General features: G+C 44.2%; 2 protein-coding genes across 2 annotated transcripts; both read left to right on the top strand.

Moving 5' to 3' along the window:
• The first annotated feature begins 920 nt into the window (after window positions 1-920).
• fgg (fibrinogen gamma chain) lies at window positions 921-23,241 on the top strand. Its single transcript, XM_055644435.1, has 9 exons — window positions 921-1,157; window positions 1,254-1,295; window positions 1,388-1,571; window positions 1,684-1,768; window positions 9,627-9,757; window positions 12,031-12,164; window positions 12,245-12,429; window positions 16,228-16,505; window positions 22,905-23,241. Exons 1-9 carry the CDS (start codon window positions 1,050-1,052, stop codon window positions 23,081-23,083), a joined length of 1,326 nt encoding a protein of 441 aa, XP_055500410.1. The 5' UTR covers window positions 921-1,049; the 3' UTR covers window positions 23,084-23,241.
• Window positions 23,242-35,527: 12,286 nt separating this feature from the next.
• Window positions 35,528-64,493, top strand: fga (fibrinogen alpha chain). Its single transcript, XM_055644422.1, has 6 exons — window positions 35,528-35,866; window positions 37,134-37,244; window positions 37,520-37,703; window positions 38,260-38,405; window positions 53,753-54,797; window positions 63,389-64,493. Exons 1-6 carry the CDS (start codon window positions 35,813-35,815, stop codon window positions 64,093-64,095), a joined length of 2,247 nt encoding a protein of 748 aa, XP_055500397.1. The 5' UTR covers window positions 35,528-35,812; the 3' UTR covers window positions 64,096-64,493.
• The last annotated feature ends 7,596 nt before the right edge of the window (window positions 64,494-72,089 follow it).

Genomic DNA, 72,089 nt, shown 5'->3' with positions numbered 1-72,089 from the left:
ATGCTCTCTACTGTGCACCTGTAAAAGTTGGGAAAAGTCTTCCTTGACATACCGCAAACTGGATCTAAAATTGGTTTGGCAATAGGAGGCAGAGGCGATGGTAGAGGGTTGCTTTAGCAATTGGTGCTGGGACCCTTGCTTTTGTAATAAACTTGAATGACGTTATGTGGACACGGAGGCACGGTCAGTAAGTTCACTCATGACACGAAGATCAAAAGAGTTATTGATAGTGTGAGAGGCAGTCTTTGGCTGCTGAGAAATATCAAGAGGTTTGTGAAATGAGCTGCCAAATGGCAGATGGAGTTTAATCCAGACGAATGAAAGTGATGATTTATTTTGGTGGTATTAATCAGGTTAAGATATCCACCATGAATGGTAGGGGACCATAGAGTATTGATGAGCAGTGCGACTTAAGAGTTTAAATCCATAGGTACTTGAAGGTGGCAATACAGGTAGATAGGATGTGTTTACTGGTCTTCAGTAGTTAGAGGACTCAACACGGAATTGGGTGGCTACGCTCCAACTGTGTAAGACATTGGTCAGATCTCACTGGGGTACAGTGTGCCATTCTGGTCACCATGCTAAAAGAGGGATGTGATAGTGCTGAAGAAGGTGCAGAGGAGATGCATCAGGATGTTGCCTGGAATGGAGCAGCTCAGTTAAGAAACTGGAGGAACTTGGTTTGTTGTCCCTGGATGGGAGAAGGTCACAAGGGAACATGGTTGAGGAGACAATAGGGATATAGAGAGGGTAGATTGCAAGAACCTGTTCTCCACCTCAAAGGGAGTTAACACCATTGCCAGTGATTCAGGGTAAGGGGGAAGATAATTCAAATGGCTATGAGGGGGACCTCCTTCACCCAGAGAACGTATATATTTGGATTGCTCTGCCCATCCTTCTGGCTATTTGCAGCAATGTCTGTGAGTCAGAGGTCATGAACTCATTCAATGTGTGCTCGGTGATGCATCTTTCACAATCAATGTGAGCTGCTATTAATATATACTCAGGGACTGAACAGATAAAGCAGCTCTGGGGACTCAGTTCATTCAATGGGCACAGTGAGGGCATCTTTATTGGATCATATCATGTCGGGAACAAAGAGAAAATACTTGCCTTTCCTGCTTGTTCAACTGCTTGCATTTTCATCTGTTAAAGCTGTAAGTGTCTTTCTGGAATTAGTACCCATTTTATTTTTAAGGTTGATTTTGTGACAAAGAACATACGGTAACTTGTTACTTGGTTTTTAATCACAGGATTCAACAGGAGCACCTTGTTGCATCTTAGACAAGCGTTTTGTAAGTTGACATTTTCTCACATATTATCACAATCTTTTGAGATTGACGTGTCAATATATCATTCATTTTTGTATTCTTTTGTGACAATTTAGGGAGAATTTTGCCCAACAACATGTGGTGTTGGTAGCTTCTTTCAAAATTACCAAAGCAAGGTTAACAAAGAACTGGAGGATATGGAAAACGATTTGGATCGTATTCAAAATGTGACCACGATAACCAAAAATACAATCGATAACGTCGTTCAATCAAATACTATCATGAAGAAACAATCACCGGGTAATAACTCCAGTAGCTTTCATACACATGGAATATCAATCTATTTTCATAAAACTCTTACAGAATGACTTCTAAACCGCATGAAATTTTCTACTTTCTTATATTTTGATAGATAATTACATCCAAAGGATAAGAGAAATACAGTCAGAGATTCTGAAGTTCGAAACCATCAGTTTAGAAAAAGATTATGAATTACAGTAAGTTCACCATTATTTATTGTCAGAATGATGACGTGAAGAAAAGATATTTTACATAACTGCGCGTAATGAATCAGCTATGTAGCAACTGAATGTGTTAAGAATGATTTAATTTTCTGACATTTATTTCTCGAAAGAGGAAATGCAAAAGGCTATTGAAAAGGGGCCATCTGTAAATCTGAAGTAAAAGTATAATCTTGTGGAAATATACAGCAAGTGTTTTTATAAATGAGATAAAATAACTTACCGCTTCTAATCTGAAAATTATACCCGGAGAAGCATTTGCGCCAGAAATAATAATAATTATGTGTAAAAACATACAATACCAGGAAATTTTAATGTGCAGAAGGATTTTGATCAGTCCACTTTGTTCATGTTGTGCCTTTGAAAGAGCTATCACATTTACTCTGCACCGCTTTCTGTGTAACCAAGCAATGTTACAACTTTTTGTAAATCTTGTCTGTCATTATTTCAGGCAATTTATTTCGACATTTGGTGACGTAAAAATAAATTCTTCATGCTACTTCTTTTTCCCAATCATTTTAAGTCAATGTCCTTTGGTCATTCACCCTGGAATTAGCTTTTGCTTAATTACATCTATCAAAATCATTGATGATCTGGAGCACCTTTGTAAAGGGCCTGTCCCACTGTACGAGCTAATTCAAAAGTTCTCCCGAATTTTCCCCTGATTCGAACTCGGAGAATTACGGTAATAGCCGCTCGTAGGTACTCGGGGCTCTCGTGGACATTTTTCAACATGTTAAAAAATCTTCCCGAGTCTTCCCGAGCTTACCGCGTGCCCCGAGTACCTGTCGTTAGCGTTACAAGCCGCTAAGAGACGTTCCGAGCTCCGACGTACTCGCAACGTACATTCTATGTGCTTACCACGAGTTTGTTATTTTTTCAACTCAGAGCGCTCTTGAATTAGCTCGTGGAGTGGGACAGCCCCATTAGGTAGCAGCTACAGCCTCTTCTGTCTCCATTTCACTCTTCTACCGCAAAGTCTCTTAAGGCATGCTGACCTTGAAGAAGCTTTCCTCCTCTCTTTAATGAAGCATTGTTTCAACTTGGAAATATTAACAGTTCTTTTCCTCCCACAAACACTACTCAAGCTGCTGATTTCCTCCAGCAGAAAGACACAAAGTACTGGAATAACTCAGTGGGTCAGGCAGCATCTCTGGTGAAAAAGGGTGGGTGACATTTCAGGTTGGGACCTTTCTTGATGTCTGAAGAAGGGTCCCAACCCGAAACATCACCTATCCTTTTTCTCCACAGATGCTGGGTGACCCTCTGAATTACTCCAGTCTATCTTCGGTGTAAAACAGCATCTGCAGTTTTTTCCTACATAAATTCCTCCAGCAGATTAGTTGTTGCTCCTACCTTTGTCTGCTGCAATCATTTTCTCTGATGTATCCATAAAACTGAAGCCCTTGGAATAGCCGTTCAGAGTGAGCCAATAAATATATTTTTAATGGTCCACTGCTGCAAAATGTTATTGAATTTGGGAGAACAAAATGAGTCTTGCATGATTAACAGGCACTTTAACAGGATTAATATACTCAATAGTATGTAGGTGAGGAGGGCCCAATGTGGCCTGGAGAATTTATTGTGAACCTAGATGTCCAGAATAGGAGATGTCTCCAGCTCAGAGTGATTGAGCTGGAATATGAATTAGAGACACATCAAGTCAAGTCGTCAAGTCAAGTCAAGTCAAGTCAAGTTTATTCGTCATATACATATACAAGATGTGCAGTGAAATGAAAAGTGGCAATGCTCGCGGACTTTGTGCAAAAAGACAAACAAACAAACAACCAAACAAACTACAAACAGAACCACATGTTCTTTTACATGTTAAATATTGTGGGCGGGAGGAAAAACATTCAGTAAAGTTAGTCCCTGGTGAGATAGGAGTTTACAGTCCGAATGGCCTCTGGGAAGAAACTCTTTCTCAACCTCGCCGTTCTCACAGCATGGCAACGGAGGCGTTTGCCTGACCGTAGCAGCGTGAACAGTCCGTTGCAGGGGTGGAAGGGGTCTCCCATGATTTTATTGGCTCTGGAGTTGCACCTCCTGATGTATAGTTCCTGCAGAGGGGCGAGTGAAGTACCCATAGTGCGTTTGACCGAACGCACTACTCTCTGCAGAGCCTTCTTGTCCTGGACAGAGCAATTCCCAAACCAGATGGTAATATTTCCGGACTAGATGGTTTCCACAACCGCTGAGTAGAAGCACTGGAGGATCCTCGGAGACACTCTGAATTTCCTCAATTGCCTGAGGTGGTAAAGGTGCTGCCTTGCCTTACTCACGAGTGCTGAGGCGTGTGATGCCCATGTCATATCCTCGGAGATGTGGACTCCCAGATATTTAAAACAGTTCACCCTATCCACAGGATCCCCATTTATCCTCAATGGTGTGTACGTCCTGGGATGATGTGCCCTCCTAAAGTCCACGATCAGCTCCTTAGTTTTTTTGATGTTCAAGAGGAGGCTGTTATCCTGACACCAGAGTGCTAGATCAGCCATCTCTTCCCGGTCGGCCCTCTCATCGTTGTCCGAGATCAGGCCCACCACCACAGTGTCATCAGCAAACTTGATTATTGAGTTGGAGCTGAACCTAGCCATACAGTCTTGTGTGTACAGGGAGTACAATAGGGGGCTGAGGACGCAACCCTGGGGCGATCCTGTGCTCAGGGTGAGGGACTTTGATGTATTCCCTCCCATCTTGACTACCTGGTGCCTGGCGGTGAGAAAGTCCAGGGCCCAGGCACACAAGGGGTGTTGAACCCTAATTCCAGTAACTTCCCGGCCAGTCTGGTGGGGACTATCGTGTTGAAGGCTGAACTGAAGTCTATGAACCGCATAAGTGGAGGCTTGATATCTGGACAGGTTTATCCAGACTACAGTCACACATCAGATAAAAGGACAAATGTAGGAAGAGATATGTGTGTTGCTGAGAAGAAGTTGAGTTCCTGGAATTGGCAGGAGACTGTGACCAAGCGCAGGCTCGGCGATCATTTCACTGAACACCTCCGCTCAGTCCGCCTTAACCTACCTGATCTCCCGGTGGCTCAACACTTCAACTCCCCTTTCCACTCCTAATCTGACCTTTCTGTCCTGGGCCTCCTTCATTGTCAGGGTGAGGAGGCCCAGCACAAATTGGAGCAACAGCACCTCATATTTCGCTTGGGCAGCTTACACCCCAGCTGTATGAACATTGACTTCTCTAACTTCAAATAGCCCTTGCTTTCTCTCTCCATCCCCTTCCCCTTCCCAGTTCTCCCACCAGTCCTACTGTCTCCGACTACATTCTATCTGTCCCACCCACTCCCCTGACATCAGTCTGAAGAAGGGTCTCGACCCGAAATGTCACCCATTCCTTCTCTCCAGAGATGCTGCCTGTTCCGCTGAGTTACTCCAGCGTTACTATCTTCAATATAATGCACTTGCTACCTATGAAGACAAGATGGCAGGGTTGGCAGGCTGTTGGGCCCATTGTAGTTCATCATCTATTTCAATGAGTAGGATAAGAATGTACAAGGCATAACTAGCAAGCCTGAGATGACGATAAAATAGGTGGTACTGTTGAAAATGAAGATGGATATCAAGAATTAAAATGGGATCTTGATCAGCTGGGCAAGTTGACTGTGGAATGGCAGATGGCGTTTAATTCGGGTAAATGTGAGATGTTGTATTTTGGGAAGTCAAACCAGGACAGGATCTTCACAGCGAACAGTAGAGCCCTGGGTAGTGTTGCAGAGCAGAGATATCCATGAGTACAGGTACCGAGTTTCTTGAAAGTGGCATTGCACGTAGATAAGGTGGTGAAGAAGGCTTTCAGATGTTGGGATGTTATGTTACAGTTGTTGAAGATGCGGAGAGTATTGTAGAGTACATGTGGAGTATTGTGCATTATGTTGCAAAGAGTGCAGGGAAGATTTATGAGCTTGTTGCCAGGACTCGAGGGCCAGAGTTATAGGGAGAGATTGAGCAGGCTGGGACTGAAGTGCGAGGTGTTCCATTTTGGGAAGTCAAACAAAGGCAGGACCTACACAGTGAGTGGCAAGGCTCTAGGGAGTGTAGAATAGCAGAAGGATCAAGGAGTGTAGGTATATAGTTCCATGAAAGGCCATCACAAATAGATGGGGTAGTCAAGAAGTCTTTCAGCACATTAGTCTTCATCAGTCAGAGTATTGAGTATGGAAGTTGGAATGTTAAGCCCCTCTCCCACTTAGGCAATTTTTTTGGTGACTACAGGGGACTAGGCTGTAACCACATGGTCGCCGGGGTGTATGTTCGTGAGTAGTGTCCTCAAGTTGCCTAAAGACGTTTTTCTGGTCACCGCTGGATTTTGAAATGATCAAAACGTTTCGGCGACTGTGGGCTTAATGTAGCTTATCTTCTCCTGTCGTAGGTGCTGTCATAGGTTGTCGCCAGGATGACGCAGGTTGTTGCCGGGTGGCGTTGGTTGTCACCGGGTGCTGACTTCAGTGAATTCCATTGGCGACTACCTACGTCAACCTACATGAACCGGTGACTGAATTGTGTTCAGTTGTCGCCGACAGGGTCGTTGCTTGTCGTAGCTTGTCGCGGGTGGACGTAGGTTTACTTTGGTTATCATAGGTTGTCGCCTGTGTGGTCGTAAGTTGTCGTAGGTGTGGTCGTAGGTGGACATCCTAATAGGTCGCCGGTTGTCGGTAGCTTGCCGCAGCTTGACGTCGACTAGGTGGTAGGTTGTTGTAGCATGTCGTAGGGGGTCCAGTCGGCGCTTTATCGGCGACCTGCTGTGACTGTGACAGTCGCCGAAAAATATCACCCAAGTGGGACAGGCCCTTTATGCTACAGCTGTACAAGGCCCTGCGAGGCAACATTTGGAGGATTGTGTTCAGTTTTGGTCATCCTATTCCAGAAAAGACGTTGCTAAGCTGGAAAAGGTGCAGGGAACATTTACGAGGATGTTGCCAGTACTCAAAGGTCTGAGCTTCAGAAAGAGGTTGAGCAGGCTTGGTCTTTATTCCTTGGAGCACAGGGAGGATGAGGAGTGATCTTACAGAGCTGTATAAGATCATGAGAGGAATAGATAGGATAGATACACAGAATCCCAGAGTAGGGGAATCAAGAACCAGGGGACAAAGGATTAAGGTGAAGGGGGTACCTGAGGGACAACTTTTTTATAGAAAGAGTGGTGGGTGTATGGAACAATCTGCTAGAGGAGGTAGTTGAGGCTGGACAATCACAATATTTAAATTACATTTGGACTCACATGGATAGGATAGGATAGGCCTGGATAGGCGGATTTGGATAGGATGTTTTCACTGGTGGGAGAGTCTAGGTCTAGAGGTCGTAGCTCAGGATTAAAGGAGGTTCTTTTAGGAAGGAGATGAAGAGACATTTCTTTAGTCAGAGGGAGGTGAATCTGGGGAATTCTTTGCTGTGGAGGTCAAGTCAGTGGATATTTATAAGGCAGAGAGAAGGATAGATTTTTGATTAGTACTGGTGTCAGAGGTTTTGGGCAGAAGGCAGGAGAATGGGGTTAGGAGGGAGAGATAGATCAGCCATGATTGAATGACGGAGCAGACTTGATGGGCCGAATGGCCTCTTTCTACCCCTATCACATGACCTTATCAAAGGTTTAGAAGGATAATGTGGCTCAATAAGATCTTGGCCAGGCTGCATTTGGAGTTTGGCCTGCAGTTCTGGTCGCCCCATTGCAGGAAAGATGTGGAGGCTTTGGAAACAGTGCAGAGGAGGTTACCACAATGCTGCCTGTGTTAGAGGGGTTTCAGCTGCAAGCAGAGGTTGCATAGACTTGCATTGTTTTCTGCAGAACAACGGAGATTGAGGGAAGACTTGATAGAAGTATATATAAGTATGAGAGGCATAGATAGGGTAGACAGTCAGAACTTTTTTCCCAGGGTGGAAATGTCCAACGGTAAAGATTACAGCTAAAATTTGACAGGGGAAGAACTTAATGGAGAGCAAGGACAAGTTTACACAGAGAGTAGTCAGGGCCTGGAACACATTGCCAGGAGTGGTGGCGGAGGCAGATAAGATAGAGGCATATAAGAGGCTTTTAGATTGGAGCATGGAAGGGCGAGGAATAGAGGGGTATGGATCTTGGAGGGGCGGCGCGGCTCTGGCTGCAGCGGCTCACCGGCAGTCCCGTTTGTTTGTGTTTTTTGTGTTGTTTATTTTGTTTTGGTTAGCCTAGTTTTTGGTTCTTAGTTTGTGTTTTAGGGGGGGGGTTGAAACGGGGTTTGCAGTCTCTCCCTGCGGGGGAATGCGACTTTTTTGTCGTATTCCCCTTCTCTGCCTCCGTCTGCGCTGAGGCCTAATGGAGCTGGCGACCTCGAGGCTCCGGAGGCAGAGCCCATCAGGACTCGCCCTGAGCTGGCTCCCGTGAGGGTGGTCCGGCTCAGGGCTGGAACAGTGCTCCCGTGAGAGGTTGGGACGCTCCGGTGAGGGCGGCCAGCCCGAAGGTGGAACGAGGCTCCCGTCGGAGCGGCCGAGCTCGGGGAGGTGCAGTGCTCGCAGCCCGAGGGAGGTTCGGCGCCCATGTCGGGGCGGCCCGGCCCGAGGGAGAAGCGACGCCCAAGTCAGGGCGGCCCGGCCCGAGGGAGAAGCGACGCCCAAGTCGGGGAGGCCCGGCCCGGGGGAGGTTCGGCGCCCATGTCGGGACGGCCCAGCCCGAGGCTGAAGACGGTACGGTACTCACGTGAGGGTGGCTGGGACGGTGTTCTGGCGGTGGCAGCCTGAGGGTTCGGACGCGGGCCAGCGGCTGCGTCTGCAGGACTGGTGGACGGCAGCTTCGACCACCCCGGGCCGCGGTGTTTGAGCCGCGGGACTGATTTATAACATCGCCCGGGGGGGTATCGCCTCAACGCAGAGGGAGAAGAGGAGGGAAGAGACTGCAGACCTAAGACTTTTGCCTCCATCATAGTGAGGAGATGCAGGGTGGACTCACTGTGGTGGATGTTAATATGTGTTTATTGTTGTTTTTATTGTATTATATGTATGACTGCTGCAATTTCTTTCAGACTTCGGTCTGAATGACAATAAATCTATCTAATCTAATCTAATGTCGAAGCAGAAGAGTTCATTTGGAATGGAAAGTGACAAGGCACAGTGAAATTTGGTGCTGCATACCCAATGTATACAAATAGAAGCCAGCTAAGGCGCTGACAGAAGTTACAAAGCACACCGGCTCCTCCTTTTGTTCCTCTCGCCCTCGCCGCCCACAGCGGTTTCCCCACACCGGCTCCTCCATTGTTCTTCCCCCCACCTCCCTCACGGTGGTCCTCCACCCTCTCATCGACCATCGACCGTGGGTAGAACCACGAGACATTGTCGCCGCCGCGAGGCTTCACCACCGTTGCAAGGCCCCATTGATGCAAGGCTTCACCGCCGCTGAGGCCTCACCACTGTCGATGCCCCACTTCACACCTCCCTGGTGCTGAGCCGGGCCCTAGCCGCGGGCTCCGTCAGCCTCTCCGACGACCCGGACTCCAACCCACGAGTCCTGGCTCCTCCATCCGACCCGTCAGGCCCCGGTTGGGCTTTTATGCGGCGATTCGGAAGGCATTGAGACCACGCCGCCTCGATAAAGGCCTCCAGCCACATTCCCAGTCCATAGCCGTGGCCCGCCGGGAAGCCTTCTGATTTTTAACTTGGTTAAATCGTTAGATCATTTTAACTTGGAATCATGTCCAGCACAAACGTTGTGGGCCGAATGGACCATTCCTGTACTGTTTTGTTTCCAGAAACTGGTGTACTGTTGGACACGGCATCACTTGGTCATTAGGTAATTATACCTATTGTCTCTGCACAAATTACATGCCTAAATATTTCTTTATTTTTAACAGGCAATTGGAACATATAGTTTCATCAAACGATGAACACATTAAAAGATTAAAGATACTAACCACGCAGCTTCATAACAGATGCAGCGAGCCATGTCAAGACACAACTCAAATACATGAAATCACAGGTCAAGGTTGGCATCCTCGTTTAAATGATTAGTTGTCTGTTTATTCGTCTTGTTTTATATTTACTCATCTTTCTGAATCTGGATGAGGCTGGCAAGGAAGCATTTATGATGATGGTCAAGGACAAGGATTTTGATTCACCCTCGATGTAGGTGGTCATTGCCTGGCACTTTGGCGGTGCAAGTGGTTTTGCTACCTCTCTCCTCATACCCGAGCACGGTGTGGGTTTTACTGCAGGCGCTTATGGATTATCCCAACCCAAAACATCACATTGTGTTCAGTTCTGGGCACCATGTTATAGGAAAGATGTTGTCAAACTGGAAAGAGTACAGAAAAGATTTACAAGGATGTTGCCAGGACTAGAGGGTGTGAGCGATAGGGAGAGGTTGAGTAGGCTGGATCGCTATTCCTTGAAGTGCAGGAAGATGAGGGGTGATCTTATAGAGGTGGATAAAATCATGAGAGAAGTAGATCAGGTAAATGCACAAAGTATCTTGCCAGAGTAGGTGAATCGAGGACCAGAGGACATAGGTTTAAGGTGAAGGGGGAAAGATTTGATAGGAATCTGAGGGGTAACGTTTTCACACAACGGGTTGTGGGTGTCTGGAACAAAATAATTAAGGCAGGGACCATCCCAACATTTAAGAAACAGTTAGGCAGGTACATGGATAGGACAGGTTTGGAGGGATATGGACCAAATGCGGGCAGGTGGGACGAGTGTAGCTGGGACATGTTGGCCGGTCTGGGCAAGTTGGGTTGAAGGGCCTGTTTCCACACTGTATCACTCTATGACTATCACCTATCCATGTTCCCCAGGATTGCTGTCTGAACTGCAGAGTTACTCCAGCATTCTGTGTCTTTTTTTTTGTAAACCAGCATCTGCTGTTCCTTGTTTCTACAATACGGATTGCTTCCTTTGCCAACAAATTGGGAATGGAATTGGACATTGTGTAATAATCACCTCTGAACTAAAGATAAATAATGTTCTTTGATGAAGCAACTGTTATTTGTATTTCAAAGGTCACCCAGAACTCAATTTATTCTCCAGTTGGGTGGCTTAATATTTCATTTTATTAACTTATTCTCAGTTACTCAAGTTTCTTTTCCCCCAAAACATCCTTAAAATTACCAAACTCCTATGAACCTCAGTCCAACAATAACTTGGATTTAAAATACTTGTCCTGTATGTCAGTTCTGTCTCCAACTCCCATGGACAAGTTCTTCATTATGTTTATTCCATCATATTCCACCATTATCTATACATTGGCCATTGTCGAATATCTGCCATTGAAAAATATTGAGTTGATATTAATGTAATTATAAACTCATTATATTCCATCAAGATGTAGGACAGAATTCCATAGGAGATCCCTCTTCCCTGAGGCTATCATACTGTACAACTCCCCCCCCCCCCCCCCCCATCCCCCCAACCCCCCCCCCCCCCCCCTTCTGTCATGGGGTAGACTGACTCCCCTCCTCCCTCCCCAATCTCTGCTCATTCTCAATCCTTTTCATTCATCACTTTAATTTCATGTTTCATGTACACAGAGAATGGTGAGTGTGGAATTCTCTGCCTCGGAGGGCGGTGGGGGCAGGTTCTCTGGATGCTTTCAAGAGAGAGCTAAATAGGGCTCTTAAAAATAGCGGAGTCAGGGGAAATGGGGAGAAGGCAGGAACGAGGTACTGATTGGGGATGATCAGCCATGATCACGTTGAATGGCGGTGTGGCTCGAAGGGCCAAATGGCCTACTCCTGCACCTATTTTCTATTGTCTATTATGTGTTTTTTTAATGTTTTAATGACTGTTGGCAGATCAATTTCCCTCCTGGGATAAATAAAGTTCTGTCGTATCGTATCGTATCGTAACCATCCTTTGCAAATCTAACAACCTTGTTGAAACTTGCATTTTGCAATTTTTGATCTGCAATATTTCATCACCAAGCATCCATTCAGTTGCCCAAGGAATCAGAAATTCCTTTCCATGGTTCATGGTCTTCACAGTAAACACTACACTGTACTCAGCCTCTAAATGACACATTTTCTTTGAATCTCTCCTTCCTCAAGTGACAAATTGTACACGATAATAGTGCTGCGAGGGTCTTTGTGATGTTTCTCAATGTTAGCGGCAATACCTGAATGCGTTATTGTTGAACAGTAAGCTCCTATAAATTGGACATTGCTGAATTTCTGAGTTTTGCCATTGAAACATATTGTGTTGATATGAATGAAATGCTAAACTAATTTGGAATCTGTCAATGAGCTACAGTGTGATTCTGTTTAGACTGCCAAGATATCGCTGACAAGGGTGCAACAACGAGTGGTCTTTACTACATCCAACCACTGAAAGCCCGCCGTAGTTTTCTGGTGTACTGTGAGATAGACACAGCCGGGAGGGGCTGGACAGTGTTGCAGAGGGTACGTTGTCACCACACCTAAACTGTTCAACGGGTGGGGTTTTTTAAGTCCACTGAGAACTTTGATCTCATTTCTTTCAGAGACTCGATGGCAGTGTGAGCTTCGCTCAGAACTGGATTCCCTATAAGGAAGGATTTGGATACTTGTCGCCTGATGATAGCACGGAATTCTGGCTTGGCAATGAAAAGATACATTTAATAACTGTGCAGGGCAGAGGGCCCTATATCCTCCAGATTACTCTAAACGATTGGTCACGTGAACAGAGGTAATGTTTGATTTTATTCTAATCAGCAATAAACTGCGTGTGCTATCATGCATAAATAATTTTTTTAATACTGTACAGATTCAGCGTTTAAAACATCGATGTTTGATGTTCTGCTATTTGCTATTTGGTTTAATTTGTCACATATATACAATCTACTTTTTTCCTTTTCCAGCTTCTAATTGTTTCTTACCAGTTTCCAGTCATGGGGCCTTTTATTGACACCACAACATCAAACTAGATATCTGGTCCCTTGATGTGGCTATCTTTTGAGGATCCTACTCAATGATGGCCGATTAGGAAAGGGGGAGATGCAACGAGACCTGGGTGTCATGGTACACCAGTCATTGAAAGTAGGCACGCAGGTGCAGCAGGCAGTGAAGAAAGCGAATGGTATGTTAGCATTCATAGCAAAAGGATTTGAGTATAGGAGTAGGGAGGTTCTACTGCAGTTGTACAGGGATTGGTGAGACCACACCTGGAATATTGCGTACAGTTTTGGTCTCCTAATCTGAGGAAATATATTCTTGCCATACAGGGAGTACAGAGAAGGTTCACCAGACTGATTCCTGGGATGTCAGGACTTTCATATGAAGAAAGACTGGATAGACTTGGCTTGTACTTGCTAGAATTTAGAAGATTGAGGGGGGATCTTATAGAAACTTACACAATTCTTAAGGGGTTGGACAGGCTAGATGCAGGAAGATTGTTCCCGATGTTGGGTAAGTCCAGAACAAGGGGTCACAGTTTAAGGATAAGGGGGAAATCTTTTAGGACCGAGATGAGGAAAACATTTTTTACACAGAGAGTGGTGAATCTCTGGAATTCTCTGCCACAGAAGGTAGTTGAGGCCAGTTCATTGGCTATATTTAAGAGGGAGTTAGATGTGGCCCTTGTGGCTAAAGGGATCAGGGGGTATGAAGAGAAGGCAGGTACAGGATACTGAGATGGATGATCAGCCATGATCATATTGAATGGCGGTGTAGGCTCGAAGGGCCGAATGGCCTACTCCTGCACCTATTTTCTATGTTTCTACTCCTCCTTAATATTCCCACACAGCCCTAATAGGCTGGACCTCTGACAAATATTTATTTTAAGGAGTTAAATGCTTTGGTTTTGTCATGAGGCCATGAGACACGAGTTCACAAGTTATAGGAGTAGAATTAGGCCATTCGGACAAATCGAGTCTACTCCACCATTCATTCGTGGCTGATCTCTGCCACCTAATCCCATTTTCCTGCCTTCTCCCCATAATCCTTATCACCCGTTCTAATCAAAAATGTGTCTATCTCTGCCTTAAAATATATCCACTGACTTGGCCTCCACAGCCCTCTGTGGCAATGAGTTCCACTGATTAACTATCCTCTGACTAAAGAAGTTCCTCCTCACCTCCTTTCTAAAAGAACACCCTTTAATTCTGAGACTATGACCTCTGGTCCTAGATTCTCCCACCAGTGGAAACATCCTCTCCACATCCACTCTATCTACAGTATGTATTTCATTATTCTGTAAGTTTCAAAAAGGTTCCCTCTCAACCTTCTAACCTTCAGCGAATAGAGGCCCAGTGCAGTAAAGCGCTCACCATATGCTAACCCACTCGCACCAACTCAATGGCCAACAAATTTTGGCAAGTGACAATTATATATATGTTCAGGAAAGTTTCCTGAGTGGGTTAACATATGTCGAGGCCAGTTCATTGGCTATATTTAAGAGGGAGTTAGATGTGGCCCTTGTGGCTAAGGGGATCAGAGGGTATGGAGAGAAGGCAGGTACGGGATACTGAGTTGGATGATCAGCCATGATCATATTGAATGGTGGTGCAGGCTCGAAGGGCCGAATGGCCTACTCCTGCACCTAATTTCTATGTTTCTATGTTTCTTTGATGAGCGTTTTACAGCACTGGGCCTGTACTCGCTGGAGTTTAGAAAGATGAGGGGGGACCTCATTGAAACTCACCGAATAGTGAAAGGACTTGATAGAGTGGATGGCCATACCCTCAGAATAAAAGGACGTTCCTTTAGGAAGGAGATGAGGAAGAATTTATTTTGTCAGAGGATAGTGAATCTGTGATGACATTAAAATAGATGATATCACAGACAGTGAAGATATTTATCAAAAAAACTGTGAGATCTTTATCAGTTGGGCACATGTGCCAAAATGACTAGTGGAATTTAATCCAGTTAATTGTGAAGTGTTACATTATGTGGTGTTGGACCTTCGCCATGTATAGTAGGGCCTGGAAAGTGTTGTCGAGCAGTGGGATCTAGGCGTGGATGTACATATTTCAGCTGTACAAGACATTGGTGAGGCTGCCCTTGGGGCATTGTGTTCAGTGTTGGTCACCTTTCTATTGGAAAATATAATATTAAGTTTGAAAGGGTACAGAGAAGACCTATAAGGATGTCACCAGGCCTGAGCTATGGGGAGAGATTGAGATGGGTAAGACTTTATTAGAATGCACGAGGCTGAGGGAGATCTTATAGAGGTGTATAAAATCATGAGGGGGATGGGGTGAATAACGTTCATAAGCTGGCACTTTGAGTACAAGAGTTGGCATGTTATGTTACAGTTGTACAAACCTTTGATTATGTCAAACGTGAGTATTATATGCAGTTCTAGTTGCCATTTTCCAAGAGTCAAGTCAAGAGAGTTTATTGTCATGTGTTCCAGATAGGACAATAAAATTCTTGCTTGCTGCAGCACAACAGAATATTGTAGGCATAAATACAGAACGGATCAGTGTGACCATATACCATAGAATATATATATACACACATAAATAAACAGGTAAAGTGCAATAGGCTGTTATAGTCCAGAGTTTGTTTGAAGTTGGGTTTAATAGTCTGATGGCTGTAGGGAAGCTGTTCCTGAACCTGGATGTTGCAGATTTCAGGCTCCTGTACCTTCTACCCGATGGCAGCGGAGAGATGAGTGTGTGGCCAGGATGGTGTGGGTCTTTGATGATGTTGGCAGCCTTTTTGAGAAAGCGACTGCGATATATCCCCTCAATGGTAGGGAGGTCAGAGCCGATGATGGACTGGGCAATGTTTACAACTTTTTGCAGCCTTTTCCGCTCCAGGACGCCCGAGTTGCTGAACCAAGCCACGATGCAACCGGTCAGCATGCTCTCTACTGTGCACCTGTAGAAGTTAGAGAGAGTCCTCCTTGACATACCGACTCTCCGTAATCTTCTCAGGAAGTAGAGGCGCTGATATGCTTTCTTTATAATTGCATCAGTGTTCTGGGACCAGGAGAGATCTTTACCAAGATAAATGTGATTAAGGTAAAAAGGGTGCAGAAAAGATGGTCTGGATTTGAAGGCTTGAGTTACAAGGAGACATTGAATAGGCTTTTTTCCATGGACCAAACAAAAAAGTGACATGATAGAGGGATATAAAATTAAAAAACTCATAGATCATATAGATAGTTAAGGTCTGTTTCCTATGGTAGGCTAAAGATGGAGTGTTAAGAGATTTCAATGAGTCGAGAAATAATATTTCAATCCAGATTATGGTTGAAATATGGAACATACTGCTTGAGATTTAGTAGCGGTAGATCCTCTCAACATTTAAGTGATATTTAGAATTACTAGTAATCTTTAACATCACTTGAAATGCCATTGACAAAGAAGGCCATTGGGATAAATGATGGAAAGTAAGATTTTGATAAATAAATACTTTATGGCCAATTTGGACAGGATAAACCACAGAGTTTGCTTCCACCTTCCATGACTCCATGATTTAATGTTATATGAAAGATCACCGAAGATACCTGGTCTACCATTATTTTATCCCCATCCAGAACTGCTCGTTATATGGACTTCAAAGTGGGAAGTGAAGCGGACAGCTATCGCTTACGTTACAGCTACTATGACGGAGGAGATGCTGGAGATGCCTTTGATGGTTTTGACTTTGGAGATGATAGCAGCAGTAAATTCTACACAGCCCACAATGGAATGCAGTTCAGCACACCAGACGTTGACAATGACAAATACGAGGCCAGCTGTGCCTACCAAGATCAGTCTGGCTGGTGGATGAACAAATGTCATGCAGGAAATCTTAATGGCCGATATCACACAGGTAAGGCTTCTCATGCATAACTACAGCTTCATAAGCAATGCAAACAGACAAGATTGGATATCAGTTCCCATGAGTTCATTTTAGTTTAGTTCATTACTGTCATGTGTACAGTGAAAAGTTTGTGTGCTATCCATATAACCATATAAACCATATAACAATTACAGCACGGAAACAGACCATCTCGGCCCTACAAGTCTGTGCCGACACAACTTTTTTTCCCTTAGTCCCACCTGCCTGCACTCATACCATAACCCTCCATTCCCTTCTCATCCATATGCCTATCCAATTTATTTTTAAATGATACCAACGAACCTGCCTCCACCACTTCCACTGGAAGCTCATTCCACACCGCTACCACTCTCTGAGTAAAGAAGTTCCCCCTCATGTTACCCCTAAACTTCTGTCCCTTAATTCTGAAGTCATCCAATCAAAGAAAAGACTCTTGGTGTGCGTTTCTGGGGACATACTAAACTTTCTACGCCTCCTAAGGAAGTAGTCAATAGTCACTAGTCAGATTTATTCGTCACATACACAATGAAGTGAAATGAATTTGCCAGCAGCGGTACAACAAAAAAGAACACACAATACACAATAAAAAAATGTAACACAAAACATCCACCACAGCATTCATCACTGTGGTAGAAGGCACAACATTTAATCAGTCCTCCTCAGTCGCAGCTTCAGGCGGCCAAATGTACAGGCAAGGTAAGTCCCAAATCGGTGCCTCCCTCCCTACTTGAAGATGACGTAGGCCAGCGGTCGGAGCTCTTCTCCAGGGATTCCCGGTGAGGGATCCCGCTCCGGACGGTAAGTAAGTAAGTCCCCACCACGCCCGCAGTTCGTGGCTTCAAGCTGTTGTTGTGGTGTTGGTGTGCTTTCATGGCCATAGCTTCGACATGGTGGTCGAGGAAAAACTGTTGGTGATATTTATTCCTAGGAACATAAATCTTTGGCGATCTCTACTTCGGCACCATTAATGTGTACTGCTTCACTTCCTGAAGTCAGTCACAATTTCCTTTGTCTGACTGAGATTGAAGGAGATTTGTTGGCTTGGCTTCCAAGCTGCAAGGTTCTCGATCTCCTTTTTGCACCCCGCCTCCTCATTATTCAATATCGGCCCCACTCTCGACCTGAAACGTCACCCATTCTTTCTCTCCAGAGATGCTGCCTGTCCCGCTGAGTTGCTCCAGCATTTTGAGTCTATTCACCACAGTAGTATCATCTGCAAACTTGTAGATTGAGTTGGTTTGGTATTTGGCAGCACAGTTGTGCGAGTATAATGAGTATAGTATAGTTGTGAGTGTGTAACGAGAACACAACCTTGCAGTGCAGCAGTGTGGAAGATTATTGTGAACAAAAATGTATTGTAAAATTAATATTGTTGTTCTTGCATCAATGCTCGATTTACAGGAGTGCACTTAATATAACAATTTTGACAGGAGCAGAAAACTGAAATGAGTTTTTTAGAGGCTTGCTAACATAATCCTTATATGTAAATCATTTTAACATAATAATAGCAGAAGTTCTTCATTCCAAGTCTCTGTTCCAATTTTAATTTTACCAGATGCATTACTTTGAGTCTTAGTTAATGCCCATATTCTTTAAAATAGTGTTACGAGAATGCTTATATCTAACTGAAAGGGCAAACACAGGCATGTTTAATTGGGAATGGCACTTGCAGCAGTGAAGCGCACTCTCAGGCACATACTGCAGCGTTAGCCTAACTTTTCTTGCTCAGTCTTGTGGAGTGAAGCTTGAATCCACACCCAAGTGAATTAGTTATGGGTTCTGTCGAAATTGGTTGGTTCTCCTGAGGAACCGAATAAAGGTTTGTAAAATCAATGAAAAAGAGGCAAGCCTGTCTTTGAGATTGGGGGTAGACACAAAATGCTGGAGTAACTCAGTGGGTGAGGCAGCATCTACGGAGAGAAGGAATGGGTGACGTTTCGGGGCGAGACCTTTCTTCAGACTGAGTGTTGCTGAACTCTCATCGGAGAGAGGAAGAGAACTTCTTCAAAGTGGGCGTACCTTGAGGAAATTTCACAGTGGAGTGGACAAAATGTGTAAGAAAGAACTGCAGATGCTTGTAAAATCGATAGAAGGAATGAGCGTCATTTCGGGTCGAGACCTTCTTCAGACTGATTGGGGCATTGAGATTGGGGCATTGAGATTGGGGTACAGAGATTGGCGTACAGAGATTGGGGTACAGAGATTGGGACATTGAGATTGGGGCATTGAGATTGGGGTACTGAGATTGGGGCATTGAGATTGGGGTACTGAGATTGGGGTACTGAGATTGGGGTACAGAGGTTGGGGTATTGAGATTAGGGCTTTGAGATTGGGGCATTGAGATTGGGGTACAGAGGTTGGGGTACTGAGATTGGGGTACTGAGATTGGGGTACTGAGATTGGGGCATTGAAGTTGGGGTACTGAGATTGGGGTACTGAGATTCGGATACAGAGGTTGGGGTACAGAGGTTGGTGTACAGAGGTTGGGGTACAGAGATTGGGGTACAGAGGTTGGGGTACAGAGGTTGGGGTACAGAGGTTGGGGTACAGAGGTTGGGGTACAGAGGTTGGGGTACTGAGATTAGGGCTTTGAGATTGGGGTATTGAGATTGGGGTACAGAGTAGAAAACTTGGAACATTATATTGCAACTTTACAAAACGGGGTTAGGCCACAGTGCGAGTGGTGTGTGCCATTCGGGTCGTCACTCTGTTTTTAGATGTTTGGTAAATGAAGTAAGGGTTGGCAGATCCCGTATGACGCATGGTATCGCGTTCCAGGTCTGCGACGCTCGATATGAAAATACTGACTGCCCAAAGACACTTTTCCTAAACGGGACTATACAATCACCCCTGGAGGCTGCTCTTGTCGACCTATTTGTGTTTTTCTTTACGAAGTCCTTTAACGGAGGTGGGGCTAGTCCACGGAAGATTTTGTAAACCAAAATCGAGTCCGAATATTTTATTACGTTTTCCCAGCTCAGCAGATCAAATTTCTTCAGGATGTTACAGTGATGGTACATTCTGGGCTTTTTGTCTAGAGTTTTTAGGGCTTGATGAGTGGAAAGTCTAGAGTTGGGGATGTGCAAAGATTGGGTAGAGGAGGGGGTGGGAAGAAGGGAGTCAATCTACCCCACTACAGAAGGGGGATGAGCTGTACAATCTGATAGCCACAGGGAAGAAGGATCTCCTGTGGCGTTCTGTCCTGCATCTTGGTGGAACCAGTCTGTTGCTGGAGGTGCTCCTCTGGTTGATCCAGTGAGTCATGGAGGGGGTGAGCTGCATTGTCCAAGATGCACCGCAGTTTGAGGAGCATCCTCCCCTCCAAGACCATCTCCAATGAATCCAATTCCAAACCCAGGATGGAGCCAGCTTTCCTGATGAGCTTCTCCAGTCCTCCAATCCTTTGGTAGCATTCCTGCAGCCAAGGGAAATTGAAACAAATATTGGCGGAACTTCTGAAATGTTGCCTCTTGTAACAACACGGGATATATTCTGAGGAACAAAATAAGCAGGGAAGTTCCACTTGCACTGTCTGGCTGTCTGACAATAGGTGCAGGAGTAGGCCATTTGGCCCCTCGAGCCAGCAGCGCCATCCAATGTGATCATGGCTGATCATCCCCAATCAATACCCCGTTCCTGCCTTCTCCCCATATTCCATGACTCCACTATCTTTAAGAGCTCTATCTAACCCTCTCTTGAAAGCATCCAGAGAACTGGCCTCCACCACCTGCTGAAGCAGAGAATTCCTTAGACACAACTCTCGATGCGAAAAGGTTTTTCCTCATCTCCGTTCTAAATGGCTTACCCCTTATTCTTAAACTGTGGCCCCTGGTTCTGGACTCCCCCAACATCGGGAACATGTTTCCTGCCTCTAGCGTGTTCAAACCCTTAATAACCTTAACATAACTAATCTTAACCCCTCTCATCCTTCTAAATTCCAGTATACAAGCCCAGCTGTTCCATTCTATCAACATACGACAGTCCCACCTGAAATTTCTATTAGAAGGATCTTGAATGTCAATGATACAACCAACCATTGTTTCCCTGCCTCTTATCCGAATACACAACCTTACCCTTTCTTCAAAACTTCACCTGCTTAGGAAATATCTGGTAGATCTTGAAAGTCACCTCAGGTGATTCTGGAAGTTCCACAGGGAGTAACGGTGTGGTCTGAATTTTCCTGGGAAAAGCTTGTGCTAATGTGGAATTGTCAGTATTTGACTCTTTAGCTGTCCAGAAACTCAAGATATCTCTTCAAATGTGTATGGCCCAAAATACCGGGCTTTCAGAGACGTATTCACTATTTGCATACCAACATCAGTCCAGCATTGGACTCCTTTTGAAGTTCTACAGCCTATTGTTTCAATTGCTGTAGAACTGTAGATAGACACAAAATGCTGGAGTAACTCAGCAAGACAGGCAGCAGAGAAGGAATTTAATTGTCCCTTAAAAAACTATTCATATAGTTTGACAGCTGGTTCAGCCTGAACGCATGGGTTGACCTACTGTAAAAATATTTCTGTGGTAGGATTTAATTTGTCCCTTTCACATGGTACATACTGCTCAAAGGTCCTCACCATTCCAGACTTCCTTCTTAAGAAACACATTCTAGATTCGTATGCTGGAGGGAGATGAATCCAATGCAACTTGGAAATTCTAGGTTGTTAGGATTTATTCCCTATCTCTGATGGGTAGTGGTAGAAAGGAACTGCAGATGCTGGTTTGAATGGAAGGTAGACACAACATGCTGGAGCAACTCAGCGGGACAGGCAGCATGTCTGGAGAGAAGGAATGGGTGACTTATCAGGTCGAGACCCTTCTTCAGACTGGGAGTCAGGAGAGAGGGGGAAATCTCTATGTCTCTCTGATGACGAAAGATGAAGATGGATAATGAACTGCCAACTTTCACAGTATAACATAGACATGAAGAATGAGATTGTGGATAAGATATTTTTAATTTTTTTGTTTAATTTAGTTTATTGTCATGTGTACTGAGGTACAGTGAAATGTTTCTGTTGCAAGCTGACCAGTCAGCAGAAAAACAATACATGGTTACAATTGAACCATTCACAGTGTACATATACATGATAAAGGGAATAATGTTAAATGCAAGATACAGTCCTGTAAAGTTCAATTAAAGTTAGTCTGTGTCTCCAATGAATTAGATAGTAGCTCAGGACTACTCTCTAGTTGTTGGTAGGATAGTTCAGTTGCCTGATAACAGCTGAAAATAAACTATTTCTGAATCTGGAGGTGTGCGGTTTCACACGTCTAAACATTTGCCTGATGGGAGAGGGGAGAAGAGGGAGTGGCCAAGGTACGACTGGTCCTTGATTATGCTGCTGGCCTTACTGAAGCATTATGAGGTGCAAATGGAGTCAATGGAAGGGAAGTTGGTTTGTGTGCTGGTCTGGGCTGCGTCCACATTTTTCTGCAATTTCTTGCAGTCTTGAATGGAGCTATTCCCAAACCATGCTGTGATGCATCCTGATTAAATATTTTATTTAATAATCCTACGAAATGTAATAATCCTAGCATGAATTCCTTGTCCATTATCCAGCACATCATCACTTGTACAAAGCCGACAGCAAAGTAAACTGTTGATTAACCCAACGAGTTAGTGTTGATGTTGATGTGTGCAAGAACCTCCAACCCTTGAACTTTCCAATTCAATGCTTGCCTCCCATATGTTTGTCTTAATTCTATGTCTCCACGCTGGTCAATTGAATTGCTCCACCTTAGCGCCAAAATACCATGATTGACATTTCTATCACTTTCTCCTGAGTAACCTACAAACCTGTATGTCTTTGGAGTGTGGGAGGAAACCAGAGCACCCACAAAAAACCCACTCAGTTAGGGGAAGAACATACAAACTCCGTACTTAATACTCCGTTCTACCCGGGTCTTTTTTTGTTAGTTTTTAGAGATACAGTGTGGAAACAGGCCCTTGGCCCACTGGGTCCGCACCGACCAGCGATCCACACACTTTCACACTATCCTACACACACTATCCTACAGGGACAATTTTTACATTTTACATTATAAGCCAATTAACCTACATACCTGCGTGTTTTTGGAATGTGGGAGGAAACCGAAAAGCTCGGGGAAAACCCACGCAAGTTACGGGGAGAACGTAAAAAATCCATACAGACAGTACTCGAAGGCAGGATCGATCCCGGGTCTCCGACACTGCATTCGTTGTAAGGCAGCATCTCTACCGCTGCGCCACTGTGGCTGCTTGACTGTGCCACCGTGACACTGTGATGGGTCGTGTGCTTCAGAGAAAAATTAGGGACTTAATAATTTATTACTCAGGCATCTGTTCTCATGATATTATTACATCAGTGTAACAGGGGAATTATAACTGAATGCTGTTCATTTTAATTTTAGGCGGAATTTACAGAGCTGACCAGACCACAGGTGGATTCGATGACGGCATTATCTGGGCCACATGGCATGATCGCTGGTACTCTCTCAAAGGGACCACAATGAAAATAATGCCATACAAATCATTTGAAAAACTGCGATCCCAAGTTGAACAAGGTCAAGGGCCAAGAGGCGATGTCTAATAGCATCAAGTATAATTACATTTCATAGCAGAGACATAATATAGCTTCTAGCTTATCACGTGAATGCCTTAAGTTTGTATAGCACTCAAAACAGAGTAAACATGCTATGTTAAACATCATACTGGCTGAGCCAAGAATAAAGTCACGAGTCAAGTGTGTTTACTTGTCCTATGTACCGAGGCACAACTTTGGACTTCAGACTTGCAGCAACATAACAGCTTTGTAAACACAAAACTCCATAGTTGGCATAATAAAAAACAAACAAAAAAAGTTCAATACATTTTTTAAAAAGCTATATTGGTGCAAAAACAAAGCAAAGGCCTGAAGTCCCTCATGCAAACAAGACAGTTTGTAGTAACTCAGCGGGAAAGGCAGCATCTCTGGATAGAAGGAATCGGTGACGTTTTGGGTCCAGATCCTACTTCAGTCTTGACCCGAACCATCACCTATTCCTTTTATCCAGAGATGCTGCCTATCCCTAGGAGTTACTCTGGCATTTTGTGTCTATCTTTGATGTAAACCATCTTCTGCAGTTCCTTCCTACACAAGACAGTTCGTAGTTCAGAGTTTAGTTGGCATTTGTAGTGTTCCATAAGCTGATAGGATGGCGGGAGGATGCTGTTCCTGATACCAGTCACGGTTTTCAGATGCCTACTACACTTTCTTCCTTGTAGCAGGACTGAAATGAGAGCATAGTTGGATTGGTGTGTGCTCTTGATGGTGCCGGCAGCATCAGTGCATCCCGTTGAATCAGACAATTGATCCCACTCCTTAACGCTGACTCATCGTTGCCTGTAATTCATCCAACAAAAGTGGTGGCATTGGCGAATTCAAGGATAGACTTGGAACTGTGGCCGGCTACACAGTCATGGGTATAGAATGTGTAGAGCAGGGGACTGAGCACACAGCCTTGAGGTACCCGTGGTTCGGAAGTGTTATCGAGGAGAAAGTTTTGTTGCCAATTCGTACCGATTGTGTTCTGTTGATGAGGAAGTTGAGGATCCAATTACAATGGGATGTGCAGAGACCCAGTTCCCTGAGCTTGGACCCAGTCTGAAGAAGGGAGAGCTGGGAAGGGGAGGAGAAAGCAGGGACTACCTGAAATTAGAGGTCAATGTTCATACCGCTGGGGTGTAAACTGCCCAAGCGAAATATGAGGTGCTGGTCCTCCAATTTACGATGAGCCTCACTCAGGTCTTGGAGGAGGCTCCCCTTCCCAGCTCTCCCTCAGCCCAATGTCTCAGCCTCTTCCTTTCTTCCTCCCCTCTCCCCCACCCTCACATCAGTCTGAAGAAGGGACTCGATCTGAAATGTTGCCTATGTCCTTCGCTCCATAGATACTGCCGCACCCACTTTCTCCAGCATTTTTCTGGTCTACCTTCGATTTTTGTCTACCTTTGATTTTCCAATATCTGCAATTCCTTCTTAAACTTAATGAACTACTGTATGTGTTTTTATGGCCCAGTGCACAGTGGAGTGCCAGTGAGATTACGTTCCTCTTTGATCTATTGTGGCGGTAGGCAAATTGTAGTGGGTCCAGGTTTTTGGTAAGGTAGGATTTGTTTGATTTGTGCCATCACCACCCTCTCTCTTGAAGCATTTCATCACCACAGATGTTAGTGCCACCAGTGACCGAGGCATGTCATCTTAGTCTTCTTCGGGCACCAGCAATATTGATGTATTTTTAAAGTAGGTGGAAAGCTCAGACCTCAGTCATGAGATTAAACTTTAAGTGTAAATGAGTATTTGTGCCTGCACCATCATTTCTGCCAGTGAATCCCAACCTCAATTACCATCTGGGAGAAATATGTTTTCTCTCATCTCCTCCCTCACCTTCTGGCATTTGCTGTTTATCTCTGATCTGTAGTTTTTCAGCCCTCGGGCAAGGAAAATAAATTGCAAGAATACCAGAACATAGGAGCAAGATTACGTCACCTTTGTGAATCTTTTCTGCACACACTTTAGCTTAATCGTATCCTTCCTTCCTGTGGTGTTGCAAACTGAATAGCGAATAATATTCCAGATGCAATCTAATCAACGTTTTATAGATAACATACCCACTTTTCCACTTGATGCCACAGCTGATGAAAGCAAGCGTTCTATAAGCCTTCATCACCAACACATCCACCTAGCTTGTCATTATCAGACAACTAAGGATGCTGAGAGGATGTTTACATTAGTGGATGAGTTTAGGACCAGAAGGCATAAGAATCAAAATAAAAGGACGTACCTTTAGAAAGGAGATGAGGAGGAATTTATTTCAGTCAGAGAGTGGTGAATCTGTGAAATTCATTGCCACAAATGACTATGGAGGCCAAGTCATTAGGTATGTTTGGTGGAGGTTGACAGATTCTTGATTAGTATGAGTGTCAAGGGTTATGGGGAAAAGGCAGGAGAATGAGGTAAGGATGGATCAGCCATGATTGAATGGTGGAGTAGACAGAATGGGCCAAATGGCCTAATTCTCCTCCTATGACTTATGAACTTCTCAAGAATGCAGCTGTATAGAATGTCTCTATGTAGGTGAGGCCTAACCCTAACCTTAACCCTTGCCTACTTTCCCAGATCAACTCGGTTGGAACCTCAGAAAAGCTTCTTCATTATCCACTGTACCACCAATTTTAGTGTCACATGCAAACTTACTAATCATGCCACCTACATTCTCGTCTAAATATTTTATATGGAAGACAAACAACAGGGGACCCAGCACCAATCCCTGAAGCACATCTTTGGCCAAAGGCCTCCAATCTGAAGAGCAACCCTCCACTAGCATACGTTGTCTCTCACCACCATCCTAAAGTATCTAAATAGCTAGCTCACCCTGAACCCCGCATCTTCCAACCTACCAAAGGTCAATGGAAGTAACAGTCACCATCTTCCGATGGACAATCCTCTTGGTCTCCTGAGAAAATTCATTATTGAATTGAATACTTTAAATCACACTGCAATTCTTTGCTTGCAGACCCAAGTTATGCAAATAGTCACCCATGAAGAGCACTGACAAAGTTACAAAGTACCATCGCAGCAGGTCCCTCTTTGTTCATCCTCCCCCCCCCACCCTAATCCCCTACCTCACAGTGGTCCCAACACGCCGGGTCCTCGGCAGCAGCGCCCTCATTTCCACGTGGTCCGTCCTCGTCCGTCGGTTGGCACCATCATCGACCGGCGCATCGACCTCTTCACTATCGGTCCTCTCCAGACGCCTACGTGGCGCCGATCTGGGTGCCAGCCGTGTGCTCTGCAGACCCAGGCAGGGGCCATTGGCTGCGGGCTTCATCGACTCGCGAGGCTCCATCTCCACACTGCGCGGCTCTGCCCCCCTCCCCGAGTCTCCGGCCTCGGCTTCTCAGCAGCATCTCCAGAAAGGATTAGAATAGGTGAGACATGATATAGACACAGAACATACAGCACAGGAATGGGCCCGTCGGCCGGCAATGATTGTGCCGAACACAATATCAAGTTAAACTAACCTCATCTGCCTGTACATGATCCATATCCCTCTATTCACTGCACTTCCATATTGCCTATCTAAAAGCCTCTCAAATGCCACAAACTTATCAGCCTCCACCACCACCACCCCTGGCAATGCGTTCCAGACACCCATTCCACTGTGTAAAAAACTTGACCTGCATATCTCTATTAAACTTCCTCCCTCTCATCTTATAACTTTGCCCTCCAGTGCTGGACATTTTTACTCTGGGAAAAAGGTTCTGACTGTCTACCCCCTCTATGCCTCTCCTGATTTTATATGCTTCTATCAATTATATAAATCTCCAATATTTTAGAAAACATGATCCAGCATTCTGGCAAACCTCTGCACCTTCCCCAAAGCCTCCACAACTTTGCTGCAATAGGGCGACCAAAACTGCATGAAATACTCCAGATGCAGTGTAACTAAAGTCCCAGATAGCCACTTCATGATTTCCTAACTCTTATTTGCAATGCCCCTTGCAATGAAGGCAAGTAAACCATACATCTTCTTTACCACTTGTGCTACCACCTTTAGCGACCTATGAACTTGGACTCCAAGATCCCTCGCACATCACTGCGGTTAAGGGTCTTGCCATTAACTGTATATTTTCCCCTTACATTCAACCTCCCAAAGTGCAACACCTCACAATTGCTCAGGTTAAACTCCACCTGTTTTGGTAGATGATTCATATGCCACTGTATCTTTACTTCATACTTTAGAGATACAGCAAGAAACATGCCTTGTGATCCACCGAATCTGTGTTGATCAGTGATCACCCCATACACCGAGACTACCCTACACACAAGGAACAATTTTACAATTTTACCGAAATTTCGCTTCTACTTCCTGAGAAGATTACGGAGAGTCGGTACGTCAAGGAGGACTCTCTCGAACTTCTATAGGTGCACAGTAGAGAGAATGCTGAATGGTTGCATTATGGCCTGGTACAGCAACCTGAGCGTCCAGGAACAGAAAAGGCTGCAATAAGTCATAAACACTGCCCAGTCCATCATCGGCTCTGACCTCTCTACCATTGAGGGAATCTATCATAGTCGCAGCTTCAAAAAGGCTGCCAGCATCATCAAGGACTCACACCATCTTGGCCGCACACTCATCTCTCCGCTGCCATCGAGTAGAAGGTACAGGAGCCTGAAATTTGCAACATCCAGGTTCTGGAACAGCTTCTTCCCCACAGCCATTAGACTATTAAACACAACTTCAAACAAACTCTAAACTATAACAACCTATTGCACCTTATCTGTTTACTGATGTGTATGTAGATATATATATATATATATTGACTTGACTTGACGAGCTAATCAGCCTACAAACCAGTACATCTTTGGAACGTGGGAGAAAACAGGAGCTCACGGAGAAAATCCATGGGGAGAACGTACAAACTCAGTATAGACAGCACCCGTAGACAGGATCAAACCTGGCGCTGTGAGGCAGCAACTCTGCATCATCTTCTGACAGCTTTCCTCAATGTCCGCAACTCCTCCAACTTTGGTGCCCTCAGCAAACTTACTCATCAACCCACCTACATTTATGTCCAGGTTATTTGTGTATATCACAAACAGCAGAGGCCCCAGCACAGATCCCTGTGGATCTCCACTGGTCATAGACCTCCAGCCACAATATCACACTTTCACCACAATTCTCTATCTTCTATGAATAAGCTTGTTCTGAATCCATACGACCAGGTCAATGTGAATCCTGTACATCTTAATCTTCTGGATCAGCATACCATCAAGGTTCAAGGTTCATGTTTATTTGTCACATGCACCAATTAAGGTACAGTGAAATTAGTTAAGGGCCTGTCCCACTTGGGTGTCATTTGCGCGCCATTTACGCGACATCATTTACGCGTCATGACGCACGGCGCGCATCATGACGCGCACGTGATGCGCGCATGGTGTACATTACGCGCGTCTGGTGTGTGGTGATGTAGGCAGTGACGTGCGGTCGCGTGTGTCACCCCAGGATTTTGGGATGTAGAAAATCTTTGCACGCCATTTGCGTGACACGCAAATAATGCCCAAATGGGACAGGCCTTCACCATGCAGCCATACAATTAAAAAGAACACAACACACAAGAGAATTTAACATAAACATCCACCGCAGCATTCTTCACTGTGATGGAAGGCAATAAAGTTCAGTCAGTCTTCCTCCTTTGTTCACCCGTGGTCAGGGGCCTTGACCCTCCGTAGTCGCCGGTACGGAGGGACCTTATCAAAACCTTACGACAATCCATGTATACAGCATCCACCACCCTACCTTCATCGATCTCCTATGTCACCTCAATCAAGTCACCCATTCCTTCTCTCCACGGATGCTGCCATGTCCCGCTGAGTTACTCCAGCATTTTGTGTCTACCTTCGATATCAATTTGGCTGCTTTCTTTGTGGCTTGTGAATGTTCTAAGCAGGCACAGGTTTGCCAACCACAATTCCAACCAAATAAACAAAGCAATGTCTTCATCAAAGAGCAGACAGTAACTGGAAAATACACCCACCCAATGCAGAATGGACCACAGTGACTACAGGAATATCTAAACATTTGACATCATTATATCCTAAATATACCTGTCGTGGGTTGTAACCACAGTGATTTGATATTATTACATTACATTCTGAACTCTTTTGAAGTACAGCTCTTATATAAGGCCACAATGACCTTTGATCCTTGGAGGATCGAGGACAGATTGGGCATCTGTTGACAGCAAAAATGTTTGGGGAAAAAGTAGTTCATTTCAATTAATACATTTTTCAATCTAAAAATGTCCCGCAAACAACTTGTAGTTCCTTAATATCCTCAGCTTCACTCCGGTTGTAATGCAGGAGACCAACCAGTCTGAAGAAGGGTCTCGACCCAAAACGTCACCTATTCCTTCTCTCCAGAGATACTGTCTGTCATGTTCAGTTACTCCAGCATTTTGTGTCTATCTTCGGTTTATCTGCATCTGCAATTCCTTCCTGCACAGACCAACCATCAATTTGGGCAAAGCAATCTTCCTTTTAGGGCGGCACAGTGGCACAGCAGTAGTGACACAGCTTACATCGCCAGAGACCCAGGTTCAATCCTGACTAGTGGTGCTGTCTGCATGGAGTTAGTACATTCTCCCTGTGACCACCTGGGTTTCCACCCACATTCCAAAGACGTGCAAGTTTGTAGGTTAATTGGCCCTCTGTAAATTGCCGCGAGTGTGTCTGATAGAACTAGTATGTGGGTGATCGTTGGAGTGAGGATTTGGTGGGCCAAAGAGCCTGTTTCCACATTGTTTGCCTAAAAACTAAACTAAACTAAACTAAACTAAAGATGATATCAAGATGATTTGCAGCAATACATAGAGGTACCTACTAGAGGAGGGGCAGTGCTGGACCTCCTGTTAGGAAATGAGACGGGACAGGTGGCGGAGGTATGCGTTGGGGAGCACTTCGGGTCCAGTGATCACAATACCATTAGTTTCAATATAATTATGGAGAAGGTCAGAACTGGACCTAGGGTTGAGATTTTTGATTAGAGAAAGGCTAACTTTGATGAGATGCGAGATGATTTAAAAGGAGTGAACTGGGACATTTTTGTTTTATGGGAAAGATGTCGAAGAGAAGTGGAGGACGTTTAAAGGGGAAATTTTAAGAGTACAGAATCTTTATGTTCCTGTTCGGTTGAAAGGAAACAGTAAAAATTGGAAAGAGCCCTGGATTTCAAAGGAAATTGGACATCTTGTTTGGAAAAAGAGGGAGATCTACAATAATTATAGGCAGCATGAAGTAAATGAGGTGCTTGAGGAGTATAAGGAATGCAAAAAGAATCTTAAGAAAGAAATTAGAAAAGCTAAAAGAAGGTATGAGGTTGCTTTGGCAAGTAAGGTGAAAGTAAATCCAAAGAGTTTCTACAGCTATATTAATAGCAAAAGGATAACGAGGGATAAAATTGGTCCATTGGAGAGACAGAGTGGGAAGCTATCTGCAGAGCCAAAAGAGATGGGGGAGATATTGAACAATTTATTTTCTTCGGTATTCACCAAGGAGAAGGATATTGAATTATGTGAGGTAAGGGAAATTAGCAGAGTAGCTATGGATACTATGAGTTTCAAAGTAAAAGAAGTACTGACACTTTTGAAAAATATAAAAGTGGATAAGTCTCCAGGTCCTGACAGGATATTCCCTAGGACATTGAGGGAAGTTAGTGTAGAAATAGCCTGGGCTATGACAGAAATATTTCAAATGTCATTAGAAACAGGAATAGTCCCCGAGGATTGGCGTACTGCGCATGTTGTTCCATTGTTTAAAAAGGGTTCTAAGAGTAAACCTAGCAATTATAGACCTGTTAGTTTGACTTCAGTGGTGGGCAAATTAATGGAAAAGATACTTAGAGATAATATATATATAAGCATCTGGATAAACAGGGTCTGATTAGGAACAGTCAACATGGATTTGTGCCTGGAAGGTCATGTTTGACTAATCTTCTTGAATTTTTTGAAGAGGTTACTAGGGAAATTGACGAGGGTAAAGCAGTGGATGTTGTCTATATGGACTTTAGTAAGGCCTTTGACAAGGTTCCTCATGGAAGGTTGGTTAAGAAGGTTAAACTGTTGGGTATAAATGCCGGAATAGCAAGATGGATTCAACAGTGGCTGAATGGGAGAAGCCAGAGGGTAATGGTGGATGGCTGTTTGTCGGGTTGGAGGCAGGTGACTAGTGGGGTGCCTCAGGGATCTGTGTTGGGTCCTTTGTTGTTTGTCATGTACATCAATGATCTGGATGAAGGGGTGGTAAATTGGATTAGTAAGTTAGCAGATGATACCAAAGATAGGGGGTGTTGTGGATAATGAAGAGGATTTCCAAAGTCTACAGAGTGATTTAGGCCATTTGGAAAAATGGGCTGAAAGATGGCAGATGGAGTTTAATGCTGATAAATGTGAGGTGCTACACCTTGGCAGGACAAATCAAAATAGGACGTATATGGTAAATGGTAGGAAATTGAAGAATACAGTTGAACATAGGGATCTGGGAATAACCGTGCATAGTTCCTTGAAGGTGGAATCTCATATAGATAGGGTGGTAAAGAAAGCTTTTGGTATACTAGCCTTTATAAATCAGAGCATTGAGTATAGAAGCTGGGATGTAATGTTAAAATTGTACAAGGCATTGGTGAGACCAAATCTGGAGTATGGTGTACAATTTTGGTCGCCCAATTATAGGAAGGATGTCAACAAAATAGAGAGAGTACAGAGGAGATTTACTAGAATGTTGCCTGGGTTTCAACAACTAAGTTACAGAGATAGGTTCAATAAGTTAGGTCTTTATTCTCTGGAGCGCAGAAGATTAAGGGGGGACTTGATAGAGGTCTTTAAAATGATGAGAGGGATAGACAGAGTTGATGTGGACAAGCTTTTCCCTTTGAGAATAGGGAAGATTCAAACAAGAGGGCATGACTTCAGAATTAAGGGACAGAAGTTTAGGGGTAACATGAGGGGGAACTTCTTTACTCAGAGAGTGGTGGCGGTGTGGAATGAGCTTCCAGTGGAAGTGGTGTCGGCAGGTTCGTTGGTATAATTTAAAAATAAATTGGATAGGCATATGGATGAGAAGGGAATGGAGGGTTATGGTATGAGTGAAGGCAGGTGGGACTAAGGGAAAAAAGTTGTTCGGCACGGACTTGTAGGGCCGAGATGGCCTGTTTCCGTGCTGTAATTGTTATATGGTTATATGGTTATATCAAGGTTGGGTTTCTCCACATTGATCAAAGAGCTGCATTTCAGGCTTGAAGTGAGTGTCTGACCTTGACTTCAAGGCTGCGTTTGTGGAATCAAGGAATATAAGTCAATGGGCATCAAGCGGGAAAACTTCAAATGGTTGGAGTCCTACATGGAAAAAATAGGTGCAGTAGGAGGCCATTAGACCTGCACCACCATTCATTGTGATCATGGCTGATCATCCACAATCAATAACCCGTGCCTGCCTTCTCCCCATACCCCTTGATTCCGCTAGCCCCAAAAGCTCTATCTAACTCGCTTTTAAATTCATCCAGTGAATTGGCCTCTACAGCCTTCTGTGGCAGAGAATTCCACAAATTCACAACTCTCTGGGTGAAAAAGTTTTTTTCTCATCTCAGTTTTAAATGGCCTCCCCTTTATTCTTAGACCGTGGCCCCTGATTCTGGACTCGCCCAACTTTGGGAACATTTTTTCTGCATCTAGCTTGTCCAGTCCTTTTATAATTTTATATGTTTCTACAAAATACCTTCTCATCCTTCCAAATTCCAGTGAATACAAGCCCAGTCTTTCCAATGTTTCCCCATATGACAGTCCCGCCATCCCGGGATTAACCTCATGGTTACACAAGGGACTGCGGTCACTGCAGGTTACTCATCTCAGTCACAAGACGGTTCCTTATGGCATTGTCGTGAACATTGTAAAATAATCCTTGGTTATTTCATTGATTAAATAATGATTTAATCCTTATTAAAGGATTCCTTCTACAATTAGTTTGAAAGAGGGTCACTTACTAATGCCCAATGTTCTATAGAATTTACAACTCCTTAGTAAATGAAGTAGCCCGTGACTGCATGCAGCAGGATAGGGATAACATTTAAGTGCTGGATGGTAAATGACAAATAACAAGCCTGCCACAAGCCTGCCTACTCGGCAATGCCCAGCCCCATCAAGAGAGATTCCTTCCTTTGATAACCAATGACATTACCAACACTGAGTTCCCTATCACCAACACCTGGCCATTCTTTGAAATAGCTATATGAATACTAAGTTTAAATAAGTTACAGAGATAGGTTGAATAAGTTAGGTCTTTATTCTCTGGAGCGCAGAAGATTAAGGGGGGACCTGATAGAGGTCTTTAAAATGATGAGAGGGATAAACAGAGTTGATGTGGACAAGCTTTTCCCTTTGAGAATAGGGAAGATTCAAACAAGAGGACATGACTTCAGAATTAAGGGACAGAAGTTTAGGGGTAATATGAGGGGGAACTTCTTTACGCAGAGAGTGGTAGCGGTGTGGAATGAGCTCCCAGTGGAAGTGGTGGAGGCAGGTTCATTGGTATCATTTAAAAATAAATTGGATAGGCATATGGATGAGAAGGGAATGGAGGGTTATGGTATGAGTGCAGGCAGGTGGGACTAAGGGGAAAAAAAATTGTTCGGCATGGACTTGTAGGGCCGAGATGGCCTGTTTCTGTGCTGTAATTGTTATATGGTTATATGGTTAATGCTGTATCTACATGGGCAGGTCAGGGACTGCACCTGTCGTGTGCAGTTTTGGTCTCCAAATTTGAGGAAGGACCTTCTTGCTATTGAGGGAGTGCAGCGTAGGTTTACAAGGTTAATTCCCGGGATGGCGGGACTGCCATATGTTGAAAGAATGGAGTGTCTGGGCAAGTATACACTGGAATTTAGAAGGTTGAGAATATATTAAACATATAAGATTATTAAGGGATTGGACACGCTAGAGGCAGGAAACATGTTCCCGATGTTGGGGGAGTCCAAAACCAGGGGGCCACAGTCTACGAATAAGGGGTAGGCCATTTAGAAAGCAGATAAGGAAAAACATTTTTGCATAGAGCGTTGTGAGTCTGTGGAATTCTCTGCCTCAGAAGGCAGTGGAGGCCGATTCTCCGGATGATTTCAATACAAGAGTTAGATAGAGCTCTTAAAGGTAGCGGAGTCAAGGGATATGGGGAGAAGGCAGGAACGGGGTACTGATTGTGGGTGATCAGCCATGATCACAGTGAATAGGCTCGAGGGGCCGAATGGCGTATTCCTGCACCTTTTGGCTCTTGTCTATTGTCTATTGTCTATTGTCTATTGACTAGGTATAGATAGATAGATAGATATGCCATTTATTGTCACTATACGTGTACAATGAGATTAAAAGCAGCTCGTACTCGTGTCGTACTCGTACTCGTGTCGCATATCGTGTAGTGAGCGATACTATATCTATACAAAATATTACTATACAATACATTTTATATAACGTATAATATATAGTGTTTATATAGATACTATATAGGTAGAGATCCTATACCTCAAAGCCTTTCCACCATCTACAAGGAACAAGTCTAAATTGTGATGAGATACCTTTCTGTCCTTTGGATGAGTGCAACTTCAACAACTCGTAAAGAGCTTGATGACATTGAGGATAAAGCAGCTTATTTGTTTGGCACCCTCTGCACTGCTAAATATACATTACCCCCACCTTTACCACCCAGCGGCTACAGTGAGTATCATCCATAAAATGCTCTGCAATTGCTTCCCAGTGAGACCGTGGCTGTGGGACTAACTTTACCAGAAGAACTGCAGTGGTTCAAAAAGGCAGCGCATTGTTAATTGGCCTGTCCCACTTACGCGACTTTTCCGGTGACTGCCGGCACCCGTCATAGGTCATTGCGGGTCGCCGAAATTTTTCAACATGTTGAAAATCCAGCGGCAACTAGAAAGCGCTGCGCCTCTGAGGAGACTACTCGCGACCATACAGGTTACACGTCGTGGGGTGAAGCCTGTAAGGTTGTGAGAGGTCGCCCAAAGAGTCGTACCTTGTTCTGGTCACCGCTGGATTTTCAACGTTGAAAAATGTCGTCGACCTGCAACAACCTATGACGGGTGTCGGCAGTCTCCGAAAACATTGCCTAAGTGGGACAGGCTCATAACTTCTCAAGGTAAGTGAAAGATGGATAATAAGTGTTAGGGTTGTCACTGACAGAATGACACTGAAAAAGGAACAAGTAAACAAAAAAAATGTAATGTTCAGATCATTTGTTATCATTTTATCCGCTGAAATACTAATAAAATGATTTCCCCTCTCCAATTAATGCCCTATTATTGTTAACATCCACTTCAGAAGACAGACAGTGCCTCAGTTGTTTGGCATCTAATGCAAGGATTAAACTAATGACCATGTTTCTCAAAAGTTTAAATCCTACTGATAAAGGGGGATCATCATTTATGTAGCTATCATTCATTCATTTGCTCGGTATTATGGTGGACAGCTGAACAAAAAACATGTCAGTCGAGTGCCCAAATAAATTCCATGCTTTATTTGCTCAAAGTGTTTATTTGACTTTAGAAACTCTTGACCTTTGGAATTCAACAAAGCATCAGAAAAATTCAAGAATCTCGGCAGGACCTGGATGGCAAATGATCAACAGTGTCTCTGAGATAGGGAAAACAGGCTTCCCAGTAACACAGACAAATACTGATTCTGTAGGGTTGAAATGAAAGGGAGAGAATACCTTTGCTGAAAGATGAGAGCTGCACAGGCCTTTTGTTTGTTTGTATGCTTCATTATAATTGACTGGGTAAGTTTTCCTTCTAAATAACTCCTACACATAGAGGTACATTACTGAGGAACCATCGGCTGTGATTTAGATCCTGATGGTAGGCTGACAAATCACAATAAAGTTCCATATGTGTGGCAAACTGCGGCCGCTGTAGAATATAAATCAAATCCCATTCATCTTCAGTTGTACTCTTATTTTTAGAGCATGTTAATAATCATCCTGATATGAATAAGGTGATTTCATTTTAATAGAGCTATGCTTTGCAGATTAGATGATGCGGATCTATGAACACTGTGATTTGGAAATTATTGTACAATGTGAATTTGGAGCATTTTGGGTGAATCTTTGAAGAAATATCTTTTCTACATTAATCTTGTAGTTCGAGTTTTCAAGCATCTTCATGTAAAACAGCATCTATCATATAAATTATCAAAGTCTCAAGTGAGATAAGCCTGGAAACCTTATGTTAATTGGTTTAGTCAAGAAACTTCCACATACATGTAGAGAAGTTTGGGATGAATTGTGGTCTGACAGTGTAACATGAAAATCAGATTCCGAATGTTAGCATGTTGGGTGGATGCAAACTGCTGAGGTAGATTCTTAACAGGCTGGCAACTGATCAAGCATAGTACATCGCCATCCTGGCGTGAAGCCAAGATTGTAAACGGAAACTGTGCCAGTCCAATTTATATAGGTTAATTTCTTACCCACTGCATTAAAATTCATATTCCAGAGCGAACCTGCTCCTTTTTCATTTCTCAGAGTATAAGTGACTAAGACACCCTTCAATTTGTTCTGAAAGTGTCTGTGCTTAGTAGATACTCTAATATTTACTTTCATTCTATATATTTGAAATCTGTGCTTCTGCAACATGCTGCGATCTGCTCTGTCCAATTGCCACCTGGGTGCTTGAGATCAAAGACCATTCCATTTATATAATATCAATATCTCAAGATTTACTTCTCACATTGACAGTGCCAGAGTTGGTGTCTACCAGAGGAATCATTTATTTTAACTGAAATGTGCTTGTTTTATTATAACAACCATGAAAATGTGAAGTCATACTTTTCAAGAATGCTGTGTATTTTTATAAATGCCTAAATGGATTGATCATAGCTATTTAGTCCTGATGGCAGTATCAGTAAGATAAATGGAGAAAGAATGTCCAAACTATACGCAGGGGTCCTTGTTTGTTCAATCGAAACTCAGCTAGGTTAAATGCTTGTGCTTCAACTCTCCATTTGTGAAACGATTATCACTTACTTTTATTTCTATACAATTGAAGATTTGGTCCGAGTCCAGGCTGGCACCCCATGGTCCAAAATCTGTGGAGATGGTTGGCCCACGAGCTGCATGTATGGAGAAGAAATGGCCAATTTGCACTACTGATCATTGGGTAGGTGGTACAGTCTTCGACCTTTTTTTTTTGGTGAAGATTTGTTATATTTTAGAGAGGTAAAATAACATATTTGTGCATTACTATTATAGAACCATAGAAACATGGAAAGCATGTGCAGGAGTAGGCCATTCGGCCTTTCGAGCCAGCACCGCCATTCAATATGATCATGGCTAATCATCCAGAATCAGTACCCCATTCCTGCTATTTCCCCATGTCCCTTAATTCTGTTAGCCCTAAAAGCTAGATCTAACTCTCTCTTGAATACATCATAGGGGGCTAAGTGTCCATCTGGGTGCAGAATGCAAGGATTAATACATGTTCAGCATCAACAAAGCGATGAGCGGGTACAAGGGATCCAACAGATGCTGGAGAACTATTCCAAAATGTCGGGGAATACTCACGTTACTGTCAATGAAGCGGTCGACAGAATCAGACAGTCTCTGAACAGACTTGGAAGTGAGTGCTTATTTTGTTTTTACAGTTCATCAAGTTCAATGTTCATCAGTATGGTCACATAAATTTAGTCTGTTTAGATAGAATTTTGCCTTAAAAATTGTGTTACCATCTCACATCATTTTGATGTATTGATTTCTGATAATTTCATGATATATTCATGTTCAGTACAATGCCTGACATTCGGTTTTTCTTTCAGTTCTTTAAATATGTATAGTTAATGTAGATCAAACTGTATTGCTGATTTGATCCGTCTGGTTTTGCTGCTGATGACCTGATCCATAATCCATGTCAGGTTTTTCACACCACCGCCACCTCGTGCATGCGGGCAGCCATGTTGTGTTTGAACTTATGATTTGGAGCCTACAGTACGCATCTTGATGGCCTCTGTATGTATAAAAATTAAAGTACTTGTTATGATATATAATGACTCGGTATCATAAGTACTTTGCACACGGTGTCAAAACCAGACATGCATCCAATCAGTAATAGTGTTTGATCCACAGTTAAGATTTTGGGTTTTCAACAATTTCTACCACGATGCTTATGTCTTTTCTAGAGTTTGGAGACACTTACTATCGGCTGGTGGATCAAGTGAATTCCAGATTGACCAACTTGCAAAACAGAATTAATTATCAAATTGTCAAATTAAGGCTCTTACAGAAGAGCATACTCGAACAATTTAGAAGCATCACCAGACTTGAGGTAAAGACAACTATTTTGAAATTGCAGTTTTTTTTTCACTCTGTTAATTAGAGACATCAAAGTTATAGAACGCAGAGCATAACACAGGAACAAGCCCTTCAGACCACCGTGTCTGTGTCAACAATACGCCTATCTAAACTAAAGGGCCTGTCCCACCTGGGCCGTCACTTACCCGACAGGCCGGTAGTGACAGTCGCGCGACGGTCCCGCGAGAGTCGTGCGTGTCATCATGCGCCCGCACAGCCATCTGGAGCACGTGACGTCATTTGAAGATGGACACAAAATGCTGGAGTAACTCAGCGGGACCGGCAGCATCTCTGTAGAGAAGGAATAGATGATGTTTCGGGTCGAGACCCTTCTTCAGTCTGCAAGACGGATCTTGACCCAAAACGTCACCCATTGCTTCTCTCCGGAGATGCTGCCGGTCCCGCTGAGTTACTCCAGCATTTTGTGTCTATCTCTAATTGTCTTGGCAACACTCTGGGAGTAGGAATGGGGGCGGATCCAGATCCGCAATGGCCGTGAGCCCCAGGCTGGGTTCGGCGATCGTTTGCCTGCTTCTGCTGCTGTTGGAGGTGAGATGTTGCGCCACGCCAGGGTCTTGGACTTGTCCCACTTTGGCCGTCAGTTACGCGACAGACAGATTTCATTCAGGACGAAGTCCACACCCCTCCACGCCACTCCACACTCCTCCACACCATTCCATGCACCCGTCCCGCGCTACCCACATGCTACCCACACGCTACCCACATGCTACCCACACGCTAGCAGGTCGCGTAAATGGTGCGCGAAGGACAGCCAAGTGGGACAGGCCCTTTCCTCCATATGTCTGCACCTGGTCCATATCCCTCCATCCCCTCACTGTTCCCATCTCTGTCTAAGTGGTTCTTAAACATTGCTATCAGATCAGATTCTGTCACATCCCTGGCTGCAAAGCTTTTCACTGTACCTCGATACACATGACAATAAACTAAAGCTGAACCATTCCAGGCACCTACCACTCACTGTATAAAAAAACTTTGCCCGCACATCTCCTTGAAACCTTCTTCCTCTCCCCTTAAAGTTAACATTTCACATTTCCATCCAGGAAATAGTCTACTGTGTCTATGCAGCTCTTAATTTTTATGTTAATTCAAATTTCCAAAAATTCAAATTATATCTGTTTCATATTTTTGTTATTAATAATTGTTTGCAGATCATAATAATCATAATCGTAATAGTAATTTATTAGCCAAGTATGTTGTGCAACATACGAGGAATTTGGTTTGCCATACAGTCAAACAAAAATGCACACAACTGCATAAAAATTTGACATAAACATCCACCACAGCGACTCCTCCACATTCCCCACTGTGATGGAAGGCAATAAAGTCTTATCTTCTTTCCTCCTTTCCTCTCGTGGTCGGGGGAGTTGAACCATCCGCAGCTGATGATCGAGCTCCCACGTCAGGGCGGTCGGTCTAAGCCCCCGCATTGGGACGGTCGAAACGCCTTCGGCATGGAATCCACAAAATCGGTCCCTAACCAGGGACCACGAGCTCCATGATGTCAAAGTCCACAGCTCCCGCAGGTTGGATCACCAAAGGCCGATCCCTGGTAAAGGCATCGTCCTCACCAAGATGTTAAAGTCTGTAAGCTCCACGGTTTTGGAGCTCTGGAAGTCCCAAACAAGGCCTCAGTGCAGACGGAGATACGACACGGAAAAACTTGCATCTCCATCGAGGAAAGAAATTAAAAAAGCTTCCCCCACCACCCCCCACAAATATGAAAACTAAAGATAAGCTAAAATATACATTTTACAACAAATTAAAATGACAAAGAATGAAAAAGACATAGACAGACCGTTGGTGAGGCAGCCATCATACTGCGCCCACTGGTGAATATGTTTGACAGATATTTGCCAGTTGAGATTGTACATTAGTATCATCTTGACATTCTCCGCTGGAGTGGTTGTGGATAACATTACAATGAAGAAGGGTGCTTGATATTTGGCACGAGACTCATCTGTTTCTGTGTTGTATCTCTCTATGTTATTGGCTCTGTGTGGTATCTCTCTATGCTATTGTCATAGCCCTGTCCACAGGTCAAAGGCCTTTGTTGCTCCCGTGGGGAGTTGAACCTATGCTGAAGGGCTAGTTGCTTCACCGTGAACTGGACAAGTCAGGTAGCACGAGCCAAGCTCCCTCCGCCCTTGATCAGAGTCATCTAGATGAATCACCTCTGTCTCCCATGAGCCACTTGGCATGGTGGTGGTTCTGAAGAAGGGTCTCGACCCATAATCGTCACCCATTCCTGCTACCGAGAGATGCTGCCTGTCCCGCTGAGTTACTCCAGCATTTTGTGTCTATCTTCAATGTAAACCAGCATCTGCAGTTCCTTCCTGCACATGGCAGTAGTTTATGGTGGCCGAGGCTGGAGCTCCATTCGTAATGTGAACATAGAGTTATAAAACATGGAAACAGTCCCTCCTTCTATGATAACCATCAGGCGTCCATTTTGCACTAATCCTACAACCAGCGACCCAGCAATCCTACAACCAGCGACCCATTAGGACGTCCACCTATAGCCACACCTACGACAATCTACGACCACACAGGCGACAAGCCACGACAACCGAAGTCAACCTATGCCCACCCACGACAAGCTACGACAAGGAACGGCCCTGTCAGCAACAATTGAAGACAACTGAAGACAATTCAGTCGCCGGTACCTGTCGCCGGTTGACATAGGTTGACGTAGGTCGTCGCCAATGGAATTCACCGAAGTCAGCACCCAGCGACAACCAACGTCACCTGGCGACTACCTGCATCATCCTGGCGACAACCTACGACAGCGCCTACGACAGGAGACGACAAGTTACGTCAAGCCCACAGTCGCCGAAAAGTTTTAAACATTTCAAAATCCAGCGGCGACCAGAAAAACATTACGACTCTTTAGGCCACTTGAGGAGACTCCTCACGACCATACAGGTGTCACCCCGCAACCATGTGGCGACAGCCTAGTCGCCTGTAGTCGCCGAAATAATTGTCTAAGTGGGACGGGGGCTTTACAGTGGCCAATTAATTTACAAACTGGTATATTTGCAGGATGCTGGTGGGAACCCGGGGCACCAGGAGGAAACCCATATGGTCACAAGGACAACATGCAAACTCCACATATAGATTACCAGAGATCAGGATCCAACCTGGGTTGCTTTAGCTGCGAGGCTGCAGCTCTACTAGCTGTTCCAGTATGTACCGGAAGCTACTTTAGTACTTAAGGTACTTCAAAATAGGGAATTTAGTTTAGTTTAGAGAAACAGCGTGGAAACAGGCCCTTAGGGGCCACCGAGTCCGTGCCGACCAGTGATCCACGCACATTCGCGCTATCCAACACACACTGGGAACAATTTACAATTTTTACCAAGTCAATTAACTTACATTCCTGTACGTCTTTGGAATGTGGGAAGAAACCGAAGATCTCGGAGAAAACCCACGCAACTCACGGGGAGAACGTACAAACTCCATACAGACAGCACCCTTCACCGGGACTGAACCCGGGTCTCCGGCGCTGAAAGCGCTGCAAGGCAGCCACTCTACCGCTGCGCCACCGTGCCGCTTTATTCTATCTACCTGCCAGCATTTGGCCTATATCCCTCTTAGCCTTTCCTATCCATGTATCTGTTCAATTGCCTTTTAAATGTTATTACAGTGCCTGCCTAAACTACCTCCTTTGGCAGCTTGTTCTATAAACCCACCACACTCTATGTGAAAAAATGCCCCCTCACATTCCTATAGAATCTGCCCTCTTACCTTAAACCTATCTCCTGCTTTGGTTCATGATTCCCTACTCTGGGTAAAACTGTGTAGCCACTCGATCTATTGCCTTCATGAATCTCTATTAAATCACCGCTCAGCCTCTTGCCCTTCAATGAATAAAACCCTAGCCTGCCCAACCTCTCCCTATAGCTCTGGCCCTCAGGTCCTGACAAGATCCTCAACATTCTTCTCTGAACTCTTTTCAGCTTAACAACATCCTTCCGATAGCAGGGTGGAAAACAAAACTGAATACAATACACCAAATATGGCCTCACAAAACAGCTAGGGTTTCTAACTTTCTCGCTACCAAATAAGGGACTAAAGGTCAAAATAAGGGACAAATTCCCTACGGCAATTCGTTGACCGACTCGGCCGTGGCTGGGTGAATGATGAGTTGGCCCGGGTGCTGGACTGCACACAAAGCCCAGTCGGCAGGCCAGTGAGGAGTTTTGGCCCGGACTACGAGGAGAGGGGAAATGCATCAAGAATCTTCTCCAATTGCCCTTGAAAGAAATGTAACATCTCACCGAGTCATGGGACTCTCGAGCCTGGGGTTGCTCAAGATGGAGAAGGCACTGCTTGCTTTGAATTTCTGTGGCTAGAACGGATGGGGGTCATGCATAGACAGCAGAAGGAGTGCACAATATCCTGAATAGCCCAACCAAATCAAATTCTACCTACCCCATCTGTGGGACAGTCAGAGGATCCATTATCTTTACTCAGCTCAGCTCAGAACTCATCGAACTGCAATGGAAGCAAATAATTCTCGATCTGAAGTGTCTGCCCAAGAAGGGTGAGGGAAGATGAATATTCTGCAGTGGCCTGAATGAAAGCAGTTGCAACTGTAAATACGCATTTCTAAGCTTACTCCCCAGTCTAGTTGATTCAAAAAAGCACCGAGTCAAGCATTGGAACTAAAATTTATTTTTAGATTGAACAGCAAATTCCCCTATATGATAGCTAAACTGCCGCGGGTTCGAGCCTTGTTTCTGCCTGGACAAGCCCTTCAGCCTCGTGCAAACAGAAACACTCCGCAGTCCCAAGCGCTCTTCCAGAAGATTGACAAAGGACCTCGTGGGGGCTGCCTTTTATAGGTCCCCGAACCTTGAGGAGCTGAACTACACAGGGGTGGTCTCTTTACAATCCAATCACACATATTAATTACATCAATACATTATTGACAGTTCCCCAAACCAATAACAGAGTCTCCCATATATTGTTTTTGGGAAAAGCTTTTGGAAGGAAGCTAACTTAACTTGAATAATGCAACATTTACCCTGGAATTCAAAAGAACCCTGCCAGGGCTTAACACTTTGGCCAATAAACAATCAGCAGGGTAAATGTCTTGCAACATTATTTACATTATTTACATTGCTTTTGCAGTAATCCAATCAATTTCATGCATTTCACAATTCTTTGGAGGTCTTCCGCAAAAATCTCATTCATACTGACAATTGAAGAGATACTCATACATTTCTCATCTGCAACACTGATCTGGGCCCTAAACTTCCTGAAAAGGAAGTCCATTCAGCAGCTTCTCTTATATCTGCTGAAACACAGACTTGACAAAAATAGCCTAGCAATGCATGAATCCTTTACTACATTTTGGTTCTATTCCTGTTCTATTCCGGGCCAGGATTTACATTCCTCCCTTTTATCATTTGATAACCATAATTTATGATAACTATTGTACACTGGTGACTACTGTCAACAAAAGGTCTCTCTCTCTACACTGCTCCTATCCTTATGATACAATTCTTCCCACACCATGATCCTAGCTAAAATGTTGTCAGTTATCTCTGCAGTCAAATTCAGTCTCAGCCTTTAATTTACTATTTTGAGTTTCAGGGTCTGTCTTACCTCTTCTTCAATCCAGAGCTTGTGGTCGATAAGCACAATTCAATTCAATTGCTGTGGAATTCCCAGCTATTTAATTTCATCAATTTATTTCACTATGTTGTGGACCATTATTTTAAATTAAGCCAAATAAGAATTCCAAATCTAGGGACAATTTTCTTTACACCTTGATAATAGTAGTCGCTTTATTATCAAGGGTTAGATAAATTTTGATCCACCGGTCAAGTACATCGACTCTGACAATAAGTACCCACTCCCCTGGTACTTCTTATAACCCAATGCAATTTTTTTTTCTCGTTACTCTTTTTCTAGGTGGTCAGCATTGACTTCTTGCAGGGGAGCTTTGTTATTTGCACTTCCTCATTCCCAAGTATTTTTATATCATCTCTCATGTTCCCTGGATACTCATTCACGTTCTTCAATACATGCCAAGTTCTGCCAAAACTCTGCCAAGTTCTATCCTTCCCTTGATGACCGTTACCAATCCTTCCCTTCTCTGGTTGTCTGTCTGGGGGTGAGACAATAAAAGATACCAGGTTAATACTCAAATTTCAAATACTTTTAACCCATATCCCATAAGCCATTTCCAAATCTTAAATTTCAAAGTCCTTCCAATATATTACTATACAATTTGAGGGATCTAATTTAGAATTGGCCAATTTATTCCTAGTAGCTAAAATCTGGGCGCAAAGTAGGTGTCCCCGAACCGTGGAAGAGTGTTCATTCCCAGATTTCCATATTTAGTTCTTTTAAATTGGAGCCTCAATGATTTCTTGAGGCTGTCTATATTTCTTCAAGTTCCTGAGATGTCGTTCTTCCTTTTTCACTGGTGTCAAATATTATGTTATGTTGGTAAGATTGGACACTAGGGTATGTGTAGATCTTCTTTTCCTTCTTGTTGTTAAATTTGCAGGAGTAGGAATACCACTATGAGGAGCAGCCATCTTTGTCTGTTGGCCTTTCCCAGATTGTAAACGTTAAAGGGACAGGACAGTATCACTCCTTTCTCTCTGTTTCTCTCTGTTTGTCTCTGTCTCTGGGGAGCTACTTGGATGGAAATTATGGTTACACATCCTACCTGAGCTGTGTCTTTTGCCCGTTCTTGAGGGTCCACATGCTCTTTTATCTCACTCCCCATATAATGGCATGTTATAGGCAGTACTATCCTGAAGACACAACAACTCAACAAAAAGTTATTAAACACGCTTACAATTGCTCCTATTCCTCACTCCTACACTTCCTGTGGAATAGATTCCATTCTTCCTCCCTAGTGCCAATCTGAGTTCCTTTGAGTTCTTTTCTTCTTCTTTTTCTTTTGACACCAGCTACTTTGTCTCTTTCCCTAGTTTCTTTATTATTTTTTATGTTCCTTTCTATCAGTGGGCTGTTCTTGATTTAGCATATTCCTTCAGGGTGATCAATCATAGAAACATATAAACATAGAAAATAGGTGCAGGAGGAGGCCATTCAGCCCTTCGAGCCAGCATCACCATTCATTGTGATCATGGCTGATCGTCTCCAATCAATAACCCGTGACTGCCTTCTCCCAATATCCCTTGATTCCACTAGTCCATAGAGCTCTATCTAACTCTCTTAAATCCATCCAGTGATTTGCCCTCCACCGCCCTCTGTGGCAGGGAATTCCACAAATTCACAACTCTCTGGGTGAAAACGTTTTTTCTCACCTCAGTCTCAAATAGCCTCCCCTTTATTCTGAGACTGTGGCCCCTGGTTCTGGACACACCCAACATTGGGAACATTTTTCCTGCATCTAGCTTGGCCAGTCCTTTTATAATTTTATATGTTTCTATAAGATAGATTTTTTTAGAATTTCATTGTCCTATAGAAATATAGAGCATAGGTGCAGGAGTAGGCCATTCGGTCCTTCGAGCCTGCACCGCCATTCAATATGATCATGGCTGATCATCCAACTCAGTATCCTGTACCTGCCTTCTCTCCATACCCCCTGATCCCTTTAGCCACAAGGGTCACATCTAACTCCTTCTTAAATATAGCCAATGAACTGGCCTCAACTACCCTCTGTGGCAGAGAGTTCCAGAGATTCACCACTCTCTGTGTGATAATTTTATAAGTTTCTATAAAATCGTTGCACTGCCTCCCATAAGCTTCATGAGTCAGGGTGATGTCCATACAGGTTAAGTTTCAAATATTCCCCAAATGAAGCAGGTAAATCTTTCTTGTCTGAGTCTTTATACATGGTCATTGTCAAACTGGGTTTCACTGGAGTGGGGGTGCCTGTAGCCCGGGGATGGTCTGCACCTACTGCACTATCCAAATCTAAAGTAGGAGTAGGCACCTTCCTAACAGGGAATTGCCTACGGGGAATTTGTTCTGCTTCCATGATACGGGCAATATCAGGATCAGCTATCTTATGACCTGCTATTGTCTCACCCTCAGCACCACTGTTTCCTTTGCTAAAGGGATCCCAATATTTTGTACGGGATTCCTTATCTTCTCCTGCTGTCCGTTTAATTTGCTCTGGCACCAGTTTATAAGGAACCTTACTCCTTGCTCCCTGACTCACTACACTATCCTTTGCCAAAAAAGGAATTCGGGGCCCGAGAATCCTTTTCCAATGTCTCCGTTACAGGTTTAAAGTGAGTAGGTGGAGTCAACGATGCCATTGAGTGCCCTGTTCACAAGCTGCACAAGGTGTCTTAGGACTGGAAACATGAGATGGCTTGGAGGAAGGCTGTGATTCTATACCAAAAAAGTCTGCCCATCTTTCTAAATCCCTCCCTTCAATGTCCACACTGACCACTGCGCTCTTGCTAAATTCAATTGTCGTCGTGGCCACTTCCCCTTTAAGAGTTACCGGGGTCAACTCCCCTCCAATTCCTCTTCTCTGCTTCTGCTTTTGATCTTTATTATCTTTCTCTTTCTCTTTCTTTTTAGAAATACCCAGAGAAGGACCAGCTCCCACTTCTCCTAGCTCTATCCCCAGTCTTGAGGCTGCCATCTTCCAATTTGTTAGCCCAACAACTTCTTTGTTCACTTTCCTCTTCGTATAATACACTCTCCATAACTCTATAAGTTCATTTCCTTCTTCGCAATCCCCACATTGCCGGGCAATTTTTTCTATGTACCTTATCCCCGTTACTAACTTCAGGCCACCCATTGGCCACAATTCATTTCTTAACTCTTTATTTAACTTTCCCGAACGTTTTCGTAACCTCACAGCTTTCAGGGGGAATTCATTACATATTAATTGTAATGGGCTTTCAGAAGTGGTAGTTATATCCTTCTCCAGCCTATTCCCCATGTCCTTGTACAATAGAAACCATACAGATACAGATACATTTCTGAATCACTCACACCTCACACCTCTTCAATATTTCACACCTCACACCTCTTCCTCCCTTTCAGCCTCCAAGGCTACCAAGATCGCTCCCGAACAATAGCCAATGTCTCCGAAGCGCTAACAGTCTCACACCTTTCTCACACAATCGTACAGTCAATCTTTCCAATCAATCGCTCTTCAATCGTTCTATTCAATCGCTCTTTTCAATCGCTCTAGTCAATCGCGCACCCAACTCTCTCGTCTCACTCACAACCACTCATCTAACTTCCAACCTGTAACCAGCTCCGGAAGAATCCTCAGTCTCCCAGATTAAGGTACTTAATATTCAAATATACTTTTTAGCAGCAATCTCTCCCACTCAAAATACTTCAATTTAACAGAGACAAATAAACTCAAACCACGCAAGCAAAACTATACCCAAGCAAGAAATTATACCACCTATTATAAGTAAACAGAAACACACTCCAATATAAACTACAAGCATTCACTTATTATCACAATTAAATCACACACTATTTTAATTCCTCCTTGTGGTGTGCTCGGTCAACGGAACAATCCCTTCCCCAAAGCAATCGATTGGAAGTATACGAATTCCCGATCGAATAACCACGGATCGGACTCCAATAATAATACGATCCCAACTAAACCAACTTCTTATATATTCACTTTAACCAACTATTACCCCAGTTTTCTAACACTCAAAATTCTTAAACAATACACAATCAGTACAATGAAACAATTCACGATCTTAACACACTACAAATGCATCTTTCAAGCAACAAAGTATTTATACACAATTCAAATCTGAAGGAAATATGTACACTTGAGATTTACTGAATTCTATCACAGGCAATGCAATACATGATAACCACACTACACTAACAGCAATCTTTAATACACAGTTACAAAAGCAAATTCAAATATTTCAATCCTGCTTCATGCTGCTATCAACCAGTGAATATCTCCCTCCGATACAGAAGACTTTCCTATTCCTAGGGTACTCTTCGCTGAGGGGTACTAGTTCTAATTAGCTACTCTTTACCTTCACGTACTTTTTTCTCACACTAAATGCTTAGACCTAGGGGTACCTTTCCTGACGGTTTACTCTATACTAAAAATTACTTTCCCTCTCACAGTTACTCTTCGATATCAGGTACAAATCAACAATCAGAGGGGGTGCGAACTCCTGGTTGATCAGGCACGATTCGGAATTGATTTTACACAATCTTTATACACACTTCGAAGTTTTATTATATACACAAATTAATCTGACAAAATTACTTTACTTTAAATTGTGAAGCACCTCAATGTGAGATTCTGAATATTAGGGAATATTAGAGGAATTTCAACTCGCTCTGCTAGGACCAATTAGCTTTTTGGTGCGTAACTCAACGTACGCAAATTCCAATTCAAATTTAGTTCAGATATGGAATTCTCGAATGGATTAGAGTATTTTCAACCAATCTATACTCTAACTACCGAGTGCCCGATATCTTTACGAGGGTCCTCCCTTGTCTTTTCAGAGATCTGGATACCTCAAACAGGCATGGACTTCAACCAACATAGGCTCACCCGGTCAAAAAATACTTTTTCCTTTCCACCTGCTTGGCACTGGGTGTCAGGGTGGAACCTCTTCACGCTGGCAGTCGATGACGATTTTTGGAGCGCCCTTCCAATCTGCACCCCCAGCAACGACGCAGTGCTTAGCCGCTTAGCACTGTTACACCCAGGTCGTCTTGAAATGTCCACTCAATTGGATACCCGATCTGGGCAGGGTCTCGAACCTCTAGTTTTATTTTTTTACAGAATAGTTTTTTGTTTTTTGTCAGCAGCTGCAGCTACAGTCTACGACCAAGTTTTACGGGCCTTTAACCCAAAGGGGAGGGCCTTTAACCCAACCCTAGCAGGGCCTCTAACCCCAAAGGCACTAACGCCCCCAGTGTTTGCTAAACTATGTTCTACGATCTCGTTGGGACCCTTTCCCAAGCCCGCGAATGATCGATCTGCTCCAACTAGCGAAGTGACGAAAACCAATGCGAAAACTGCACCGTGGCACCGATTTCTGTACTCGCAATCGGGAACAGCTCAACACTCTTATGTCCCTGTCCCACTTAGGAAACCTGAATGGAAACCTCTGGAGACTATGCGCCCCACCCAAGGTTTCCGTGCGATTCCTGGAGGTTTTTGTCAGTCTCCCTGCCTGCTTCCACTACCTGCAACCTCCGGCAACCACCTGCAACCTCCAGGAAATGCATGGAAACCCAGGGTGGGCCTTAAAGTCTCCACAGGTTTCCGTTCAGGTTTCCTAAGTGGGACAGGGGCATTAATCACAAGCTTGTGTTTGGGGGTCCATTGAGATCCTGGGTGAGCCCCCAATATAAATACGCTCTTCTAAGCTAAACCCCCAGTCTAAACCAACGCAGATTCAATCCTTGTCTCTGCCTGGCCAAACACTTCAGCCTCGTGCAAACAGACACACTCCAAAAGGTCACGCAGTCCCAAGTGTTCTTCCAGAAGATCGACAAAGGATCTTGTGGGGGCTGCCTTTCATAGGTCCTCGAACCATGAGGGGCTGAACTACATAGGGGTGATTTCTTTACAATCCAATCAAACATATTAATTACATGAATACATTATTGACAGTTCCCTAAACCAATAACAGAATCTCCCATACATTGTTTCTAGGAGAAGCTTCTGGAAGGAAGCTAACTTAACTTGAATAATGCAACATTTACCCTGGAATTCAAAACAACCCTGCTAGGGCTTAACACTTTGGCCAATCAACAAACAGCAGGGTAACTGTCTCAGAACATTATTTACATTATTTACAATGCTTTTGAAGTAATCCAATCAACCATGCATTTTACACTTCTTTGGAGGTCTTCTGCAAAAATCTCATTCATACTGACAATTGAAGAGATACTCATACTTGTCTTATCTGCAACACTGATCTGTGACCTAGACTTACTGGCACCATTCAGCAGCTTGTCTTATATCTGCAGAAACACAGACTTGGCCAGGATTTACACAACCAACCAGGTTGAGGTGGGCTGTTCTTTATCATCACCATGTCCTCTACACAGTTACGTGCTTCACCATTGCTGCACCTGGAAGACCACAACCAACAACAGCACAGTCTGTCCTGGTTTGGATCTGAAAGACTGTTCCTTTGATCCTCTTTCAGTCACTTCCTGGAACTCTCTGCTCAGCACCACTGTGCAAGCACCTTCAGGAAAAAGACTTCTGTGATTCAGGAGGATGTCTCACCACAACATTCTCAATAGTAATAAGGATGCAAATGATTCACTGGCATAGCCAGCTACACCTAACTGTGAGGTGTTTAAACTGTTGAATTGGTACCGTATTTGGCCGTTTCCACCACTTTAACATAATTCAGGGTGGTTACTTAACTTCGCCTCCACGATATCCAAACATCATTTTTTAATTCATAACAATCACAGCCATGGACATTGATCAACATGGACTCTTCCCTTCCAGTCTTTCCAGGTGTGGTAGAGGTTCACCTGCACCTTCTCCAACCTCATCCATTGCATCCGCTGTTCCAGGTGTCAACTGCTCTACATCGCCGAGTCCAGGCGCAGGCTTGGCGATTGCTTCGCCCAACACCTCCGCTCAGTTTGCAATAACTAACCTGATCTCCTGGTGGCTCAGCACTTCAACTCCCCCTCCCATTCCAAATCCGACCTTTCTGGCCTGGGCCTCCTCCATGGCCAGAGTGAGTCTCACTGTAAATTGGAGGAACAGCACCTCATATTTCGCTTGGGTAGTTTACACCCCAGCGGTATGAACATTGACTGCTCCAATTTCAGGTAGTCTTTGCTTTCTCCCTCCTTCCCCTCCCCTTCCCAGCTCTCCCACAGCCTACTGTATCCGCCTATTCCTTTCTTTTTCCAGCCCCCCCTCCACCGACATCAGTCTGAAGAAGGGTCTCGACCCGAAATGTCACCTATTCCTTTGCTCCATGGATGCTGCCTCACTCGCTGAGTTTCTCCAGCTTTTTTGTCTACCTTCCCTTTTTTGGTATAGTTTGTGTCTAATACGCCCGGCACGTCTGTGCAGAAGCCTTTATCATAAAGTCATAGTCATACTGCAGGAAACAGTCCCTTCGGCCTAACTCGTCCATGCCAACCAAGATGCTCCACTTACACTAATCCCACCTGCCCATGTTTGGCCCATATCCTTCTCAACCTTTCCTATCCATGTACCTGCCAAATGTCTTTTAACTGTTGTTTCAAATGTTGCTATGTTAGAAGTTTGCACAGCATTGCTTTGATGGGGAATAGTCAAAGACAGCTACAGAGTGATAAAACAAAAAAACAAATTGCTAGAGGAACTCAGCTGGTCAGGCAGAAGCTCTGGGGCATGGAGATGGTGGATGTTTTGGGTCAAGACCCTGCATCAGGACCGTCCTGCAGCAATTTGTTTTTTATTGTTCCAGATTCCAACAGCTGTACTCTCTTGTGTCTCCATAGCGTCACGAATAAAAGCCCTTGGATCCATGCCGATCAGGATATCTTTCTAAACTAGTCCAATTTGCCTGTGTTTAGTCCATATCCTTCAAAATCTTTCCTATCATGTGTTTAGAGTCATTGTTAGAATCATAGACCCGTACAGCATGGAAACAGGCCCTTCTGCCCAGCTTGCAATTGGCGTTGCAAGATGTCCCATCTACACTAATCCCACCTGCACGCATTTGACCCTAATCACTCCAAACCTTTCCTATCCATATATCTGTCCGAATGTCTGTTAAATGTTGTTATAGTTTCTGCCTCAAGTACCTCCTCTGGCAGCTCATTCCATATACCCATATATATGTGGAAAAAGTTGCCCCTCAGATTCCAGTTTTGTTCCTGAGTCCACTGGCCACTGTTGTGTTCTGTTGTGCTTCATTCAAATGAAATTGGGGGGGGGTCCCAATGATTTCACCAGAACCCAAACTGGACGACATAATGGAAAGGTAAGGTTTGCAATTTTCGTTCATCACTTTCCTCCAGAAAAATAAAACTTGTGACCACAGTTTTCCTGGGTAAATTTCCCATTGAGAATTCAACGGAAGCTCTGAGTTTTCGCAGTGAGTTCTGAGATTTTCCCTCTACTCCACAAATGGTTCCAAATACTTCTACTGAAAGCTTTTACATGAAATTTTTCAGCAAAAGGTGCAAACACCATGGACCCATTGAATATTTAACATCACAACTTTATAGTTCAATTGATTCCACGATTCACAGTATTCTTGACATCATTTGCTTTGTTGATATTCACATTTGTGCAATTTATTAGAAGAATATTATAGAATAGAATGCCTTTTATTGTCATTCAAACAGCTTAGTTTGAATGAAATTACATTTTTTACCGTTACAAACTTACAAAAAACCCCAAGACCACACTTAACACAGTTTACACAAACATCCATCACAGTGAATCTCCAACATCTCCTCACTGTGATGGAAGGCAAAGGTCTTATCTCTTCCCTTTGTTCTTCTCCCGCGGCCCAGCAGTCCAACTGCAACATCAAGGCTAACTGAGGCTCCCGATGGTAAAGCCCCCGGCGGGCGATGGTAAGTCCCGCGGCCGTGCCGGGCGATGTTAGGCCCCGCTCCGATTCATTTAAACCCCATGATTACAGTGGGGGAAGTTGCCGTTGCGGGAGCTCCGAAAAGCGGTCTCCCACCAGGGACCTGCGAGCTCCCGATGTTCCTGTCCACCGGACCCGCAGCCGGAGCCTCCGAAACTCCGAAGTCGGGTCGCAGCCGCGTGCCACCACAGCTCCAATCGTTCCAAAGTTGGCCAGCTCCGCGATGTCAGGTCCGCAGGTTCCGCGACTGGAGCCCTCAGGCTAGTTCCGGCCGGAGGCTGCCGCCGGCTCCACGATGTTAGGCCCAACCGATGGGCCTAACATCATTTTTCCCCATCGGAGACCTGACAGGGAAAAAGGCGGGTCACCGAACAGGGAAGAGATTAAACGGTTCCCCCACCCCACACATATACACAGGTAAAAAAATAATAAAACTAGAATCAAAACATACATTTAACGAGACAAAAATTTAAAAAAGACAGATGGACTGCAGTCGAGCCGCTGCCGTTAGATGCCGCCACACCACAAGGTATATAAATAATTATACATATGTTCGGAAAATATAAACATTTGATAATACCTTCACTTTAAGGATTATCAAAGTCAGTTTTTATTCTCAATATAATATTATTTTTGGTGTAAAAATGGGAGGGTACAAAGTTTTTTTCCCCCAACAAGGTTTTGTGTTGGTGCATTCAAGTGGATAACTGTCAAAATTATTTTCCTAAATATGATTGGCGTTTATGATCATTGTTGTTATTTTTTCTCCTTTCAGGTTGACATTGGTATCAAGCTCCAGTCTTGCAAAGGATCTTGCACTCAATCAGTTGTTTACAATATCAACAATGAACAGAATGCACAAATGGATAAATCTCTTAATTCAATGGCTGGCCTGAGGCTTGAACAAATCGTATATAACAAGCCAGTACATAAGCTGAGTATCATGAAGAAAGCTGATGCAGTAGCTGGCTTCAAGTCTGCATCTGGCATTAGTCGGAAATATCCACAATTCTGGGAAGAAGTAGACATGGGGTTGTTTGTTTTGGATAATGATATCCCAGACGAAGGTTCCATCTTCTTGGCCACTGATACCGGATCTACAGGCAAAGGGACGGATGTTCACACAGATAATATAACGAGTGGTGATGTATCCAGCACTCCTGGTGGAATGAATAGCATGAGAAGGGAAGATACACTCTTAAGCCATGGGATAAATAGTACAAGAAACGCTGATACATCCTTGACTCATGCTGAGGCAGAAGCCAGCAATGTGGCATTAAATATGACAAAATACTCAGTCAAAGGAACTTTTTCAGAGAGCTCCCATGATGCAAGAATATATCCCTCCACAAGCGGTTCTCAATCAGTTGTGAAACAGAACTTCAGCAAAAATGCCAACTTTGAAACAGGTTATACATTTACAGAGCCATTCCTCAGTTTAGAACAAATAGGCCATGAGGCAATAACATTGCCACAAGACAGGAAAGGTTTTCCTGATAATTCAACGTTTACAGAGACTGGTAGCTCGGAGGATTTTAGTGATTATCCAGATTTAAGGAATGTTGTCGACTCTTATGTAATCAACTCCAATGAACCTGTCATCCCCTCAACCAAAGAGGTGACAGAATTCAAAGACCACGCATCGAACATAGAATCCCATAACAGTTTCTTCCAGTACTCAGAAGATTCTAATACCATGCACCCTTCTATCAATGGAAGCTTATTCTCAAACGATGAAATCACAGAGTATGTTCCTGGTGAACATATTCACAATCTTAGCATGGAAAAAGTGCATAAGATTAAGAACTACATTGGAAAAGGTAGGTTAACCAAGTATCTTATTTTTAAAGATAAGGTACTGAATTGTGTGAATGTGGTAATTATCAAATATTCTTGAAGCATGTACTTCTATAAGCTGATTAAGGTTCACAACCTGTAATGTCGGCTATCCATAGATAAACATAGAAATGCTGGAGTAACTCACTGGGACAGGCAGCATCTCTGGAGAGAAGGAATGGGTGACTTTTCAGGTTGAGACCCTTCTTCAGACCCGAAATGTCACCCACTTCTTCTCTCCAGAGATACTGCCTGTCCCGCTGAGTAACAACCAGCTTTTTGTGTCTATCTACGGTTTAAACCAGCATCTGCAGTTCCTTCCTACACTTGTCACCTGTCCATGTTCTCCAGAAATGCTGCCTGACCCATCCAGTTAGTGTCGCACCTGAGGTATTTAAGACGGGAGCAAAGGTGAAAAAAGAATTGGAAGAGTTAAGTAGCGGTAGTAAAACAAGAAATGAAATGTATTAGGCAGGACCAGACTGAAAAAGTACATGAATCTCAACAGACAGGTGTATAGTGCATGTATGTAAAAACAAGGTTGGCGAAGCAAGGCACGATAGCATGGCAATATCAGAGATGCTGAGAAATGTGTTTGCAATATTTCATTAGCAGGGGAAGAAGCAAATGGGATGGCATAATTCTAAACAAGGCAATATAAACTAGAAGGCAATAATTCTAAATAAAGCAATATTGAGTCAAAGAGTAACATTAAGGAAGTGGACAGGCTAGATGCAGAAAAATGTTCTCGATGTTGGGGGAGTCCAGAACCATGGGTCACAGTTTAAAAATGAGTGGCAGGCCATTTTGGACTGAGATGAGGAAAAACTTCTTCACCCAGTGAGTTGTGAATCTGTTGAATTCTCTGCCACAGAAGGCAGTGGAGGCCAATTCACTGGATGTTTTCAAGAGATTTAGATTTAGCTCTTTGGGCTAAAGGAATCAAGGGATATAGGGAAAAAGCAGGAATGGGGTACTGATTTTAGATGATCACCCATGATCATATTGAACGGCTCAAAAGGCCGAATGGCCTCCTCCTGCACCTATTTTTCTACGTTTCTGTGTTTCTATAACACATACACAATTTCTTCCGCTCACCATGTCTTCCCAACCACTAAATCCATCTTCATTCACGTATTTTATCAGCACTTGGTCCATAGCCTACCATGCATCGGGGATTCATGTACTTGTCTAGATGCTTCAAGCATATTGTGAGAGTACCTGCCTCCACTTTATTGTCAAGCAGTGTGTTCCATTCTCAAGATGCTCAAATTCTTTCTCAAATCTCCTGTTAATCTAAGCCCTTTAGTCTTACATGCCATTTAATGGGGGAAATCAGCCCTCCCTATCGCCTGTCATAATTTTGTACATCTTTATCAAGTTCCCCTCTCAGCTTCCTCTCCTCCAAGGAAATCAAATCAAACTGATCAAGTCCTGTCACTCCTACACTGTCTCCACCTCTTCCTTTCTTCTACTCGCTCCATGGATGCTGCCTCACCCGCTGAGTTTCTCCAGCATTTTTATCTACAGTCCTTCTTCATAACTGAAGCATAGTATCTCAGCATATCTCAGTATCTGAAGCATAACTGAAGCATAGTATCTCAGGCAAGATCCTGGTGAATCTCTTCTGCATCCTCTCCCATGCACCTTCCTGTAGTGTGGTGACCAGAACTTCAGACAGTATTCCTGCAAAAGTTTAGTAAGTTCAGCCAAGACCTCCTTGCTCTTGCATTCTATGCTCCAGGTAACAAAGACCAGAATCCTATACAGTATGCCTTTGACACCACCCTATCTACTTATGTTGCCATCTTCAGGGAGTTTTGAAACAAGGTCCCTTCATTGCTCAATGTTTTTCAAGGCCTTACCGTTAAGCCGCCCTAAAATGCACCATCTTACACTTATTATTACCCGGCATTGCCCTTCCCAATTTACCAGCTGACCTGTATAATTCTGTAGCCACGATGGCACGGCGGTATAGTTGCTGCCTTACAGCGCTTGCAGCGCCGGAGACACGGGCTCGATCCTGACTACAGGTGCTGTCTGTACGGAGTTTGTACGTTCTTCCCCGTGACCTACATGGGTTTTCTCCGAGATCTTTGTTTTCCTCCCACACTCCAAAGACGCACAGGTATGTAAGTCAATTGGCTTGGTGTATGTGTAAATTGTCCCTCGTGTTTGTAGGATAGTGTTAATGTGCGGGGATCACTTGTTGGCGCAGACTCGGTGGGCCGAAGGGCCTGTTTCCACACTGTATCTCTAAACTAAACTAAACTAAACTACACTAAACTCTCCCCTATTTGCGATTAAAATCACCAGCTTTCATGACTCAATATTGGGGTAAGGGATAAGGATAGAAGAGGCGTGAACTGTGAAGCCAGAGGAATATAGGTGGAAGGGGAGAGGGAGAAATGAGTGGAGCACAGGGAATTGGAGCCTTCGATATCCTTTATCTCCGGGTTGTAAGCTAACCAAGTGGAATATGAGGTGCTGTTCCTCCAGTTTGTGTGTGGCCTCACTCTGGCAATGTAGGAGGCTAAGGACAGTAAGGTCAGTGTGGGAATGGGACGGGGAGTTAAAGTGGTCTTCAGTGTTCCAGCCTTCTCCTCCATTGAATCCAATAGAAGCCTAGGACACATTGCATCAGGCCATGGAGATTAATTCACTTTGATCTCTGCTAAAGGATATAATACCTCTTTTAATCTTAACATATTCTGGAATGTCACTGTTGTAACTGAAATTTACAACTACACGTCGTTCACAATTGCGATGACAGATGAAAGGCATTAATTTAAGACCTAGTCTTTGTCTCCTGCCTCATTCATTGTGATCATGGCTGATCGTCCCCAATCAATAACCTGTGCCTGCCTTCTCCCCATATCCCTTGATTCCACTAGCCCCTAGAGCTCTATCTGACTCTCTTAAATCCATCCAGTGATTTGGCCTCCACTGCCCTCTGTGGCAGGGAATTCCACACTCTATGCACAGTATACTCTTTTGATCCCAAGTGGGCATCACTCTTTCCTTGGTAACCTGGTTGCTCTTATAGTTTAGTTTAGTTTAGATTAGAGATACTGCACAGAAACAGGCTCTTCGGCCGACCGAGTCCACACCAATCAGCGATCCCTGCACACTTATACTTTCTTATACACACTAGGGACAATTTTACATTCATACAAAGTCAATCAATCCACAAACCTGTACGTCTTTGGAATATGGGAGGAAACCGGAGATACTAGAGAAAACCCACGCAAGTCACGAGGAGAAGGTACAAACTCCGTACAGGCTGCACCAGGAGTCAGGATCGAACCTGAGTCTCTGGCACTGTAAGGCAGCAACTCTATCGATGCCCCGCTGTGCTGCCCTAATATTATATTCTTATAATTTTATATACTTACTAGACCAAGTGCAGACCCATTGGGTCTGTTCCCCCAACGTTGAGTGACGCCTGTATGGTCGTGAATAGTCTCCTCATGATGCCTAAAGAGTCGTAACGTTTTTCTGGTCGTGACTGGATTTTAAAATGTTCAAAACGTTTCAGCGACTGTAGGCTTGACCTAGCTTGTCTTCTCCTGTCGTAGGTGCAGTCATAGGTTGTAGCCAGGATGACACAAGTTGTCGCCAGGTGACGTTGGTTGTCACCAGGTGCTGACTTTGGTGAATTCCATTGGCGACGACCTACGTCAACCTACTTCAACCAGCGACAGGTACCGGCGACTGAATTGTCTTCAGTTGTCGCCGACACGGTCGTTGCTTGTCGTAGCTTGTCGCGGGTGGACGTAGGTTGACTTTGGTCATCGTAGGTTGTCACCTGTGTGGTCGTAGGTGGACGTCCTAATGGGTCGCTGGTTGCCGGTAGCTTGCCGTAGCTTGACGTTGACTAGGTGGTAGGTTGTCGCAGCTTGTCGTAGACATTGTCGTAGGAGGGGGTCCAGTCGCTGCTTTTTTGACGACCTGCTACGACTGTGGCAGTTGCCAGCAGTCACCAAAAAAATCGCCTAAGTGGGACAGCCCCTTTAGGAAGAAATTGGGCAGGCTAGAACTTTAGTCCTTTGATTGCAGGAGGTTGGGTGATCTTATAAAGGTGTATAAAATCTTGAGGGGAACAGGTAGGGCAAATGGACAGAGTATTTTACCCAGAGTAAGGGGATTCAAGATCCATGGGTTTAAGGTGAAAGGGGCAACATTTAATAGGAACCTGAAGGCAAGTTTTTCATTCAAAGGGTGATGGGTGTAAGGAATGAGCTGCTAGAGGAGGTAGGTCAGGCAGGTACTATAACAACATCTAAAATACGTTTGGATAGCATCATGAGTAGGAAAGGTTGGGAGGGATATGAGCTGCAAGAGCTAGCGGTAGGAAGGAACCACAGATACTGGTTTACACCGAAGATAGACATAATTTGTGTCTATCTTATATTAAATGGGGCATCTGGGTCAGCATAGGTGAGTTAAGTAGAAGGGCCTGTTTCCATGCTGTATTACTCTGTGACTTTAATACGTCTGACATCTCTCCGTGATCTCCTGTTGTCTGTTAGGAGGCCTTAGTATAATCCAGGCAAAGTGATCACCCCTTTAATATTTCTGAGCTCTAAGTATTTGAAGCCTCTTCCTACTTGAACCTTCAATAATGCAATGCCCGGTCGTAGTTGAACCCTCCCCTTGACATACGCTCATTAGGTCATAAGTGATAGGAGCATAATTAGGCCATACGGCCCATCAAGTCTACACCGCCATTTAATCATGGCTAATCTATCTCTCCCTCCTAACCCCGTTCTCCTGCCTTCTCCCCATAACCCCTGACACCCACATCCCCATAACCCCTGACACCCACATTAATCAAAAATCTATCTATCTCTGCCTTAAAAACATCCATTGACTTGGCCTCCACTGTCTTCTGTGGCAAGGAGTTTCACAGATTAACCAGCCTCTGACTAAAAAAGATCCTCCTCATCTCCTTCCTAAAGGAACGTCCTTTAATTCTGAGGCTATGACCTCGAGACCTAGACTCTCCCATTAATGGAAACATCTTCTCCACAGCCACTCTTTCTAAGCCTTGCACTTTTCGGTAATTTTCCATGAGGTCCCCCCTCGTCTTTCTAAACTCCAGCAAGTACAGGCCCAGTGCTGTCAAACGCTCATCATAGGTCATGCCTATTTTCAGCCTTGTCCCATGTATTTTATAGGGGTTAATTCTAAATGAAGTAGAGAGAGAGAGCGTAATTCTATATAGGATAGGAGTAGTGAGAATGTGTTTGTGTATATGCATAGCACATTGGAACTGGTAGGGCACATTGTAAAATATTTTTAAAACGTACTTAAACACTGGATTTTATAAAGAGAGACACCGAGTAGAGGAAGTAAAATCATGATGAATCTGGTTTGGCCACAACTGAAGGATTGTGTCTAATTCTGGGTGCCAAGCTTTAGAAATAAAAGGCTTTAGAGAGAGGTCAGGCAAAATTTACCAAAAATAAATCAGGATTATTTTTTTATGATGTGTATAGACTGATGAAGTTCAGGTTGTTCACTAAGGTAAAGAGAATAGTGTGAGGCAATCTGATTGCAGTGTTTAAGATAATGGATGGTACTCATAAAGTAATCTTAAACTCATAGAGTGATACAACATGGAAACAGGCCCTTCGGCCCAACTTCCCCACACCGACCAACATGCCCCATCTACAATACTCACCAGCCTGCGTTTGGTCCATATCCCTCTAAACCTGTCCTATCCATGTACCTTTCTAACTTTTTTAAACGTTGGGATGGTCCCTGCCTCAACTACCTCCTCTGGCAGCTTGTTCCATACACCCATCCTTTTAGTTTAGTTTAGAGGTACAGCATGGCAAAAGGCTCTTCGGCCCACAGATTCCGAACCGACCAGCGACCCCCACACACCAACATTGTCCTATGCACACTAGGGACAATTTACACATACACCAAGACAATTAACTTACATTCACGTACGTCTTTGGAATGTGGGAGGAAACCGAAGATCTCAGAGAAAACCTACGCGGTCACGGGTAGAACGTACAAACTCCGTACAGACAAGCACCCGTAGTCGGGATCGAACCCGGGTCTCTGGTGCTGCAAGTGCTGTAAGGCAGCAACTCTACCGCTTACGCCACCGTTTCCTTTGTGTGAAAAAGCTCCCCTTCATATTCCTTAAACCTATGTCCTCTGGTCCGCGATTCCCCTGCTCTGGGCAAGAGACTCTGTGCGTCTACCCGATCTATTCTTCTTATAATTTATATCATCAGAGTGTTTAAATTGGTGGAGGAATTGGAATGAAGAGAGCAGACATTGAAGGTGATTCGGCAAAAGAACTAAGGGTGACAGGATGGTAGACAAAAACGCTGGAGAAACTCAGCGGGTGAGGCAGCATCTATGGAGCAAAGGAATGGGTGACGTGTCGGGTCGCGACCCTTCTTCAGACGCCGTGGGTGACAGGATAATGTTTTTCTACACATTGCGTGGTTCAGGTCGAAGAATGGAGAAAGATTATAGTTAACAGCAATGCATAACCAGGGATAACGAAGAATGGAGAAAGATTATAGTTGACACCCTGAACTTCATCGATGTACAGGGAGATTTTTGGGCCCAAGTTCACAGCTCCCTGAAAGTGGCAACACAAGTGGATAGAGTGGTGAAGAAGGTGTATATTATGTTTGCCTTCATCAGTCAGGGCATTGAGTATAAGACTCAGGAATTCATGCTGCAGTTTTATAGAGCTTAGGTTAGGAAGCCTTTGGAGTGTTGCTTGTTGCCCCTTTAGTTTAGTTTAGTTTAGAGATACAGCGCGGAAACAGGCCCTTTCGGCCCACCTGGTCCGCGCCATCCAGCGATCCCCGCACATTAACACTATCCTATACCCACTAGGGACAATTTTTACATTCACCAAGTCAATTAACCTACACACCTGCACGTCTTTGGAGCGTGGGAGGAAATCGAAGATCTCGGAGAAAACCCGCGCATGTCACGGGGAGAACGTAATACTCCGTGCAGACAGTACCCGTAGTCGGGATAGAACCCGGGGCTGTAAGGCAGCAACTCTAACGCTGCACCACCGTGCCGTGCCACAGGATGAATAAGGAGGCTTTGGAGATGTTTTTTCCTGGATTGTGGGTATTAGGTATATGACAGGTTGGACAAACCTGGATTGTTTTCTCTTCAGCAGCAGATGCTGAGGGGTGAACTATTAGAATTATATAATATCACGGGGGGCATAGATAGGATAGACAGTCACAACCTTTCTCTCAGTGTGAAAATATAAAAAACTAGAGGGCACAGCTTAAAGGAGATGTTCGGGGCAAGTTGGTTGCATAAAGAGCGGTGGGTGCCTGGAACACATTGCCAGGGGTGGAGTGGTGGCAGATACAATAGTGCCATTGAAGATGCTTCTAGATAGGCCTCTGGTAATGTAAATGGAGTGCTGGTCGGGGTCCCTGGATAGAGTCAAGGGAGGAGGCATACAACACCTGTCACTGTACCTCCTCCCTCGACTCTGTCCAGGGACCTCGACAGTCTTTTCAGGTTAGGCAGAGGTTCACTTGCACCTCCTCCAACCTCATCTACTGTGTCCGTTTTTCAAGATGTGAACACCTATACATTGGCGAGACCAAATGCAACCTATCCAAGTCACCGTACAGCCTCATTGCAACCTCCTCTCAGCTCAAACTGCCACCCAGCTTTGTGTCAAACTTGGAGATGTCACATTTAATTCCCTTGTTTAAATCGTTAATATAGTCCTTCTTCTCTTTGAATATAGATGCAAAGTACTCATTCAGTATCTCACCAACATCCTCCAACTTCAAGCATAGATTCCCTCTTGGGCTCTGACTGATGCCATCTTCTTAAATCTGACACTCGCATCCTTTTCTTCATAACCAAGTTTACATCCGCCTTGGTCATCCACAGTTCCCTTACTTTGCTGTCCTTATGCCCCCCCGCCCCCCCCCCCCCCCCCCCCCCCCCCCCCCCCCCCCCCCGCCCCCCCAACCTTCCTTGCTGCAACATTTGGATCTTGCACTTGATCACCTTGTTTTAAAGCAACTTCCATCTGCCCAATAACAACAGCCAATCTACCCACCTTAGCTCCTGCCTCATGACATTGATTGGAAAAATGTCTCCTCCTTGGCTGTAAACATTTAGTTGATCTGTGTTTCTGCAGGTAAGCATTTTCGACACACAAAAAACGTTGCAAATACGATGTGAGGAAGGAACTAAGCAGTAACTTTGTGTGACGACACACAAAAAAGTCGTTGCAAATACGATGTGCAGGAAGGAAAGTGCAGCTGCTGGTTTTTGTGCAAAAGACCAAAGATAGACACAAATAACACATATTCTTTTACATAATAAATAATGGAGTAAAAAACTCAGTAGGTTAGTCCCTGGTGAGATAGGCGTTTACAGTCCGCAGCATCTCTGGAGAGAAGGAGGCGTTTGCCTGACCATAGGGCTGGACGTTTGCAGGGGTCGAAGGGGTCTCCCATGATTTTGTTTGCCCTTCTTCAGACTGAAAATAAGGATGTTTGTTGGTTTTATCTAACATTTCTAATTTGAAAAACATTTCTTCTTACAGATTGTAATGATATCATGCAAAAGCATGCAGAGGGCGGCGAGGATGGTTTGTTTAAGATAATGCCCAGTGGCTGTGTTGATGCAATAACGGTGTACTGTGATCAGAGTACTGGCGTTGGCGGTTGGATGTTGGTTCAGCAGCGCATGGATGAAACAGTCAACTTCAACCAGTCGTGGGACAAGTACAAAAGGGGATTTGGTCGCCTGGATGATGAAGGCCGAGGGAATATCTGGCTGGGAAATGATGTCCTTCACCTACTCACGGCAAAGGAAACCTCCCTTCGGATTGAGCTGGAGGACTGGTCTGGAAACAGGACGTACGCTGAGTATATCGTCAACGTAGGTTCTGAATCAGAAAACTACACGTTGAACATCACGAGTTACACTGGGAATGCAGGGGATGCTTTAATAAGTGGCTTATTTATGGATACTGTATACACCTCCCATGCAAACATGAAATTCAGTACTTTTGACAGAGACAATGATAACTGGGAGGAGAACTGTGCACAGTTTTATGGCGGTGGTTGGTGGTATAATAACTGCCAGGCCGCTAATCTAAATGGGATTTATTACCATGGTGGGCCTTATGATCCTCGCGATAATGTGCCATACGAGATAGAAAATGGCGTCATCTGGGATCCTTTTAAGGGTATAGACTATTCTCTTAAAGTGGTGAAGATGAAAATTCGACCAATTACTTCAGTTTAGGCAGAGTTTCTGTTCATATTGGTATAAATGTTGTGACAAATATTATGCTTGTTGTGGCTTCAACATAAATCTACCTCTTTGGATAAATTTGTTTTGTAATGCCTCAATCCTTGCAAAAAACTGTTGGAGATTTCCAAAAGATATTGAACAAATAGGTGATGTTCATGTTTCATGTAATCGTCAATCACGAGCAAAAATCATCCTCATATATTCATTTTTCATTCAATTGTGTATAACTAAATAAAAATGAAAGTGAAATTATGCATCCCGCATGTAACATCACGTATTTTATACTGAACGATTCTGGCTGGTAACATATTTTGAGTTAATCCACGATTGCTGACCATAGAACATACAGTAGAAGATAGTACAGCAGAAGGCACTTTGGTTGCAACGATGAGTTGGGCATCACGAGTTGTTGTTGGAAACAGGTGCTGTTTCCATGCTGTATAACTATGAATCAATGACTCGATCTGGAATACAGGTTGCAAGTACAAATAGGACTAGTTTCCTTACAAAACTTACAGAAGAGTTGTGATGTATTTATTTGTCATCCACAAGTATTCAACATTTTGAGGGACACAGGGAAGCTTTTCCCAGAGGAGAATTTTTCTAAAATCCGATGGCAAAGGTTTAGGGTAGTGAGTAACAGGCTTAGGTCATAAGGTCATAAGTGATAGGAGCAGAATTAGACCATTCAGCCCATCAAGTCTTCTCCGCCTATTCAATCATGGCTGATCTATCTCTTCCTCCTAACCCCACTCTACTGTCTTCTCCCCATAACCTCTGACACCCCGTACTAATCAAGAATATATCTATCCCTGCCTTAAAAATATCCACAGATTTGGCATCCACAGCTGTCTGTGGCAAAGAATTCCACAAAATCTCCACCCTCTGACTGAAGAAATTCCTCTTCATCTCCTTCTAAAAGGAACGTCCTTTAATTCTGAGACTATGACCTTACAGTTGTCTATTGTCTATTGTCTATTGAATATAGTATATTGTCTATTGTCTATGGGTCTATGGTCTATTGTCTATTGTCTATTGTCTATTGTCTATTGTCTATTGTCTATGTCTATTGTCTATTGTCTATTGTCTATGGTCTATGGTCTATGGTCTATGGTCTATGGTCTATGGTCTATGGTCTATTGTCTATTGTCTATTGTCTATGGTCTATTGTCTATTGTCTATTGTCTATTGTCTATGGTCTATGGTCTATTGTCTATTGTCTATTGTCTATTGGTCTATTGTCTATTGTCTATTGTCTATTGTCTATGGTCTATTGTCTATGGTCTATTGTCTATTGTCTATGGTCTATTGTCTATTGTCTATGGTCTATGGTCTATGGTCTATGTCTATGTCTATGGTCTATGGTCTATGGTCTATGGTCTATGTCTATTGTCCGCTATGACTGCATTGGTAGGAATGACAACCACACAGTTCTAGTATTTGCAAAGGCTTGTCTTTTCAATGAGGATACAAATCAAGTCAAGTCGTCCATTTGCATTGATGAAGTAGAATGAAAAATCTTGCTTGTAGCAGCATTACAGGAACATAGACAAATACATAAAAACAAATAATTAGAAAGTAAAGTCGATGTTTGTCAAGAGTGAACTAGAGGTGCAACAGGGTACTGATCCATTGACGGTAGGATTAGTGTTGTGCAGGTTGGTTCACAAACCTGATCGCTGTAGGAAAGTAGCTGTTCCTGAACCTGGTGGCGTGGGACTTCAGGATTTTGAATTTCCTGCCCAACGGTAGCAGGGAGAAGAGGGCATACCCTAAATAGTGAGGACCCTCAATGTTAGACGTCATCTTCTTGAAGCATCACCTCATGTCGAAGCTTTGGATGGAGGGAAGGACTGTGTTGTGCATGATGTCCACCATCGCTCTGCAGCCTGTGCGGCCCTTGTGGCTGGGAAGGGATCAGGGGGTATTCCTGGAGAGCAGGCAGGTACAGGGCATACCCTGAGTGAGGATGATCAGCCATGATCTATTGAAGCATCACCTCATGTGCAGGCTCGAAGGGAGGGAATGGCCTACTCCTGCCCATGATTCCACCATTCTCTGCAGCCTCTTGCAATACAGCGCCTTGGAATTGCCATGCCAAGCGATGATGCAATCAATCAGGATATTTTCTACAGTGCATCTGTAGGAGTATTCGGAGACATACATAATCTTTTTACACATTTATGGGCCTGTCCCACAGGCGACTCTTTAGGCGACTGGACTAAGGAATTAAAGGAATTCACCCACGACAACCCACAACAGCAGAAATTGTCGCCCCTGTCGCGGGAAAAATTTGCAACATGTTGAAAATTTTGCGGCAGTCACCTGTAGTTGACTAAAAAAATCGCCCAAGTGGGACAGGCCCATTAGCAAAGCAAATGCATTAGCATGCTTTCTTCATGATTACATCTATGTGCTGGAGCCAGGGCTGCTCGTCCAAATTATTAATACTCAGGAATTTGAAGCGACCAACTCACCTCAGGACCAACACCGTAATGAAAACTCCCACGTGATCTCCTCGCGCTGATGTGACACAAGCACTGTGCCATATTGGGGAAATTCAGAACAAATTAAAAAAAGCCTCAAAAATGGATAAACATGCCAGAAATAGCAACAGCATATTGGAAAATGAAATGCTATGTTGTGAAGAAATGATATATTTGAAGAAATGATAGATTTACTAGAATGTTGCCTGGGTTTCAGCAACTAAGCAGAGAAAGGTTGAACAAGTTAGGGCTTTATTCTTTGGAGCGCAGAAGGTTAAGGGGGGACTTGATAGAGGTTTTTAAAATGATGAGAGGGATAGACAGAGTTGACGTGGAAAAGCTTTTCCCACTGAGAGTAGGGAAGATTCAAACAAGGGGGCATGACATGAGAATTAAGGGACTGAAGTTTAGGGGTAACATGAGGGGGAACTTCTTTACTCAGAGAGTGGTAGCTGTGTGGAATGAGCTTCCAGTGAAGGTGGTGGAGGCAGGTTCGTTTTTATCATTTAAAAATAAATTGGATAGTTATATGGATGGGAAGGGAATGGAGGGTTATGGTCTGAGCGCGGGTATATGGGACTAGGGGAGATTATGTGTTCGGCACGGACTAGAAGGGTCGAGATGGCCTGTTTCCGTGCTGTAATTGTTATATGGTTATATGGTTATATGGTTATATGGTTATATTAAACAATAGAGGAGTGTAGAAAAAAATTGAAGTGGTAGCTCAGGTTTTTTGGTCACATCAGGGTATTTTATTGTCATATGTCCCAGATAGGCCAATGAAATACAGAAGTACATAACAGTTTCCTATTGAGACTTCCTATTCAGCACTGTGTGATATGTGAGGACTTGATTGGAGACAACCTTTTCACTGTTGTGGCAGAGCCAGTAGGCTTGGAGATAATAATTGAATGATACTGTCAGTATTTTGGGTAAACATAGAAACATGGAAACATAGAAATGCAGAAAACAGGTACAGGGGTAACCCTTTTCGGTCCTTTGAGCCAGCACCACCATTCAATATGATCATGGCTGATCATCCAAACTCAGTACCTCGTTCCTGCTTTCTCTCCATATCCCTTAGGTCAGCCCAAAGAGCTATATCTAACTCTCTCTTGAATACATCCAGTGTATTGGCCTCCACTGCCTTCTGTGGCAGATAATTCCACAGATTCACAACTCTGGGTGAAGAAGTTTTCCTCATCTCAGTCCTAAATGGTCTACCTCTTATTCTTAACCTGTAACCCCCTCGTTCTGGACTTCCCCAACATTGGGAACATTTTTCCTGCATCTAGCCTGTCCAATACCTTAAGAATGTTACATGTTTCGATAAGATACCCGCTCATCCTTCCAAATTCCAGTGAATATAAGCCCAGTCGACCCATTCTTTCATCATGGGTAGCAAAGGGGTGCCAATGTGTCCAATCAATAAACTGCTTAACTGGCATTTCTCCCCTGGTATATTAGCCAAAGCAATCTGCTACGTAATTTTCTTCACAAAATCATAGAATCAGAGAAGATCATAAGCGATAGGTGTAGAATTAGGTCTTTCGGGCCATCAAGTCTGCTCCGCCATTCAATCATGGCTGGTCTATCTCTCCCTCCTAACCCCATTCTCCTGCCTTCTCCCCATAACCTCTGACATCCATACTAATCAAGAATCAATCTATCTCTGCCATAAATATATCCACTGACTTTGCGTCCACAGCCTTCTGTGGCCAAGAATTCCACAGATTCACCACCCTCTGACTAAAATATTCCTCCTCATCTTCTTAAAAGAACATCCTTTAATTCTGAGGCTGTGACCTCTAGTCCTAGATACTCCCATTAGTGGAAACATCCTCTCCGCATCCACTCTATCCACTATTCTGTACGTTTCAATGAGGCCCCCCCCTCATTCTTCCAAACTCCAGCCAGTACTGGTCCAGTGCCGTCAAATGCTCATCATAGGTTATCCTACTCATTCCTGGAATCATTTCTTGTAAACCTCCACTGGACCCTCTCCAGAGCCAGCGCATCTGTCCTCTGATGTGGTGCCCAAAATTCATCACAAAGATGTATGACACAGATGCGCAGGCCCATTGCATCTATATCATTACTCGTTCACTTTAATGAGGGTTTTCTGATCTCGTACCTCCCTTTCAGGCCATGAGATTCAGATTAGCACCATTATCAACGTGGAGAAATGCTAATTTCTATAAATCCTGGCCCTGTATCGCCTCCGCTATCAAACCCTCCAATATGTCCTCTGAGTGCCAGTGCGACAGACTCACTGGCTAGGAGCGTAACCCTCCATCTCTTTTGCCTCTCTCTCAATCACATCTGTAATATTGAAACCCCCAACATTGGGTTGCCAGTCGAGCCCCTCTTGCAACCACATGTCCACAACGGCCACATCATATTCCCAAGCACTCACTGATCCAGGCACAAAGTTCATCTGCTTTCTCCACAAAAACCCCAGGCGTTGAAATAAACACCCTTCAGTCCACCAGTGTCACCATTTTCCTTCACCTCTCCCTGTCTGTCCTTGCTTTGAAACTTACTGGCCCTAACCTAAACATTCCCATCTCTCCTACATCATGACCAACTACTCTGGTTCCCACCCCTGCGCCCTGCCTCTCTAGTTTAAATCCTCTTGAGTAGTGTTAGTGAATCTCCCAGCAAGGATATTGGTCCCCCTCCAGTTCAGATGCAACCCACCGCTCTTGTGTACATCACCACTTGCTCTAGGAGGTCCCAATGATCTAAGATAGATGATAGACAATAGATAATAGGTGCAGGAGTAGGCCTCCAGATCCAGAGAATCATCCTCCACCGCCCTCTGAGGCACAGAATTCTACGTCTGTGTGAAAAGGTTTTTCCTCATCTCCGTTCTGAATGGCTCACCCCTTATTCTTAAACTGTGGCCCCTGGTTCTGGACTCCCCCAACATCGGGAACACGTTTCCTGCCTCTAGCGTGTCCAAACCCTTAATAATCTGATATGTTTCAATAAGATCCCCTCTCATCCTAAATTCTAGAGTACACAAGCCAGGCCGATGATTACAAGCATGTGGTAACGGGAGTAATCCAGAGATGACTACACTGGGGGCTCCTGTTTTTTTTAATGTTCTACCCAACTCTCCATGCATTCACTTTGCAGAACCGCTCCCCTTTTCCTAACGATGTCATTTGTGTCAACGAGGGCAACAATGTCGGGCTGCTCACGCTTCCCTTTCAGGCCAAGGCTGGTGTTACCATATGTGTAGGAAGCAACTGCAGATGCTCGTTTACATGGACGATAGACACAACATGTATGTCAGCACGACAGGCATGAAGGACCCTTTCGGGTTAAGACCCTTCTATAGACTGAGAGTCAGATGAGAGGGGGGAAAGGGAAACCTGTGTCTATCTCCTTTGAGAATGTTCTGCAGCTGCCCAGAGACATCCTGGACCCTGGCACCAGGGAGGCAACACGCCATCCTTGTCTACTGCCACATAATCTCCTGTCCGTCCCCATAGTGGGTGGCGCAGCCTTCCCTCACAGAGGGAAATGTTTATTCTGCTGTGGGGATGTTTATGCTCAATTCTATCATGTGTTGTGTTCTTTTTATTGTATGGCTGTATGGTAACTCAAATCTCACTGTACCAATTGATGCATTTGATAATAAATGCAACTTGAACTTGAACTTAAATAATGAGTCTTCTATCGCAATGGCTCTGTCTGACCATTCCCTTTCCAGCTGTCCCTCAGAGCTTGGCCCGACCCCACAGATTGGCCACCACTCATTGATTTGGATGAGAACATGCATAGCTCCTCTTCAGGCGGAGAGAAACATCTCTGTCCCCTGTCTCCATCAATGGTGTGGATGTGACCAGTTTACCAGGGAGTACAAATACCGTGGAGTGTATCTGGACAGTAAACTGGACTGGTCCAGGAACACTGAGGCCCTGAACAAAAGGGACAGAGCTGGCTGTACTTTCTGAGAAGGCTCTGCTCCTTCAACATCTGCAGTGAGATGCTGCAGATGTTCTACCAATCGGTGGTGGCCAGTGCCATCTTCTTCGCTGCCGTGTGCTGGGGCAGCAGGGCGAAGGCCGCAGAAGCCAATAGGATCAAAAAACTCATCAGGAAGGCTGGCTCCATCCTGGGGGTGGAGTTGGATTCATGGGAGGTGGTCTTGGAGGGGAGGATGCTCCTCAAACTGCAGAGCATCCTGGACAATACAGCTCACCCCCTCCATGACACACTGGTCAACCTGAGGAGCACCTTCAGCCACAGACTGGCTCCACCAAGATGCAGCACAGAATGCCACAGGAGATCCTTCTTCCCTGTGGCTATCAAACTGTACAACTCCTCCCCCTTCTGTCTTGGGGTAGACTGACCTGCCTCCCCCACTCTCCCCCCTCCCCAGTCTTTGCACATCCCCAATCCTTTCCACTCGTCACTTTCATTTCATGTATCTTGTGTTTTATGATTGTTGGCTGATCAATTTCCCTCCTGGGATAAATAAAGTTCTATCGTATCGTATCGTATCGTATCGTATCGTATTGTATTGTATTGTATTGTATCATATCGCAAGTAGACAAAAAATGCTGGAGAAACTCAGCGGGTGAGGTAGCATCTATGGAGAGAAAGAATAGGTGACGTTTATGGTCGAGACCCTTCTTCAGACTGATGTCGGGGGGGGGGGGGAGGGGGGGGGGATGGGAAAAAGATAGAAAGAGGCGGAGACCGGAGACAGTAGACTTTGTTGGAGAGCTGGGAAGGGGAGGGGAAGGAGGGAGAAAGCAAAGACTATATGAAATCGGAGAAGTCAATGTTCATACCGCTGAGGTGTTAACTACCCAAGCAGAATATGAGGCACTGTTCCTCCAGTTTGCGCTGGGCCTCACGCTGGCAATGGTGGAGGCCCAGGACAGAAAGGTCAGATTGGGAATGGGAGGGGAAGTTGAAGTGCAGAGCAACCGGGAGATAAAGTTGGTTAATACGAACTGAGTGGAGGTGTTGGGCGAAGCGATCGCTGAGCCTGCGCTTGGTCTCGTTGATGTAAAAGAAATTGACACCTGGAACAGCGGCTGCAGTAGATGAGGTTGGAGGAGGTGCAGGTGAACCTCTGCCTTACCTGGAAGGACTGAATGGGTCCTTGAATGGAGTCGAGTGGAGAGGTAAAGCGACAAGTGTAGCATTTCCTGCGGTTGCAAGGGAAAGTGCCCGGAGAGGTGGTGATTTGGATAGGAAGGGACGAATTGACCAGGGAGTTACGGAGGAAGCGGTCTCTGCAAAAGGCCGAAAGGGATGGGAAGATGTGTCCAGTGATAGCAAGTTTCCTGATGATACAAAAGTGGGTGGTTTTGCAGATAGTGAAGATGGTTCTGAACAATTGCAGCAGGATCTTGATCGATTGGGCTGAGGAATGGTTGATGAAATTTAGTACAGAGAAATGTGTCTAACATGGGCAGGACCTACACAGTGAATGGTAGGGCTCTGGGGAGTGTTGTCGAGCAGAGGGATCTAAGT

This window comes from Leucoraja erinacea, chromosome 1, assembly GCF_028641065.1.
Source record: "Leucoraja erinacea ecotype New England chromosome 1, Leri_hhj_1, whole genome shotgun sequence".
Taxonomy (NCBI): domain Eukaryota; kingdom Metazoa; phylum Chordata; class Chondrichthyes; order Rajiformes; family Rajidae; genus Leucoraja; species Leucoraja erinaceus.
The sequence above is the reverse complement of the archived record's forward strand: the minus strand, read 5'-3'. Positions and strand labels throughout refer to the sequence as shown.

Excerpts from the sequence above, each read along its gene's own strand:
- fgg (XM_055644435.1), top strand. The coding sequence starts at position 1,050 with ATGGGCACAGTGAGGGCATCTTTATTGGATCATATCATGTCGGGAACA. Across the intron at positions 1,158-1,253 it reads CATTTTCATCTGTTAAAGCT|GATTCAACAGGAGCACCTTG; the intron begins GTAAGTGTCTTT and ends TTTTAATCACAG. Across the intron at positions 16,506-22,904 it reads TAATGGCCGATATCACACAG|GCGGAATTTACAGAGCTGAC; the intron begins GTAAGGCTTCTC and ends TTTTAATTTTAG.
- fga (XM_055644422.1), top strand. The coding sequence starts at position 35,813 with ATGAGAGCTGCACAGGCCTTTTGTTTGTTTGTATGCTTCATTATAATT. Across the intron at positions 37,245-37,519 it reads TTTGCACTACTGATCATTGG|GGGGCTAAGTGTCCATCTGG; the intron begins GTAGGTGGTACA and ends AATACATCATAG. Across the intron at positions 38,406-53,752 it reads GAAGCATCACCAGACTTGAG|GTTGACATTGGTATCAAGCT; the intron begins GTAAAGACAACT and ends TTCTCCTTTCAG.